General features: G+C 40.2%; 1 protein-coding gene across 2 annotated transcripts; it reads left to right on the top strand.

Annotated features, from left to right (window-relative positions):
- Window positions 1–53,439: 53,439 nt before the first annotated feature.
- On the top strand, window positions 53,440–60,517 carry VGLL2 (vestigial like family member 2). 2 transcript variants are annotated; one of them, XM_053914272.1, is made up of 4 exons: window positions 53,440–53,684; window positions 56,015–56,327; window positions 58,429–58,977; window positions 60,257–60,517. In XM_053914272.1, exons 1-4 carry the CDS (start codon window positions 53,604–53,606, stop codon window positions 60,295–60,297), a joined length of 984 nt encoding a protein of 327 aa, XP_053770247.1. In that variant the 5' UTR covers window positions 53,440–53,603; the 3' UTR covers window positions 60,298–60,517. The 2 variants fall into 2 exon arrangements, with proteins under 2 accessions (XP_053770247.1, XP_053770246.1); XM_053914271.1 differs by lacking the exon at window positions 60,257–60,517 and adding an exon at window positions 60,115–60,216.
- The last annotated feature ends 431 nt before the right edge of the window (window positions 60,518–60,948 follow it).

Here is a 60,948-nt window from a genome sequence, read left to right on the forward strand (position 1 = left end):
GGTGAGAATTACAGAACCTGGCAAGATGGCATGAAGAGATATTTCAGGGCAGGCAGGCTTTCCAGCACCCAAAATAACCACCAGTAGGAGACTGCCTAGTGGGCCCCACAGAAGGTCAAGCCACCCGTGCTCTGTCAGCATGAACCCTTTGAATCATCTCAACACTTTCCATTTAGCCAAACTCCTCCCCTCCCCCACCACCACTGTCCTTCCCAGGCTTTAAAGCTATGTTTGAAATAGAGGGACAAAGAGGGATCATTTCTCTTTTTTTCATTTGGCTTTAATAGCAAATGTAAAATGGGTAAGGCCCAAACCACTGGGAATTCAGCACCCTCTCCCAATCCACAAACCACCAAAGTTGAACTCTGGGATGGCCTTGAAATCTGGCTGGAACTCACGTGGCCGAGACTGCTCCCACAAATCCCAGTTATCCCAGAGACACCTAATCTATTCCTTCAAACTGCCCCTTTTCCTTCAGAATGACAGAGATAAGTAGGACCGTCACCACACCCTCAATTCCTTCTGCACCTCTCACTATCCCTTCCTCCTGGAGGCTCCAAGGCACTGCGAGTTAAGTTAAGGATTCCCCGGATGCCCCACGACATAGCAGCCATGCTTCAGAGAGGTGCTGCAGCTTGTTATGAGAGATGCCTCGCGTGGTTCTTGGAGGGGATCTTTTCATTTAGTCTGCATGTTTGGCACAGTCAGACCATAAACAGAAGACCAAGGTAGAAATAGATGTGACTAGTTTACTCAGAGAGTGTTGAAAATGTTTAATCCATTCATGGTGATAATAAAGCATCTCATTGGAAGATAAAATGACAATTCCTCAAGCTACAGCACATTTGTGTCCAGCCTAACAGCTTACAAGCATTTAGGATGACTGATGGATAAACATGAGAGCTATGCAGATTATGAATGTCTCCTTTTATGTTTACATTTGTGCATATTTCTGGCTATTTTTGCAGATAGGAAGATTAGCAGCCCTGCTGATGATTTGATCTCTCTGACAGAAGTGAGAAATCATTCACTCATCCCAGAAACGTGTTCCCCGTTCTCCCAATGTATGCATGAAATAAACTCTCTGAGTATTACTGTGCAGACAGCAGCCATACACATAACCGAGCATAAGGATTTTGAAGGCAAAGTCAATCTAAAGTGGGACAGAAAAATAAGCAGTCAGAGCACCAGTAACATGTAGTGAAATGAAATTTCAAGTATTTCATTTAAATAATTTAAGACCACAAGAATTTGTGACATAGCCATGAAAGAATGTGGTAGTGTTTACTCATTCATTCATCACCCCACTTCATTTACTAGCCTAGAAGCTCCCAAAAGAGATGTCTACACATAGGAGCAGCTCAAAAAACATTTGTTGTTTTGAATGAATGCATCCATTCATCCATCATTTAATAGATGAACATTTAATAGATAATGTGGTATACAGGCATTTTTCTGGTCCTTGATATTGTGCAATTTCATTTCTACAGGATTTTCCTTTTGGAGGGATATATAAATGTCTTTGCTCCTCCCTCCATGACTTTGGTCTTTGAAAATAATAAACTTTTAATATAAAAATAAAAAGGAATGATAATGTAAGCCTCTCAAATAAATTAAACTATCAACATGTCATATAAGAAAATTAATAAGCAGTCTTTGCATTTATAGAAGGCAAATGATCTAAATACATAGGGGAATTATGTTCTTTTCCTTACTGTAGTTATCATAAGTGTTTACATTTCACTGAACATACAAAATATAGAGCTTCAAAGTAAGCTAAGTAGGATATTTTAAAAAATTCAGTCATTATTTTATTTTTTTAATTTTATTTATTTTCTTTCATAGAGGGGAAGGGAGGAAGAAAGAGAGAAGGAGAAACATGAATGTGTGGTTACCTCTTGTGCATACCCTACTGGGGACCTGTATGGGACCCACAACCCAGGCATGTGCCCTGACTGGGAATTGAACTCGTGACCCTTTGCTTCTCAGGCCCATGCTCAACCCACTGAGCCACACCAGCCAGGGCCAGTCAAGTTATTTCAAAAACAATCAAATATTAATCAGCTATATCGGTTAATACGTATCAGGTAATCAACAAATACAAATTGTTATTTTATTTAACTCACCACTTTAAAATTATTTTAAGACAGTTACGAGATACTACTACATACCTATTAGAAGAGGTAACATACAAAAAAAACTTACAAGGCCTTCTGGCAAGGGTGTGAAGCAGCACGAACTCTCATTCAGTGCCATTGGAAATGCAATATGGTATAGCCATTTTGGAAGACCATTTGGTAGTTTCTTACAAAGTTAAATGTAGCCTTGCCATACAGACCAGCACTTGCACTCCTGGATATTTCCCCAATTGATCTGAAAACTTATGTTCTCACAAGATTCTGTACATAAACATTTGTAATAGTATTTAATTATATTTTATTGATTTTGCTATTATAGTTGTCCCAATATTTTCCTCTTTGCCCACCTCCACCCAGCACCCCCCACACCCTCAGGTAATCCGCACACCTTTGTTCATGTCCATGGGTCATGCATGTAAGTTCTTTGGCTACTCCATTTTCTATACTGTACTTTACATCCCCATGGCTATTCTGTAACTACCTGTTTGTACTTCTTAATCCCCTCACTTCTTCACCCACACCCCCAAAGCCCCCTCCCATCTGGCAACCATCAAAACGCTCTCCTTATCCATGATTATGTCTCTGTTCTTCTGTTCTTCTTGTTTGCTTAGTTTGTTTTTTAGACTCAATTGTTTATAGATATGTGTTTATTGCCATTTTATTATTTGTAGTTTTGAACTTCTTTTTCTTAAATAACTCTTTTAATATTTCATATAATAATGATTTGGTGATGATAAATTCCTTTACTTTTTTCTTGTCTGGGAAGATCATTATCTGCCTTTTGATTCTAAATGAGAGCTTTGCTGGGTAGAGCAATCTTGGCTGTAGATCTTCACTTTTCATGACTTTGAATATTTCTTGTCAATCTTTTCTAGCCTGCAAAGTTCTTTTGAGAAATTAGCTGACAGTCTTTATGGAAACTACCCTGTAGGTAACTAACTGCTTTTCTCTTGCTGCTTTTAAGATTCTCTCTTTATTTTTAACCTCTGGCATTTTAATTCTGATGTGTCATGGAGTGGGCTTCTTTGCATCCATCTTGTTTGGGACTCTCTGTGCTTCCTGAACTTGCATGTTTATTTCCTTCACCAAATTAGGCAAGTTTTCTTTCACTATTTTTTCAGATAGATTTCCAATTTCTTGCTCTTTCTCTTCTTCTTCTGGCACCCCTATGAAGTAAATATTGGAAAACTTGAAGTTGTCCCAGAGGTTTTCTTATACTATCTTCATTTTTCTGGATTCTTTTTCCTTCTTGTTGTTCTGATTGCTTGTTTTTTTGCTTCCTTATCTTCCAAATCATTGATTTGATTCTCAGCTTCATCCATTCTATTGTTGTTTCCCTATAAATTGTTCTATATTTCAATTAATAAATCCTCCATTTCTGTCTGGATCTTTTCATGCTGTTGGGTTCCTCACTAAGTTCCTTGAACATCCTTATGACCAGTGTTTTGAAGTCTGCATCTGATAGATTGCTTAACTCCATTTTGTTTAGCTCTTTTTCTGGAGTTTTGATCTGTTCTTTCATTTGGGCCACGTTTCTCTGTCTCTCTATTTTGGTAGCATCCTTGCATTTGTTTCCATGAGTTGGGTAGAACTGCTATGGCTCTCTGTCTTGGCAGCATGGCCTAATGTAGTAGGTGTCCTGTAGTGTCCAGTGGCACAGCCTCCCTTATCACCCAAGGTAGGGACTTAAGGTACACCTTTCATTGTGGGCTAAATACACCATCTTCTTGTAGTTGAGACTTGATTCTTGTTGGCAGGTCAATGGGAGGGATTTACACAGGCCAGTCAGCTGCAAGGACTGGCTGTGGCAACTGACCATCAACCTCTGCTGTCTGTGGAGGACCCGCTGTGCAGAGGCAGAGTGGTGGTGCTCTTATGTGGTCTGTAGCTGTCCACTGGGTGCACAGGCTCTGACGTTTTCTGAGTGGTTCAGGCCAAGTTCAGCCCCGAACTGTGTCCTGCCCAGGCCTACCCTGTATGAGGTATAAAGCAATCTGAGATGGCTGCTACTTGTGCTGCACTGGAGGTTCCCAGGTGAAGCCAAGCTGTGAATCTAGGCTGCTGTTAGTGCTGGGCCTGGGGACATTTAGCAGGATATACAGGGGCTTGGGGCTCACTGAGTCTGGGCATAGCTTATTCGATAAGATTTTGGAAGTTGTGGAGCATGAGCCAAGACCAGCCTTTCATGTAGAAAAGTAATAGTTAACAGTTTGGGTGGGTCCATAATTTGGGCAGGACAGAATCTCAGGGTATTTCCAGGGTGGGGCAACAGTTTTAACCAGATTAATGGAGTTTCAGATCTGGTACCTGCCTTCTGGCTCTGTGGCTCTGTAGAAGAAGGCTCAGAAAATAGACAATGTGCTCTCCCCTCCTTTCTGTCTAGAAGGAAGCTGTCCCCAGCTCCCGTGTTTATGCTAGACACTTCAGTTTCTCTCTGTATGTCACTGGTCCCTTCAAGCTACTACCGCAGGGCTGGAGCTAAGAGGAAGTGAGTTTGGGTAAGTCTGTGTGTGCGTCCTTTAAGGGGAAATGCTTGGGACTCCAGAAATTTCTTCCACTGACTCAACCCCTGATGGGTTTTGCAGCCAGAAGTTATGGGGACTTAACTTCCTGGCACTGAATCCCTGGGCTGGATGGCCTGGTGTGGGGCTGAAAGTCCTCACTCCCAAGATATCCCTCCCAAATTTTTATCTACCACACTGGTGTGGATGTGGGGCCAGTTTATTCAACATCTTTGCCTCTTCTACTAGTCTAGATGGATGTGGTGTCTTTATTCTACAATTGTCAGACTTCCATTCAACTTGATTTCTGACAGTTTTAAGTGATGGTTTTTCTGTATTTTAGTTGTACTTTGATGTGGTTGTCTACAAAGGTGAGCTGTGTTTACCTACGCCACCATCTTGACCAGAAGTCTCTATAATAGTTTTATTCGTACTCTCCCAAAACTGTGGCAACAAAGGTGTCCTTCCGTGGGTTGATGGGTAAACAAATTATGTCACATGCATACAAGGGAACATTATTCAGTGTTTAAAAAATTAGCTATCAACCCACAAAAAAGACATATGTGAAAAGGAAATGCATGTTGCTAAATTGAAGTAAGCATCTGAAGGGCTACATATTATATGATTCCAACTGTATCACATTCTAAAAAAGGCAAGAGTAAAAACATTAGTGGTCACCAGAGGTTTGTGGGTAGGGAGGAGAGGTTGACTAGAAGAAGCACAAGTGACTTTTAAGGCAGTGAAACTATTTTATATGAGATTATAATTATAGATACACGATGGTGCATTTATCAAAACCTATAGATCTTTATGGCACAAATAGTGAAACTTAATGTATGCAGACTTTAAAACATCAAATGGGACTTCATGAAATTAAAAAGCTTCTGCATGGCTAAAGACACCATCGCATCATCAAAATGAAAAGGAAACCGGCTGAATGGGTGAACATATTTGCCAATGATACATCTCATCAGGGTTTAACCTCCAAAATATATAAAGAACTCATACAACTCGACACCAGGAAGACAGATAATCCAATTAAAAATGGGAAAAGGAACTGAATAGACACTTCTCCAAGGAGGACATACAGATGGCCCATTATGAAAAAATACTCAACATCGCCAGCCATCAGAGAGATGCAAATTAAAACAACAGTGAGATATCACTTCACACCTATCAGAATGGCTACCGTTAATAAGTCAAAAAACAACAAGTGCTTGCAGAGATGTGGAGAAAAGGGAACTCTAGTGCACTGTTGGTGGAAATGCAGACTTATGCAACCACCCTGGAAAACAGTACAGAGTTTCCTCAAAAAGTTACAAATGGAACTGCCTTTTGACCCAGCCATTCTGCTTCTGGGACTATAGACAAAGAATTCTGAAACACCAGTTCAGAAGAATATGTGCACCAATCACCATGTTCACTGCAGCATTATTTACAGTAGCCAAGATTTGGAAACAGCCTATATGCCCATCAGTAGATGAGTAGATTAAAAAAAACAATGGTACAATTACAGAGTGGAATACTACCCAGCAGAAAAAACAAAGGAGTTCCTACCTTTTGAAACAGCATGGATGGAACTGGAGACTATTATGCTGAGTGAAGTAAACTAGTCAGTGAAAGGCAAATACCATATGATCTCACTCAAAATTGGACTCTAATAAACACAATAAACTAATTAGCAAAATGGAGCCAGAGGCATAGAATCATGGAATAGACTGACAGCTGTAAGAGGGGAGGGGGGGAAGTGGGGACTGATTGAAAGAAAGTGAAGGAATTAGTCAATGAACATGGAAGAAATACCATGGACATGGACAACGGTGTGGGAATTAACTGTGGATTGGGGGGCAGGCTGGGTGGAGGAGAGGAGGAAGGGGGGGAAATTGGAATAACTGTAAGAGCATAAACAATAAGAAATTCAAAAATCATTTAGAAGGGGTTGATGGGAATCACGGGATACAATGTAGAATATGACAAAACAGTTTATTATGAATGTGTGAAACAACCTCACCGAAGTTGGGGGGTGTGGTCTGGGGGTGCTTCCCTCAGTAGCTTTAGAAGTGAGTGGAGTCTGTAAAACCACAGACAAAAGAACAGCACATAGGCAGTATACTCTAGTTGATACAGTGGTTTCCCATGAGAATTAAACAATCAAAAAGCAAACGACGAAGGGTGAGAGCCAGATTTCTTACTCTTGGACTGCTAATTTACAGATAAATGAAGGTAGAAAGCTAGAATGATCCATTTTGTAGAGGATTACAATTGGAGACATCCATCTGAACTCATTTTTAATCTAATATAGATACATAGAGCATCTATACTTTTTCTATACTATTTCTGTATTTTCTATACAGAAATACTTATGAACAACTGTGTTTATCTACATGGGTTTGCATTCACACTTAACACTTCCTTGCTGTGTCAGCCGAAAATGCCTAGAAGTAATGACATCCTTTTAGCAATGAGCACCCCTACCACCAAATCTTGGTGTCAAATACCATTTTCCATTAAAAAGAGCTTCTTTGAGAAACCACTGATGCTGACGCTGGGACATAAAATATACAAGACATGCAGGGAGCATCTTACAGTGCCAGGAAGTAAGGAGTGCTCCAAAAATCTGAAACTTAATTAGAAAATTATAAACCTACCAAGGGGCACAGGAGATGACATTTAAAAACTCCAGTGTATAAGCTCTAAAGGACCAAAAATGAAAAGAATTGAGCAATAAAATAAATAAAGTAATATTGGATTATAAACCAAACTGTAAAAGAAATATCCATACTGAAATAAAGAAGGAAATCTCCCATAAAAAAGAATTCTAATTAATATATGTAGATTCTCTGGACTTAAGGGAGGAAGCCAAACTCCCCACTTCGTAAGTGTGGGTTCCACATAGTGACTTTCCTACACACACATACACAAATCACCTAAATGTCAGTGGCAGTGCAGGGTTGGGGCTCTGTGGATGCTTTTCTTCTCCACTAGATAATTGTGTTAATAGTCTTTTTGGAAATGAATCTGAAAAAAGTAACAATCCTCATTAAACCACTCATATTGACATGTCTTTAAAAGTGAATAAAATTCCACATTAAAGAAAAAAATATGACTCTTTTTGGCTCCCTCATGTGGTCACCAGAGAAAAAGGCGAGCATCCTTTCTAACCAGAGATAACATTACCATCATAACAATGTCTACGCGGGGATTCCCACAGAGCAGTGAATGCTGCATGTATTTGGTAAGTTAGAGAATGGCATATTTACAGAAACAAACTAAAGAGAAGGTTCTTGATTCTCTTTACAATTTATTACCAGAGTGTCCAGGAAGACAAATCAAACCATGTTACACAAGACAGAAAACAAGAAGAAAGTAATTCTCGAAGCAGTGATGCCAAGTATGTTCCACAGAACGCAAAGCATAAAATGACCTTTGGGGGAGGGAAGAAGTACTTTTTGGTGAAATAATTTTGAGAAATTTGGCCTGCCATCTCCACTCCCTACAATATTAACAGTGAACATTAGCTTAGTAAAGACTGAAAAACCCTGTACTCAAAAAAGTGATTTAACTGTGTTTTGCTTAACATTAATCTGCTGTGAAAATACTACTTTATGTAACACATTTTAGGACATACTGAAACAATGCTTCAAATTCTGGTAGACTTTTTTTTTACTTATTCAAGAAATTAATAATGGCTTGCATGTCACAGCCACTACCCAGGTGTAGAGCTACATTGTTTAGTGAGTATTTAATGTTGAATATCAGGTAGCCAGTTGAGTAGATTATAGTTAAATGAATAAAGGAATGACTCAGTCAATTAATGTAGTGCATTTAGAAACTGAGTTACTTTTAGACAGCATTTCAAATTGATTGTATATGTTCTTGCTAAGGATATTTTATTCTGAGCCTAGAGTCCTCTAGTTCTAAAATAACTTTGATCATCTCTTTTCTAATAGGTATCACTTAAACATGTTAATAGTGATATAAACCCTGGCTGGTGTGGTTCAATGGATTGAGTGCTGGCTTGCAAACCTAAAGGTCACTGGTTCTATTCCTGGTCAGGGCACATGCCTGGGTTGTGGACCAGGTCTCCAACTGGGGGCATGTGAGAGGTAACTGGTCGATGTTTCTGTCCTTTCTCCTCTCTCTAAAAATAAATAAAATCTTTTAAAAATAGTGATATATTAACTAGGATATATTAACTAGGATAAAATGGCATTAAAGAAACCACGTTTGCAATAGTTGGGAGTTGTTATATGTTCCTGTCTTTGTATAAAATTGCCATCACATAAATTATATGGCCATAATTATACATCTATTACTGATTTTTTTGTAAGGAAAGTAATTAGAATGCTTATCTCGCTCTCATCACCTTTCCCCTAAATCACCCTTTCATAATTTTCTCAAAGGGTCTTACTATTAAGAGCCCTTGGGTGACCTCCCCCATCACGGAGGTTCTGAGTCAAATAGTAGAGCAGATTTAGTTCCTGCTTCGGTGACTAAAACTTGAGTTACTAAGAATTTTCCCTAGAACAACAATATCAAAGAATGGTAAGAAAAACGTCCACTTAAACTTTTTTTTCTGTCATATGCAAATGTTCAGTTTTTGTTTTATAAAAACATATATATTTGTCACTAAATGACTTTGTTGGAAGATGAACAGTCTCAATTGTCACACTGTTTTCTGAGAGATAATTACACTCTTAAACCAGTTTTTGGAAGTATAGATTTAAAGGTACATTGGCCAGATTCAGGCAGTGAAAAGCCAGTTAATATTGTAAAACACTAACATTACATTTTTAAAAAATATTTTAATGCATTAAAATTTATTTTTTACTGTTTTTAAAATCACAAAGTAATAGAAAGTCATTATCAGCTGCGGGTAAAGATGGGAACTGAGCCCAGACTGGTAAGGTAAAATGCCAACTAGCTGTCACACCCAGAAGAATGGGTGGCGCTCACTCACGGAAGACATGAAGCACATTTAGCTCAGCCTCAAAAATTTTAATACAGAACTAGGCTTTATGAACACATGAGTGAGAATTATAAAATAAAAAATTGAGTGCACAACCAGGAAGTACCAAGTGTCTGAAGAAAACAGGAAAGATTCATAATCTAGGGGGAAATTATAATAAATATATTTTCAAAAAGAACAAAAATCATTTAAAATAAGTATTGTTAACATCATCAGAAACATTTGAAAAGCTATGACATCCCTATAAAAGAAACAGGGGCTTAGAAATTTAAAATCTGATTGTTGCCTTTTAAAAACACTTAATACATGAGTTAACCAGCAGAACAACCAGAGATTAAAGGCAAATCAGTAAACTAGCTCATCAAATAGGGTAATTATGCCAGAATATTATGCAAAATACAAAAAAGTATATTTTTTATTTTTATAAATACAAATGCAGATCCAGAAGATTAGTTGTCTGTATATGTATTGATAGATGTTTCATAAGAAAATAAAATACAGAATAAACATTTTTTTCCAGAACTCTGGAAAAGTATTAGTTTTCACTATGAAGATTTTTACCAATTCCAGTCACAATAAATACAAAATATCTAAATAAAAAAATAGCTGAAAATATCATTGTGAAATTTTAAAATATTAAAGATAAAGAGAAAATTCTAAAAAAATTTCCAGGAGGAAAGTCACTTTAAGATAAAAACTATCTTAATTGGTATGATACTTCTAAACAGGCAATAATAAATGCCAGAAACAGCACATGAATATTTTGAAGATCAGAGGGAAAATAATTCTTAACTGACAATTCTATATCCGGCAAAACTCGCATTGAGTGCTAGGGAAAAAATCATTTCAGATGCACAAGAACTGAAAATGTTTATCCGTCACAAACCCTTGCCTGTGAAAAATATCTAAAAAGAATGACATGGGATTAAAGAAACTATAGTGAACAGAGGCGTAAATCAATTATATAATCCAGTTTAAATGATACTTGATGAACAATGTTTAAGAAAATTGTTAAGAACCTAAGTCTGAAAATCCCCATGGCTGTAAAATGTGAGACAGGGATGGTGAAGCAGATAGGCAATAAGGCTATACGAATATATTTTGTTTATAGATAAAGTGTACATACAGATTAATATGAGACATCAATTTTAAAAATATGTATTATAATATTAAGGGTAAGCATCAGAAGAACAAAAATAGATCTAAAATAAGAAATAATGGGATCCAAACAATTAAATAAAAAAAACAAAGATAAAACTCAACAATAAGAAAATGAGAAACCCAATTAAAACATGGGTCACAGACCAAAATGCACACCATACCAAAGCTATAGAGATGGCAAATAAGCATATAAAAAGATGTTCCACATCATATGTCATCAGGTAAGTGCAAAAAAAGCCACAATGAAATATCACTACACACCTATTAGAATGACCAAAATCCAGATCACTGACAATACCAGATGCTGACAAGAACATGGAGCGACAGGAACTGTCGATCATGATGGTGGGAATGCAGTGTGGTACAGCCACTAGGGAAGACATTTGGCAGTTTCATACAAATATAAACATTCCAGTGCCATATGATCCAGGAATTGTACTATTTGTTATTCACCAAAAGGTGTTGAAAATTCATAAGTTGAAGCCCTAACCCCCAGGGTCTCAGAACATGACTATCTCTAGAGATTGGGCCTTCAGTGAGATGATTGTGTTAAAATGAGGCCCTTAGGGTGGGCCCTGGTCTGATCCCACTGGTGTCCTTATAAAAAGTAGAAATTTGGACACACAAAAGAGAAACCTGGGACATACACATACAGAGGAAAGAACAGGAGGGCACATCAGTAAGGCAGCCATCTGCAAGCCAAGGAGAGAGGCTTCTGGAGAAACCTAACCTGCGGATACCTGGGTCATGGACTCCTGGGCTCCAGAACTGGAAAAAAATAAATTTCTATTGTTTAAACCACCCAGTCTATGATATTTGTTATTGCAGCTCTAGCAAAAAATATACTCTTCTCCAATGATTATCAACATCTGTCAATTTCATTTTTTACACACCCACATATTTTTTTCTAGTGTTCTGAAAGCATATTCTAGACCATTATGCCATTTTACCCATAAATGTTTTATTTTGCATCTCTAATCTTTAAACTTCTTTTAACATAATTATCAGCTCTATCACACCTAACAAAATTAACAATAATCCCCAAATGCCACCTAATACCCAGACTACATTTTAAATTTCCCCAATTGTCTCAAAGATTTTCCTTCACAGTTGGTGTGTCTTTGTAAAGGTAGATCAGAGAAGGTCTTCATAATACATTTTGTCTTATTTCCACAGCATCTCCAACACTGGATACATAATTAATATTTTCCAAAGAATGGGCAAAAGCTATCTCTTTCTTATTTGTTGAAATTTCCCCAATTACTAATGAGTTGAAACATTTTGATATATTTATTTCCCTTTTACTATTCTTTTGTGAATTGCCTGCCAATATTATTTGCTCATTTTGGTGTTTACTTCTTCTATTTTCAGAGGAGCTCCTCATACTCTGAGAATTTTTCTTTATTTTTGTTGCACTGTAAGTACTTACTCCTAATTTGTTTTTTATAAGTTTTTAATTTTCAGGTGTCTCTCAATCTTCTCTTCTTTGGCCTCTGCATTTTGCTAGTATTATCTTGAGTAGTCATCTTAAACTCTGTTCTGAGACCTGTTTCTCATTAGTGAGAATCAAGCATATTGATTAGTTAATTTCTTCTTCAAATTGGAGTTTAGCCTAATTTCTAGCCTGAATTTCTTTTAATTGAAAATTATCTTCAATTGTCTAGCCTGAGACATTTTGCAAATGACCTTAGGCACACACAGTTTCACCTTCTAAAGCACATACAGAGAGAAAAATAGAATTAAAATTCCTAGCCCAAGTTTCTACATTATGCACATCTCCCAAAATCACAAGAGTTTTTTTTTTCTTGAAAAAGTTGCTCACTTTTTATGAGAAGCATTGGAAATGATAAAATTCCAGAACAACCAAAAAACAATTTCAAGCAGGTTATTAAATTCTCCTTAAAATGTAATGTTAGTTTTCTAGGAATATGCACAATGACTTCATGCTTTTCTATTAGAGTTACATTTCGAAGAGATTATTTTAAATGCATCCTTGAAATCTCACCTCCTGAAACCAAGAGCTCTAAAACCAAGCGAGTACCCTTTAGCAGCAGTGCAAGCAGGAAGAAAATAGCATGACGATGACAATTTTGATGCACATTTGTAGAATACTCTTTATGCATATTATTTCTAGTGAGGGTACAACAGCTGCATGAGAGAGAGAGAGAGAGAGAGGGAACTGGGAAGTAGAATCTTGTGGACATTGTCATAAAAAAGAAAAATCCTTTCAAAGTAAGATGCAGAAAATTTTATGCCTTTCTCTGGCTTTATGGAATAACATATTAACATCTCTTTCTTTCTGTTTTTCTATTTAATCAGACAATTGTTCCATTGTCTATAAGCCCCAATACATGTGGGTCAAGAATTATACCCATACAGCATGTGACTTCAAGATAAAATGTAACAATAGTACAATAAACAGCAGTTTCCTCAGATAAGTCAATGTCTAACATTTGACCTACCAATGGCTCATCTATAAATTTTTCTGTTCCTCTTTCTGCACAGATTCAGTGTCATAAGCTTGAACCGACTCTCTTAAAGTGTGTCATACCTCCCTTGTCCAAGTATAGTCACTATAAGGGAACTGTCACTGAGTCCTTGTGGAAAATTAATGGCCAACTACAGAGGGCAAAACGATAGGACAGATGGCTCTGTCACCACTGCCAGTCTGAGCGGCTGAAAGAAACTCAGTGTCTGGGCAAATACCACCGCGTTTCATACACTTGCTCCTGTGTTAATCCAATACCCCGTCAGCAGCTGTCTTTCATGGCTTGGTTGAAGGGGGCTGGAGGTTGTTTCATTTTCTACAGACATTTTCTATATTTTCAATTTGTTAAAGACTCAAAGAACACATTTCAGAAATTCCTTGAGACCCCAGCCCAGAAAGGAGTCTTCTCTGTTGTTTCTTTAAAGAACAGGAGTGAAATTTCTGTATTGTACAATGCCTTGAAAATATTGGTTTTCATTCTGCTGTGGATTACTGGATTTAAATTCTTTTAAGAAATTCTGCAAAAACCAACTAGGGATACTTAATATTCTAAGATTACATCCTGCTAATACCAACACATAATTAAGATAATGCAACAAAGAGGGGGAAAAGGTCAACATGGAAAAGTCAGTCACATTAGAATCATCGGATGATTCATAAATTTTGCACTTTTCAACAGTGTCTTGGAGTCAATTAAATATCCCAATTTTTTCAACTGAACTTCCTGTCCACAGAAAAGCAATATAAAAATGATATCATAAGATGTTCATAAAACCTTTTCCCTTTTTGTCCATCTTCTTGAGCTGCCTTAAATCTTATTTCTTCTTCATCAGAACCCTTCTAGTATTAACTGTTGGCTTCAGAAAAGAAGCAGGATGGCTTGGCTTCTCAAGTGTCAAGGTCATGCCCAGAGCGGCTAACATAAAAGTAAGTGTCAGAGGAGAAGCTTACCTGCATTCTAGTTTCTTTACGAAAGGCCAAATGTGCATCCTCACCAGGAAAATCTTCCAGAGTTTCCATCGTGTCTAACACTCCTTCCCTTCCCATTACTAATGTCTGAATTTTGACCGAATAATTCCCATCACCAGTGTGACCACGTACAAGTGCTGGCCACCAACTTCACTACACTTGTCGGTGCCTCGGCTTTCCTCTACCGTCTTTTCTATTGTTTTCTTTTTTGTCTTAAGTAGCAGTCCTGGAGTTCTAGGGAGTAAATTGGTACTTCCATACACTTTTTTGAAAATTTAACAGGAGGCTTCTTTCCCTTTCACATGTTCTCCTTAAAAACCATGCAACTAAAACCCTCCATGGCTTAGAGTTGTCATATACACCATAAAATATTATAGAGCTTTTCATTCGTACTTATAGGAATTTAGAGAAAGTGCCCTCAAGGCAGCCTATCCAGTTAGCAAATCCCTCATGTGGCCTGTTAGAAGAAATCCATGCTGCGAGTCTTCCTCAGGGGCACAGCTCACAAGGTCCAAATTGTCATTATCCTCTGGGTACATGATGCTCTCTCATTGCCACATCGGATTGGTAAGCTCTTCTGCAGAAGTCATTGTGAGCCGATTGAAGGGAGCCCAATTTCTTGACATCCCTGTACGTCTTCTACTAATCCTTAGATGTTATGGTCTTTGCCATTCAAAGTCTGAAGGTACTTAAATAACAAGTCATATCATCTGACATTTGTGAGTGAGTAGAGAGGAAATCAGTATTTACAAGGTTTCATCCCAGCCTGGCAAGTGGGTCTGTCATGACCCGTGAGATCTCATCCAACTCCATGCTCTTGAGCATTAAAATCCCATTGACTAAGCACCTCTTGTGTTAACGCTCCAGGCACTGGCTCAACACCCACCCCTCCCTGTACCCTCTCCGACTCCGGAACCCTGTACTCCCAGCTTTCTCTGGCCCAGTTGCGCACTGCTGGCCTCCTGACCCCGTGCAGCGTGTGTCCCACCCAGGGTCTCCCCATTGATTCACAAAGTAAACCCTTCTAATTCTGAATTGACTGAAAACTGTTGGATATCCATTTTTCGTCGTGTACAAGAATAACTAAATAAAATTGCAAGCAGAAAAAAAGCTAAACCACATTTTAATTTCTCTGAGCACATTGCTAGGTATATATTGAGCATCGACTTTGGGCCAAGCACTGAGGGAGAAATGGGAAGCTTAAGGTAATGATTCTCAAAGTGTACTTCAGGGAACCCTAGGGTTCTCAAACCGCTTCAGCGGAGGTCCATGAAGTTAAAACTATTTTTATAACACTGCTAATATACTATTTGCTCTTTTCACTCCGATTCTTGTTCCAGGAAACAGTGGAGTCTTTCAGGAGGGATAGGACATGTGGCGCTGCCGCAAGTTGAATACAGAAGCCGATAGGAGAACGCAGCTGTCTGTTGTCAGCGAGATAACAAAGGGGCTTGAAAACATGAAGAACAATGCCACTCTTCTCATAAAATCATTTTGTCTTGGACACTACATCTATATACTTTTAAAATATGCTATTTATGTACATTTTAATAGGTTTATTATTTTAATATTTTAATAAAGATCTTTAAATTTCTGTTTTAATTTCTAAAATGACTATCAAATATAAATAGCTACATGAAGGGCAAGTGTGAATAAAATTTATTAAATTAATGGCTACACTGAAATGCAAGGTTTTTTGGTTTTGCTTGTTTTTTCTTATAGAAGAAATACTTTTATTTGAAACTCACTTTTAGGATGAAATTTTACAGGAAAAATTATACCTACATGTCTTATAAAATATATTTTTAATAACATAGATGTGACTTCTGGATTTTGCCTGTATATATTCATTAAAAATAAACATGTTACATAGATATGTGTTTATCCATATATATGTGTGTTTGCATGTATAATATATATTCATTTATTTTTTAATTATCTTATTGTTGTTCAATTACAGTTGTCTGCATTTTCCCCCCCCCACTCCTCCCCTTCCCAGCCAAACCCACCTCCCTCCCTTGCTTCCACTCTTCCCCTTGGTTTTGTCCATGTGTCCTTTATAGTAGTTCCTGTAAACCCTTCCCCCCCACTGTCCCCTCCCCCCTCTCCTCTGGTCACTGTCAGATTGTTCTTAATTTCAATGTCTCTGGTTATATTTTTTTTGCTTTTTTCTTTTGTTGATTATGTTCTAGTTAAAGGTGAGATCCTATGGTATTTGTCCCTCACCACCTGGCTTGTTGCAAGGTTTTTAAAATAAAAGTTGACAAATAATAATACTGAAGTTTTCACTACTTTTTTATTTTTATTTTAAGATTTTATTTATTTTCTTTTTTTTTTGGAGAGAGGGGAAGGGAGAGAGAAGGAGAGGGAAAGAAATATTGATGTGCAAGAGATACACCAATCGGTTGCCTCTTGTACACCCCCAACCCCTAACCTGGCCCACAGCTCAAGCAGGTGCCCTGACCAAGAATCACACCAGCAACCTTCTGGTTCACAGGCCGGCACTCAATCCACTGAACCACACCAGCCAGGGCACACTTATTTTTTTAAATCATTAGGTGAAAACATTTAAAATATGAGATACTTCATTATTACTTGAATTCTAATTTCCACTGAATTACTCTTAGCTTTTGAAAACACAAAAATTCTCATAGATACAATGGAAGCATTGACTTATATCAAGTTGAAATAAAATGAGATATATTCATTCTGTAGCCTCCTCAAATCTCAGTTGTAATAAACACTTAGGATTCTGAGCAATAGTCTAAAACAATGGTGAGTGTCTATCTATCTCTATCTGTATCCAAATCCGTACTGTATTGGATAATACTTACCTACCTAAACTTATGTATGTATATGGGACGTATAAATATACATATATAGATAAATATATGTTTTTTATGTCTCAAGAGACATGGGATGGATCACAGCTATGACTGACTGTAAAGAATCAACCAATCATTACCAAGGAGAGTAGGTTCCTTAACTCTAACGTGATATTGTGAGGGAAAAGAGGTGTTATTTGGTTGATTTGGTCTGGTTTATTTTTTATTTGTTTGGGTGTGGACCCTGGTTTTGAGTACTGTGTGACAAAAAGAATAACCACCTAATCGTCCCGTTCCCCTGGCTCCCCGCCCTTGAGCCCCTGAGCAGGTGCTGAAGTTCTCTGTGTCCTCAGGCCTCCTCTGGACTGATAATGGTTTCGTCTCTCACATAAGTGCACAGCTACATGTCCCTCATGTGAAAACAACTACTTCAATATATAATCCCCAAGCATTCATGAAAAAAAAGAAAAAGGAATTCACCATCCCCTCTAATCTTGCCTGCACTTACAGTCTCCATTTTCTCTTCACATCACTCTCCCCACCCATCTCCATCCACACTTTTTGGAAAATCTCACCTTAGTCATCACTGAAAACAGAAGTGATTATTTTTCCCTCAGTTCATCCACAAAAGGCATGTGACAGTTAATCTTGCACTATCATAGAAGTATCTCTTCTATCACCTCAAACTACTACTGGATTATTTTTTTGTCGTGCCATTTTCCCTTCACTCATTTCTTGCCTCTAAATGGACCTTATGCTTCTTGATGGGTGAGAAAAATCTCTGATTCATCTCTGCATCTCCCACAATACCACACCCATAAAGTGGGTGGTCAAAGATATTGACTGAGATGCTTGGAAAAGTATGTGTAAAAATATGTAAGACATCGTTGTTACTATTCTTTGCTTTAATTTTGATGACAACCCTTTTCTACCAGATACTATCAAGTGAAAAAGGATGCTATACTTGCGACTCCAAACGCATTCCTCCTATGATGCAAGACTGCCAAACTTTGACATCCTTGACATCATAATATTACATTAATTCTAAATATATGGTGATATCTATTTGCTCTGCTTTCTACCATTCATGTCAATAGTTTTTATGTTATTTCCACTCTAAACTCTCCTCCAGGTAGACCAGACCATTTACCATAGAACAGGGTTGCTATGGCAATACTATAGGGTTGGAAATCAGAATGCAGTCTAACCAATTGGTCTATTTTAGTTCAGACTTTGCATGATAGAAGCAGACTACTAAGGTGTATGTGACTGACATTGACCCATAGATAGATCCAATTTTTCTTTAATAGACATCTCTCCTTTGTTGAAGACAAGTATGTTTTGTCACAATTTGGCTGCCTAATTTTAGCTCCAACTAGTGTTTGCTTAGCCACCAAGCTCCAAATCCAGGCCAGAAATAGGCAGAAGAGTGATGGTCATGTGTTTCACAAGATCCTAGGCAACGGGCCAACACACATTGGAGCTAGGGTGGAATTTCTTGCCCGGTGAAAATGCAGTGCTAAATCTTCCTCTCCCTCTTCTCTCTCTACAAGTAGATCTCTCCTGTACAGTGAGCTGAGCTGTCACCTGAAACTAATGAGGAAGATGTGTCTCCCAGAAATCTGAGCTACAGTCAAAAGTATGTGACCTACCAGCCTTGACATGCCAACTTGGACCACAATTTCTGGAATGGTTGAAAACAAGATTTTAATAGAGTTCAGTAACTTCTAACATTTCATAGGGTACATCTTTAAATTCCTTAGACAGCCTACTATAACACATAGTAGTACGTTTTTTTTGCTGTAGGAAATGAACTTACTCTTCTTTTCATTTGTACTTTTTTGTTATATGAAGTATAAACTCTCAGAGTCTCGCCTCTCTTTCCTTCTCCTGACTGCAAGTAGTGGTTGAAGTGTATTTACCAAGAAAATTATTTACAAGCTTACAAACATAACTTGTACTTTATAGATATCTAAATTCGACTGCATGTTCATGTCTCACTTACTTTCTGGTGTTTTCATACACCTGTTCACAGAAATTTTGCCATATGTTTAGTCACCTACAGAGCCAAAGTAAAGTAGCATAAGACTGTATCCCTAAAAGACTAAAACAAAAAAGAAAACCCATAAGTACAGTAGAATATCAAGGATCAGAAAAGACAAAAGGCCTATGAACTTGTTCAGCATAACATCTTTAGGTCATTTTCAGGTTATTTGTAGTCTTTAGTTACCTATAGTTGCTAAAATCAGAGAATTCACATAGATTACAATGAACTATATTTTAAAGTGTAATTAAAGTTCTGAACTATAATAAAACATTTCACCTTAGTGAAACTCTTAAGGTATGTTAACTATGTTCCTTTCAGGACAATGGGACCTTCACATTGGACTTAGAAAACCAAATTTTGTTTCTATTTTATATGCCAAGAACATGGGCTTTAAGGAGTTTTCTCTTTTCTTTTTTGTCTTTCCAACTGCTATTTTTTAAAAAATAACTTTTACTGAATTTATTGGGGTGACATTGGCTAATAAAATTATAAAAGTTTCAGGTGTGCAATTCTATTATGCATCATCTGTATATTGTATTGTGTGTTTACCACCCAAAGTCAAGTGTCTCTCAGTTACCATTTATCCTCCCTTTACCCTCTTCTACCTCTCCCCACCCCCTTTCCTTCCGGTAACCACCATAGTCTAGTTTGTGTTTATGTGTTTCTATTTTTTTGCTTAATCTCATCACCTTTTTCACCCAGCCCCTCAAACCCACTCCCCTCTGACAGCTGTCAGTCTGTTCTCTGTATCTATGAGTCTGTCTCTATTTTGTTTGTTAGTTTATTTTCTTCACTAGATTCCACATGTACAATCATATGGTATTTGTCTTCTCTGACTGGCTTATTTCACTCTTTCCTGTGCTGGTAGGAATGGATTTGCCACGATCCTTTCTTTTACCTGTTTCTCACTGTGATCCAACACCAGAGGTAGGAACACTCTATCTGGCTATAGGCCTAAATCATCCCCATCTGCTCCATACCCAGAAATGAACCTCTGCAATAAGGGCTAATTTATTCAGTGAGTCATCCAATTGGACCAAGAACATCACTGATTAGCTAATGAGCTGGTAGATGACGAGGATCCAAGGACATATGCAATGGTCCAACTTTTGTAGTAAGGAAAGTTCTATGCATTGCTTTACATATTTTGTTAAATAGCTTGCCTGTCATTATTACTGACATAAAGGTGAATCGTAAAAGGATATTTGGAGGTCCTAGAAGGGGAGAATAATACTCCTGTAATTCTTGTTCCAAAATATTCCTTCTCTCAATGTGAAGGCCGTCCTTTCAGGACCAGGAAGAATCTTAAGAGGAAAGCCTCTCCAGTTCTGGGACTCACCATGTACTGTCCTGCCTCTGGGACTTTGCACCTAGCATCCCTCCTTCTTTTGATGCTGCCCTCTTCATCTCTGTCCTCTTTTGCCCACTGACTTCTACGAACCCCTCAAGATTCTCTGTCGTATCTCCAGGAATAAAGCAATGAGAGGCAATGACACTCGCTGACCAGGTGAAGATACTCTGATCAATGTCTAAGCCAAATTTTTGGCATTTCCTTATTATTAATTTTGTTGACTGCTATTTTCCTCCATACTCTGTTTAATCATGTGCATTAACTCCTAAAATGTGAAAATCATACAGCTAAGCACTAAGAAATGGTGATGAACCCTCAGACTCCAGCAAAAGCACAGAACACCCACACAGATAATGATAGCACAGAACAGTAAGGCTCTGACCAATGCCTGTGTAAAGCACTACAGGTACATAGTATTTTTATAAGCAAAGCTGAGTATGAAAGAATGAGTAGGATTTTTATAGGTGAGAGGGTTGGCAATGTATTCTGAGCAGAAGAAACAATATAATCAAAGTAATACGAAGATAGGAGGACATTGTGGGTCCAAATACTGGAAAGAAGTGTGTTAGGTACCTAATAGGAGGTGAATGATGGTAGAGGGGATGGGCAGGGTCCTCTGTATATTTTGTGCAGCCCTGCACAAAATGAAAATATGAGGCCCTTTGTTAAAAGATCAGGGGGAAAGTGATCAGTTAAAGGTGCTAAAATACAAGCTTTTTGCCTTGAAAAAGAAAGTAATGAAGTAATAGTGATATGTAAGGTCTGTCTGGAAAAAGCCCAGCCATTGTTAATGTAAAGAGAATGTTTTGCGTGACATCAGTGTAACCTGGCAGCCAAGGACAGTGGACTGGAATGTGTGTGTGTGAATAATGAGGACTTCACTGTACAAGTCAGTGGGGGCAGTTAGACACCATTGAGTGAGCATGTGTACTGTGTGGCCATCGCATTCAAAATGACTGAGCAAGTAGAGCAACGAATCTGCATCCAATTTTGCATTAAGCTTGAACATTCCTCCACGGAAACTATTGGGATAATTTCTGGGGTGATGCAATGAGTGCAGTGCAAATAAAAGTGGCACAAATGCTTCAAAGATGGTCAAGGATCTGTTGAAAGTGACGCGTGTTCTGGAAGGCCTGTGGCAAGCAGAACACCTGGGAATGTTGAACATGTACAGGCTGCAATCAACAAAGATCAGCGACTGACAGCGCGAGAACTAGAAGCTGATCTGCAGATTCCAAAAACGACTGTCTGAAATTTTGAGGAGGGATCTTGGCATGAAACATGCCATGGCAAAATTTGGCCCACAGCTTTTGCTGCCAGAGCACAAGGAACAACGTCCTGCAGTTGCTAATGACACTGGGAGAACTGGGTGAGGCCCCAAAGTACCTACTTTAAAGGGGACTGAGGCATCATTGTCCTACATACAGTGTTTTTCGTATCTTATATCTTCTTCAATAAATGTCTCTATTTTTCATAGTACATGGCTGGATTCTTTCTGGACAGGCCTTGTATGCCCAACGTATACTTGCAAAATACAAAGAAAATTATATTCTTGGTCTCATAATTTCATGTAATACAATGAATAATAATACTTTATTAATGTGATATCTTGGTTTCTGGCTCATTTTCTACAAAGTCATTTACAAAGAAAAAATAATTTGCACTTTTAAGAGCTCAATCATCAAACAATACAATTAAAAGTAATGTCAGTAACTCCTAGCTAATGCAAGATAAATAATTTTTGATAATTTTTAATTTAAGAATGATCTGTCTGCAGATGCAAATTTACTGACATTGTTAAGGATATTTTCATAGGCTGTAACAACACTGGATACATTTCTAATAAATTATTTCATAATATAAATTTTAGTAGGCCTAGAGCTGAGTACTCTTGTAGAATACTTTCTTAAACATTTCACTTTTCATAAAAATCAATATCATATAACTATGAATTCAATTTTAAATGTCAATTTATACAATGGCATTTTAACGTTTCCTGTGACATTCCCTGAAACTTATGGAAGTTGTATAAGACATGAAAAGTAGCTTCATGATTTACATATAATTCACAATACCTGTTTGTACATTATATCTCTGTGTCTTCAATTACTAGGAAAAAATTAATTTAAAAAATGTTTTCTTATTAATGGTCATATAAAATAGCTTTCTTCTCTATCAAACGTGACAATCTTTAATTTAATTTTTATTTCTAAGACTGTGGATATTTGCTTTGTATGTTGCAGCAGGTTTCAAAACCAGAGATTCAAACTCTTCGAAGAACTCTAACAATTCTTTCATATGTTTTACTGCAAGCAATATCCTTGTGTTGTTTCAATTTTGCAATAATTTACTGACAATGTTTACTGCCTTATCTCCTGAGTTCCTGACCCCCGCTCAGGCTGGAGAGTTCATATGTGCACAAATGCGTAGGGATGGCTTTCAGAGACGGGTGGGCAGCCCGCCTCCCACCGCAGTGCTGGCATGGACCCAGTGCGAAGTCCCTCCTCTCTCCCCAAGCCACCTTTGCTGCCATGGCTGCTACTTTGGCTTCTACTGCCAACACTGCCACTGCCAATCTGGGTCCAGGTTCTAACTCTAAATCCTCCCTTGGGGACCCATGATACCCAAGACTGTCCCAAGAACACGAGGTGCCAGGAGGCCCCACCAACTGCTCAGCCAGTTTCTGCAGCAGTGCTGAGCCTTGTACATGCAAGCTGCAGACTGGTGTGTCTGTGCCACTCATCATGCCCATGTTCTGTGGCTACATGTGACATCTTTGGCTTAGAAAGCACAAGTTCAAAGATAAAATCATTAAGAATTTCAAGAAGTCCATAGCAGAGCATTAAATCAAGGATAGAGTCCCTCTGCATAAGCCACTTGCCTAGGTAGCCTGCTTTGAGGATGGGCAATGGTTAATAGGAAAGAGTCTTTAATAGTGTAGGGAAAAGTTTTAAAACTTTTCACATGCCTTAAAAAAAAAAACACTAAATGTTTAGGCACTAAAGGTTTAGAAGTAGGAAAGAGACATTAAGTTAGTATTTTAGGAAGATCATTCTGGTGTCAAATCAGACAAGAACATTGGCAGATCAACTAAAAATTTTATATAATCTAGACAAGTGATTTTGAAGGACTGGATTTAGAAGTAGTAATAGATACAAGGAATTACCCTCGTATTTTGAGTAATAAATATATGCTAGGCACTTTAAAACTTAATTTCTACTCCTCAACTCTCTAAGGTGCCTATCATTCTCATTTCACACCTGAGGCAGCTGAAACCTGCCCAAGGTCACACAGTGAATAAAACAGAGTCCACATTATGCCCTGAGCTCATGCCCCCCTCACCAGCACCACTTCCTCTGAGCTCAGAGAAGACACCCCAGACTATGATGATAGATATATGCAAAGCTGGAGTGAGAGGAAAGAGTCAAAGATTCTGTGAACACTTCCTCCTCCCCATCCTACACCTTCCAAAGTCTTCCAACTTGTCCATGTTTATTTCATGTGTATTTCAAAAGTCATATGAAACAAGGACAGCCAAAATCTGAAAGGGGAGACATTGTGGTAGATTCTTTTGAGGTCATGTGTGCATAATGCCTAAAACATAGTTGACATTCTCTAAATATTCCTGTCCTTTCTTTACTACTTCTCTAGACACGGTCTCACTGTGCTCAAGTTTGGTTTGGTTTTTCCTTGTTTTTCCACCAGGCTGGCACCCCACCTGACCACTCTCTCTCTACTGCTCCAATGACTACAAATTTGCCCAAAAGGCCATGGAAAATGTGTGTGTTTTCCAAGCTGTGCAGACGTTGCATGCTTCAGTTCGGGACCAGCCGAGGGGGAGGCATGGTTGGGAGAATTGAAAGAGATGAGGATGTAAATGAGTGAGGTGATTAGCACCAAGGCAGCATCCAATAAATGTCAACAGCCCATCAGCCACAAGAGAAGGTTTTTTAAAGGACTGTTCTGTTACCTCCACAGTGAACATCCCCAGGCTGTACACAGGGAAACAGAGTGAGAACCTCCACTCTGAAAATCACTGTGCATGCGCCAGTCAACAAAAATGTACTGAATGTCTGCTATGACAAAGACCACGCTTGTTATTTCCTGTCCATTTAACCATGAAGACTTTAGCAACTGATAATGTTGGGATATATTCTATGCGGTCATATAAGTAAAAACTACGAGAATGAGACCCACTGCACTGTTTCATCAGGTCTCGGGCCAGTCCTCCACAACTAAGGACATTCAGTTACTGTAAGTTTGCGTGAATCAGAAGTTATTTTAGAGTAGAAATTTTCAAATGACCATTCTATTTCCCATTGTATCAGTAATCCTTGTGGTACTACTCTTTAAGACATGACTACATGACTATTGATCAGTTTAGCCACTTTCCAAGATTAAAACGAAGTTCAACTATACATTTAAGTCTCTCTATATAGGTGGTTTGGGGGGACATGCACATTTGCTGAGTGATGACTTTGTAGCAGACACTGAGAAGCCCCTTTACACGCATGCCCTCATTGACTTCCACGGTAACTGGCATTACCTCCATTCTGCAGAGGAGGAAACTGAGGCTCAGAGAAGTGAAGTGATTGCGCCCACATGACAGCACTAGCACAAAGTGCAGCCAGAGTTTGATTTTAGCTCTACTTAATTTCAAGTGACCCCCATGTGTCAGAGATACAGACATACACAATTTACTGCAAGTCACATCCCAATCCAAAAATGTCTTACTCTCTAAGACAATTGCAAAGCCGTCTATTTCTTTTGTGAGTTCTTATTTTCTGGCAGAGCTAATCACTATGCTGAAAATAACACAAACTGAATAATGCTTCCTTCTTGGCATTTGAGTAAAATTAAAGTCATAGAACATAACTATCATTTTTATTACAAGTCATCCATGACATCAGGTTTTGTAGTAAACTGGAAAATCATTGCTTCCCCCACTGATAATCCAGGCAAACTGAGAAATACCATGAATTAGCTGGAGTTAAACAGTTGGCTACTACAGTTGTGCCCTGTATACTCTGCTTAGCAACAACTGTCCGGTCTTCCAATGATGAAAGAGCCCTGGGAGCTGTGTACTGACCCGGTGGAATGTGTGGAGCGCTGGGTGTGCAGGGTGCTGGAAGGCAGGAGATTAAAGGACGGCTGGCAAGCGTGGGCTGGAAGGAGAGGGCAGCACTGAAAGACATGTGTGTGTCCTGTGCAGGGAGGAGAGCTGGGCCACACAGAAGGAGCTGAAGGACCAAGCAGAGCCAAAGGGTGCCTGGCTGATCTTTGGAAAGGAGGACTGGAAGTTGTGAAAATATGCAACCCTCTATGCAACCCTCTATGCCACATGTCTAGGTCCATACCCTCTTCTCATGTCTCCTAACACCTCATTTCCCACCAAATCTTGTGGAATCTTTATAAGATCATTTTCTTACATATTGGACCCTACATTTCATTGTGTCATAATCATTCCTGCTGATCTAGGTTGGCTTCAAGGAGCATCACAGTCCTCTGTCCCACTCCTCTCCTCCTCCTGCTCCCTCTTTTCTTCCCATCCCCCAGGGATGTCCCTCAGTCACACAGATGCAGTGGACAGCAGCAGGACCCTGGCAGGGTCTGAGAGGTGACCACAGGCAGTGGGTCAGCTTCTGTTTTAGGGAGGTACTCTGTTCAAATGAGAGCCTGCAGAAATGACCTCCCTCAGAGGTGTGAGATCCATGAGTAAAACAGTACACATTACCTACAATCCTGTCACCAAAAGATAGTCACCATTAACACCTTCGTTATTTATCCTTCCACGCTTTTTTATATTCCTAGAATTTTTCTTTTACAAAATTGGGATTACGTGTATATTTGTGTATGTATATACAATATATATGTATATACACACACAGTCCACATATGTGCATATGCGTGCAGACATAGCTATACATTTATGGATACACATAGTTGTATGCCTACATTTTCCTTTCTTTTTTTAAAGATTTTATTTATTTATTTATTTTTAGAGAGGGGAAGGGAAGGAGAAAGAGAGGGAGAGAAACATCAATGTGTGGTTGCCTTTTGAGTGCCCCTCACCGGGGACTTGGCCTGCAACCCAGGCATGTGCCCTGACTGGGGATCGAACCAGCAACCCTTTGGTTCACAGGCCGGTGCTCAATCCACTGAGCCACACTAGCCAGGGCTATGCCTGCCTTTTTCACTTAAGATGATATAACCAGAATTTTCTCTTGTCAATAAATATTTTTGGAAACAAGAATTTTTAATAGCTGTCATCTTATAAATATAACAACTAATTTAAACATTTTTTCATTGCTACTCATTTGAGTTGTTTCAGGTTTTTATCAAAATAATACTGTAATAAATATCATGCATATAAATTTATCAGTACATTTATGTTTATTTTCATAGAATAATAAGTTAACATCTACTAGTTTCTTTCTATGTGCCTGATCCTTAACTAAATGTTTTACACATATATTAATTCATGTAATCTTTACAAAAATTCATGTAGTAGGTTCTCTATTATGATTCCCATTTTAGAGATGGTGGGTGGTATGGAGAAGCTACGTAAACTGCCTAAGTTCACACACATGCACACACACACCAGTGGAATCAAGATGCAAACACAGCCAGCCTTCCTCCAGACTTCAATAAACTCAAAAGTTTGCTGCAACTTCCTACACAACGTAATTACTTGGAATCAAAAGCTATGGAGATTTTGTGTATTTGCTATGAAAGTAATTCCTACAAGTAGTAGATAAAAAGTCCAAAATGGGAAAAGTAGTATTAAATGAAAAATAAATACTTTCACACCCCACTCTCCAGTCCTAGTCCTTAGAAGTGGCAGTTGAACCTTCCTCCTTCCTCCTTCTACGTCTGCCTCGTTGCCTCCCTCCCCTTCTTCTCCTCCTGCTTCTTCTGCATTTCCTCCTCCTTTCCCACTTTATTCTGGTTCTTATTTTGAGGGTTACCACTGCGTTTAAAATACTGTAGAAGATTTGGGGCCAGTAGTTGATCAGTCCATTGAAAAAGTCAGTTAACATGGGGATTATAATAAATGAGCTGTATAGATCGTTGATGTAGGCCAAAGTCTTTCCTTTTATTCAAGGAAAGGCTGCCGCTTTGAATGTCGTATGGATCATCATGCACCAACTACAACTGGAATGCCTGGTATACAATTTCTAGCCATTTTTGTTAAAAAGAGGAGTGAGGAGTTAAAGCCTCTTACAAGGCAACTGTGTGGAGAATCAATCCAGATAGCTTTGTAGTTGCTGCCAACCTTTTAATATTCTTCCCATAGTTAATTCAACAGAAGTATTTTTAGTGACTTGCCTTTAACAAATCATTCAACAGAGCATTTTCAAAGCATTCAACTGATTTTTCATAGACTTCTTTTATATCACGTTTATATTTTATTAGTTTACTTAAAATTCAATTAAATTACCTAATGACAATGTATACTTCATAACATATATTTGCATAATAATTGTATTTGTCTGCTAGGGCTGCCATTATAAAACACTACAGACTGAGTGACTTAAACAACAGAAATGTATTTTCTCACAGTTTTGGAGGCTTGAAGTTGATGATCAAGGTATTATCAGGACTGGTTTCTAGTGAGACCCACCTCTCTTCCCGGACTGTAGATGGCTGCCTCTGGCTGTGTCCTCAGACGGCCTCTTTTCTGTGTGTGCGAGAGACATCGATGTCTGTGATGCTTCTTCCTCTTCTTACAGGCAAATAGATTAGGGCCCCACTATTGTGACTTCATTTAATCTTAATTACCTTCCTAAGCCCTCTCTCCACATACAGTCACATTAGGGGTTAGGGCTTCAACATATGACTTATGGAGGGACACAATTCAATCCATTATAGTGATGTATGTATTCACATGTAGGTGTGGAATTTTTCCCATCATGTTTGGTCATGGACATGTGTGGGGCAATCCAACTGACTCTTGGGTGAGTTTACAAATCAATTGGTGGGCACCGAAGGGCAGGAGTGTCTAGAGAGTGGCCTACTCCCCATCAGTCAGTATGTTATTGAGGAAACAGATGGCATTGTTCATTCAACCTCAGTGAGGCCACTTAAGTGAACGCCGGCAGTATTATGCTTATAGCTCTATTTTTTCAGTGTATTAACTTTTACAAGTTCCTATGACTCATAAGTCCTACACAATATCTTACCTTCCCTGTTCCCTTCTTTTGCTAATAATATTATTTTAATTATTTTATTATTTATCTTTTAAACTTAAATAACTGAAATTCCATTTATTGTTTCATTAGTATTAGAGAGTATATCTTGATATTCTACTCTGTCAGTGAGGAAGTTACTACCCCTATAATTCCCTCCACATCTTTTTCCCCATCTCCATGTCCCAACCTCTGAATACTATATCATTTCTTTTACAGTGTCTGGGTTTATAATATTTGCTTTCTGATCTGTAACTGTACTTAACTCATACATGTTTTATTTACAGATTAATTCTAAAAGTTGAAAAATAAGTAGAAAGCTTCTGTAAGTGTACACAGCAAAAACAATAGTATGGTTGGGCCCATAGAGAAGGAAATCGCAATTCTCTCTCCATAAATCTGTGCTGCTTAACAGAGAATGACCCAAGTATTACAGGCAAAGGGCTACTCATTTCTTACCCCCATATAGTATGAAAGAGGAAACAACTCCTCTTGGTCTGAACCGGATTCTTTTTTCATCACCTCTTTTAAAGCTTCTATAATCCCTTTATTTTCAATGTTCAAAAATTAAATGATGATGTGTCTATAGGTGAGTCTTTTTTTCATTCATCCAGCTGAGTACTTAGCAGAATGTCAATCTAAAGACTTGTGTCCTTCAGGTCTTGGAGATCTCTTCTTTTTCTTTCTTTTCTTCCTTAAAACTCCTTTTGGAGAAATGCTGGATTTTTTTTCTTATCTCATCCATTTGTTTTATGTTCTGGGAGATTTTTTTGACATTATCTGTCAGCTGTTCTATTTTATTCTTTCTATTTCAGAAATTGAATTGTTTAACTTTTAAAAACTCTTTTGTCACTGATTCGGTTCCTCAAGAAGAAGAAGTAGATTCTGATATGGAGATTTGTATGCAGAACATTCATTGTAGAGTGTTTTCTGGATCAACTCCTGTTGAAGAAAAGAGAAGGGAAGGGAAAAGCAAGATGGGGCAGGGACAGAAGTTAAGCTGTGATGTAGTCACAAAAAAGACCTTACCCAGCAAAGGCATAAGACATTTATATGCCCCGTTGACAAGTTCTTGATTTTGACCTATACAAGAAAGAGGGGTAGTGCCTTTGGATTAGAGAGCTCTCTTTAACCATGGGCAAGTCCTAAAGAGGGACTCAGCTGACAGATATCAGCCACCAACACTCCTGGAAGCTAGAGGAATAAGTGGGTGGCACATTGTAGCATTTGTTAGTGGCCATTCCTTACATTATTCGAATCTTGTTTCATATAATAAATTAGATTAGAAGCTCCTCCAGGACTACATGGAGTCTCTTTTCCTGGAGAAACTCACACAAAAGAAGTTAACGAGATGAAAGACAACCTTTACTGCTACTACTGATCTCTAGGTCCTGACTGATACTCATCATCTACCTCACTCATCATGCACTTTATATTCTTCTTCCTCTTGGCTAGCATGTCTCAGGTCTAGGTGGCTTTTCTTGTAGGGTGACTCTGACCATAATCCTAAAGGATTGAAGCCCCGGGTCACCCTTCCTTAACCAGGCCACCATATTAGTGCAGAAGTGTATCAAAAAATGGTCCTTGTTGGTGTGGCTCAGTGGATTGAGTGCCAGCCTGTGAACCAAAGGGTCCCTGGTGTGATTCCTGTCAGGGTACATGCCTGGGCTGCTGGCCAGGTTCCCAGCAGTGGGCATGCGAGAGGCAACCACACATTGATGTTTCTCTCCCTCTCTTTCTCCTTGCCTTCCCTTCTCTCTAAAAATAAATAAATGAAATCTTTTTTTAAAAAAAGAATGGAAAGACATCACTTGGATGCCTACATATTCTCCCTGTCCCCATTGTGTAACAGCAACCCTTTCTCCTGATAACCACTATCGACCCTGCCATTATCCCTCACTATCCCTGTTGGCCTCATAATAGAAAGAATCTAAAAAAGATAGGGAGCTATAATGTTTCAGTCTTTCTTCGTGGAGTCTTGACCATTTCTTCAATCTAACCGATTCCAGGTCTAAAAATTAACTCATGGTCTGAAACTAGGCAAAGTTTCATGATCAATTTTTAATTTATTTTTTAGTTGTACTTTTCCCCATTACCATTTATCACCCCTTATACCCCCACTTCCCCCTGCAATCACCACACTGTTGTCCATGTCCATGAGTCCTTTTTCCTTTTTGCTCAATCCCTCCACCTCCAACATCCCCCCATAGCTGTCATCCTGCTCTCTATCTATGAGTCTGTCTCTATTTTCCTTGTTAGTTCAGTTTGTTCATTAGATTCCACATATGAATAAAATGATGTATTTGTCTTTCTCTGACTGGCTTATTCACTTAGCATAATGTTCTTCAGGTCTATCCATACTGTTGCAAAGTGGGGCAGTTTCCCTCCACTTCTTGGCCATCCATACTTGATTTATTTTTGTTATACAGATTGAGCAATACCCTTGGTGGCCATCCAAGCATGTGGCTCCCGGAACACCATGCTCTGTAACCATCTTCATAGCTCTCTGTAGGTGAGCCTCTTTAGGCTGCCAGTGTGCACTTGTGCTCATTGCACCCACCTTGCATCTGATGGTTAAGTGCCACCCCCTGACCTCTATTATTTTAATATCTTATCATCTTTATTGTTATCAGTTGGTAGAGTTCTGATATAGCATCTTCCACTATTCATCTTGGTTTACAAAAGACCGCCTTAATGAAGCTTCTCTTTGATGCTAATGACTCTCTCACCAGTGCATACCTTATAGCTTTAATGGCATCCTGCATCCAAAGGTGGGTCAATAAAGAAGTGTACAAGACCCAGCTCCCTCCCCTAAGTTTTGCACAATTCTGAAGAGCTATCTTAGCAGCAGAAGGCCCTGTAACGCTCACTATTTTTACCAGTCAGGTTTAATTTGAAATCATTTATATTTCCTATCCAAAATCCTCAACATTAAGGGTATATTTAGACAACTCTATGAGTTATGTCATTTTTCCCAAAATAACACACTGACCCTAAACCGTGCAATCACACAATAAGGAATCACTATGCACTGACATACTGTAAACAGACATAATGTTTCTGAATTTGAAAAGTGTTTGGCCTGTCAAAGGAGCACTGTCATATCCATATGTTTCATTAGGACATTGCCAGGTTCCTCTTGCAAGCCTGCGTAATGATTTCTTCTTCTGTCTGTCAGTCAGCAGTCGGCTTATCCAGCCCATAAGCAGGTCCTGCACTCCTCTTATTGGCCAGGGAGAAAGTGATGGATGGCAGCAGCTGCTCCCTCAATCAGTCCCAGGTTCCACCTTCAGCCTACGGAGATCATTGACGGAAACACATCAGAGACCACTCAGCTGTTTATTAAACGCCCACATAAAGGCCAGCATCTTGTGCACTTAGACATGAACCGAATTTAGGTGTGTCTGATTCATAGAAAAAAAGTGTCCAGCCCCACTCCCCTTTCCTCTGAACCTACAAACACAGAGCACAGACTAGGGCCTCGTGCTGCAGGCATGTTAGGGGTTCGTGTGCAAACCGACAAGTAGTAATCCAGACTTACGTAGTTCCTGAGAGAAAATTAGACAAAATGGAAAGGATTTGATGATGCATCCTAGAGCCAGCGCCACACTAATCTTGGATGGGGTTTTACAAATTGGTGTTTACAACACTTGCCTGTTGTGTCTTAGGAACTCTGCAGTCACTAAATCTGGAAACAGAGTGAGGGGATAAAGAGTAAATGGGACAGGAAAGAGGTGACATCCCAGTCGTGCTAGGACCTCTCAGGAATGGAGAGATCAGTGAATTTTATGCAGCTGACTATTTATGTATGTATATATTTATTTATTTCTAGAGAGAAAAGAAAGGAAGGAGAAAGAGAAAGAAAAAAACAGCAATAAGTTGCCTCTTGCATGACCCCAACTGGGGGCCTGGCCTGCAACCCAGGCATGTGCCCTGACAGGAATTGAACTAGTGACCTTTTGGTTTATGGGATAATGTCCGGCCCACTGAGTCACACCAATCAGTGCTATACAGTTGATTTTCTGAGTGCAGATTTGGGGGAGATATACTTAACCTCAAGTTTTGAGGTGATGACTATCTGGATATTAGTATCTTGTGTGTAGTGTTCTGAGAAGCGATTGTCTTCTAAGAGCTTCAATATTCCTGGATTTGGGCGCTATATTGATCCTGGGACTCCTTGACTGAACAGCTGACTGGCCTCTAATGAGTATCGATAATCTCTGGAAACTGAGTGATGGAGCTGGGCTGACAGCAGCATCTGTTGCTCGTCCATCATCTTTTCTGGCCAATAGGAACAGGGCAAGGCTGGAGTGGCCTGGGAAGGCCCTCACTCACTCTCTCTCCAGTGACTGTGCCAGATGAAGAAGTCATTACTATTCAGCGTTGGAAAAGAAACCAAGGCTGTCTGGAGGGAATAAAAGAATGAGAGAACAGGATACAGTCAGCCAGTTGGTCACTGGAGCACATTACAGCCTCTGGGCACTCTTTCCAGATGCCTTGCATTTTTCAGTGCGCAGCCACTTTCCCCATGCCTTCACTGGGCGAGTTCAAGGTTTCAGCATCCTTGCATGATGCAAACATTGGGAGAGTGATAAGAATGTCTTGAGAAAGAAAAAGTAGCATGGCAGCCCCCAAAAGAGATTCAAAGCCCCCTCATTATTTTGAGATTAATTCAGGAAGTTCATTGAGGAGCTATGGTTCCCTAAGAGCTATGAGTGGCATTTAGAGAAAGTGAAAAAGAAATGATGAAACAAGAAATCATTCAATGCTTCTTCAAACGCTCTCAGCATGGCCCAGTTATCTCTGTAATTAAGATGTGTGTGTCTCTCATGGTTCCCCTTATCATTATTTTTATGTCCTGTCTCTCAAAAGTCTCATGTATATTAATAGTGATAGTAATACTACCTTCCTTCAGAACCATGCACAGCATTTACAAAGATTGTTTTACATTCATGACTTCATCTGAAGCCCTAGGAAATGAGAAAAGCTTGTGGTATCATTCCCATTTTAGAGACAAAACACAAAAGGTCAAAGAAGATGTAAGCAGCCCAAGTAGAAGAGCTGATAAGAGGCCAAGGTAGAACTTGACCTCATGTGCTGTTTCCAAGTCCAGAGCTCTTTCTACACTCACGGAGGCTCACATTACATTAGCCCTGTCCACAACTCAAGTGACACCAGTCAGCTGTGATCCAGAGTAGGGGCAAGAAAAAATACACCTGAGAAATTTATCTGGAATATATTTCTGCCATGATGTCATTTCCCTGAAGAAGTTACATTCATGCCACCAGTGCGTATGTGTATGGGTAATAAAATTGTCATCTTTCCATTCACCAGATGAATGATGACTGAAATGAAGTCATTGAATAATCTCAGTCCTGTTATGAAAAACATCCCCTCTCATTTGAGCTTTGGTGTCATTTTCTCAAATCCTTGGGAACTGAAGTAGGGACAGAGTAACTGATAAAGTCAGTTGATTTATGCTGAGATCTGAAAGGTAGAGTTCTGTGCATGCTTATGTGTCAAAAAGCAATGTGATTCTTTGCTAGCCCATGGAAAACAATTCTTAATGTTTAAGTGTAGAATTTATGCAGAAAAACATTTAAATATTGCAGAACATATCTGGAGCAGAGGGTTAGCCATCCTCAAACTATTGTCAACTTCCAATAAATGGCATGTTTCAGTTTCCCTTCCTCAGGATCCGTGCTTTTAAATGTCCCTTTCTTTGCCCTTTTCCTCTTTTCATTAAAATGAAATCAATGACTGTTTTGATGACTATGGCCTTGTAGTATAGTTTGATATTAGGTAACGTGATCCCTCCAACTTTGTTCTTTCTCATTCGTTGTTGTTATGTGGGACCTTTTGTGGTTCTATGTAAATTTTCAAAATATTTTCTACTTCTGTGAAATACGTTGTTGGAATCTTGATGGGAACTGCATTGAATCTATACATTGTTTTGGGTAGTATGGACATTTTAATGATGTTAATTCTTCCTATCCATGAACACGGTATGTGATTCCACTTATTTGTATTTTCTTCAATTTCTTTCTTCTGTGTCTTACAATTTTTCATGTACAGGTCTTTCACATACCTGGTTAGGTTTATTTGTAGGTATTTTATTCTTTTTGAAACAATTGTGAATGTGATTGTTTTCTTAATTTCCCTTTCTGTTACTTCATTATTGGCATATAAAAATGCATAAAAACAGACACATAGATTCACGGAACAGAATAAAGAGCCCCAAAATAAACCCACCCCTTTATAGTCAATTAATATTTGACAGAAGAAGCAAGCACATACAATAGCTAAAGATAGTCTATTCAATAAATGGTGTTGGGAAAATTGGACAGATACATGCAGAAAAATGAAACTAGACCATCTTCTTACACCAGACACAAGAATAAATTTCTTCATACACCAGAGACTTAAATGGTAGACCTTAAATCATTAAAATCATAGAAGAAAACATAAGCAGCAAAATCTCAGACACTTCATAGCAATTTTTTATCAGATAGATCTCCATAGGCAAAGGAAACAAAAGAAAAAATAAACAAATGGGACTACATCAAACTAAAAGTTTTTGCACAACAAAGGAAATCATTAACAAAGTAAAAAGACAACCCACAGAATGGGAGAACACATTTGCCAACACCTCTGATAAGGGGTTAATATCCAACATTTATAAAGTACTTATAAAACTCAACACCAAAAAACAGAACAACTCAATTAAAAAATGGGCAAAGGACATGAATAGACACTTCTCCAAAGAAGACATACATTATGGCCAATAGACACTTGAAAAGATGCTCAATGTCACTAATCATCAGAGAGATACAAATTAAAACCACGATGAGATACCATCTCACACCTATCAGAACAGCTATCATCAACAGATCAACAAACAACAAGTGTTGGTGAGAATGTGGAAAAAGGGGGACCCTTTTGCTCTGTAGGTGGGAATGTAGACTAGTACAGCCACTGTGGAAAGCAGTATGGAGATATCTCAAAAAATTAAAAATGGATCTGCCTTTTGACCCAGCAATTCCACTTCACGGAACATATCCAAAGGAATAAAGGAGACCAAAACACTAATTCGAAAGAACATAAGCACCCTATGTTCATTGCAACATTATTTACAACTACCAAGTTATGGAAACAGCTCACGTGTCCATCAGGAGATGAGTGGATATAACAACTATGGGACAGTTACACAGTGGCATACTACTTGGCCATAAAAAGGAAGAAAATATTATCCTTTGCAGCAGTATGGATGGACCTGGAGAACATTATGCTAAGTGAAATAAGCCAGTCAGAGAAAGACAAACACCATATGATTTCATTCATATGTGGAGTGTAATGAACTAGCAAGCAAAACAGAGATAGACTCATAGAGAGCAGAGGGCAGCTAGTGCAGGTGGGGGAGGGGGTGGAGGGATTGAGCAAAAAGGAAAAAGTACTCATGGACACAGACAACAGTGTGGTGATTGCTGGGGGTGGGGGGTATAAGAGGACTAAATGGTAGTAGAAAAAAATACAATGAAGATTACATCAAAAAACAAAATAAAATAAATGAAAAAACGAGGAAAAAAAGAAATATATGACAAAATTTTCCCCACCCCTTCAAAATTATGTAAGAAAAAGGACTATATTATAATTAAAACAACATGACCAACCTGCATCTCATTATTTTGACACAACCTTTTTGCTGTTTGAACTTTCCACACCAATTAAGGGATTTGGATTAAGCACTGAATCTTGGATATGCTTTCACAGGCCCTCGGAGTAACTCTTAGCAAGCTTTAATTCATAAACCGTAAAGTACATTATACACACAAAAACAATCCACAAAGAACATCAGTTACGAGAGAATGACAATTCTTGATCTTTTTGAGATAACTCTCAGAATGATTTGGGATGTGGAGTAAGACTATTGTGAATGTATAAAAAAGAAAATTCCATTAAGACCCTAATTATTCTTTCTACGAGAAGGGTGATGAAAGCTTCAATCGTTTCCTAAGTTGTTCCCAAGACAGATTTGTCTTTCACCCTCAACTCCATTTTCCTCTCAAGTTGTAAGAACTAAAACAAAAAAGAAAAAAGAGTAGAAAAAAGTAGGGAAACATAAAAAACTATAGTCCTGAATTAGTCACCTCCTGTGAGTACAAATAAACTATAAAATGTATTGAAGCAATTGTATCACTTACTCTCTTATTAAAGAACAAGCAAGAAGCTATAGTTCTAAGGCATTCTTTGAAGCATAATAAAAAATTGTCTTCATGTTTGATTCTTGAGTAGGATTAAGTAAGAGTTCTAGGGTAATGTATGATCGATATCCCAAATTGCTCATACTAAAAGAGAAAAAAATAATCCTAGCAGTTACTATGCCTCTAATACTCACAGTAGGACTGTAAAATTAAAAAAAAAATATGCAGCGCCAACTCCTATAGTGTATAGAGCAGTGGTTCTCAAGCTTTATTATGCATCGAACACAGATTGCTGAGCTCTACTCCCAGGGCTTCTGATTCAGGAGATATGGGGTGGGGCCTGAGAATTTGAATTTCCAGTAAGGTTCCAGATGTTGCTGATGCTGCCAGTCTTGTGAATCATTGCTATACAGGAATTAAGATAATAGAAAATAAGAAAGGGCCTTTGGCTTTGGGCAAGGGAAATTCAGTTGCAGAGAGAAATTTCAGAATAGAGACTGCTTTCATTCAACAACTATTTAAGTACCCCATACATGCCAGTAACTGTTGCAGCACTGGGGATACAGTGGTAAAAAAACAGGCAGGTCCTTGTCCTCGTGAAGCTTAAATTCTCATGGGTGAGACGCATGATAAGCAGTCACGAATGCTATACAGAAAAAATAAGTGGAGTAAGGGGATGGAAAATGATAGGGCGGGGTGCTATCAGACCTGGTGTCAGGCAGGGACCCCTTGAGGGGCCAGTGGTGCAGAGGCTTGAATTACGTAAGGGTGAGAGAATACGGGTGACGAGGAAGACTGCAGGAGTGTCTAGGTGGAGGAATAACGAAGTTCAAAGACAAAGTGCTTTGCTGTTGCAGTTCCAGGTTTCACCACCAATCTGCAAGATCCTCATTGGCCAATGACGGCATCATTGACGGGACACACCTGTGTTCTCAATGGAAAGAACATAACACATCACCTGCATACACCAAGAAGCACACGTGTTACTTCTATAACTGAAAAAGAAACTACACAAACAGCCAAACAATGAATTCAACAGAAATAAAATGCCATAAAATATTACGTGTAATGTAATTTTTAAAATATTGCATGAACATTATTTAACCAAATATCAGAACTATCAATATGATATATACAGAAAACAGTGGATATTTTCTAGATTTGAGAGAAAGGATTTCAAAATTTGAGCCAGAATAGCCAAACATTTAAGATAGATAAAAAAATAACAATAATAAAGCAAATAATCACCATCTAATGTGGAGAATTCAAAATGAGATTATTAATTTAATGAATAGTAACATGAAAGAAAATTAGCATAGATAAAATTTGAAGAAGCAAGTGTTATACAGTTTCATTAAGTTGTAGGAAAGATAAAAGCCATGTGAAAAAATTAACATTGATTTTGCTGAATTGTTAGAAAAGAAAATAAAGACTTCACAAGGACATGACATCCATTTCCCTGGTTTCATACCTAAGGTAAAAAGTAAAGGTTTTGACTTATGTGAAAAATTTAAAAATAACTTTAAATTTTAGACATTAATTCTTAAAGTTTTGGAGGGGGAGCGTAATTATTCTTGGTGAGAATTAATGTTCTTGGTGAGAAAAAAGTATATAAGCCACATTGTTAGCTGAAAACCAGAAAGAATTCTCTCTGCCAAAGACAATGCACACTTTGAATTTGTTACTAAGAGACATAACCTCACCTGTGAAGATAATAATGACTTTTGAGGAACAACTTAAAAATGGCATGCAATATATTCTGGACCCACTCAAAGACAGACCATCTCCGTGAAACATATCAAATATAACTTTAAAACCACTCTTGACCCATGACCAGGGAATCCTGACTGTGTTTGTAAAGCAATTAAATTTAATTTAGTTGAGATATGAGATGCACAAAGAGAGTTAAGCCAAACCACAGAAGATCCTCAAAGAGTGAATCATGGACATTGAAAGGAAATAAAATTAATTTTGAACTTGTAGTAAATACAGTTGTTGGTATGAACTGTTGCTTGCCAATCATAATCTTAGCAAATTTGCCAAAAGCCAACAGATAAAACTTTAGCAATTTCAATTTGTAGCAATTTTTTAACTTTAAAAAAATTTTTAAGACAGCATTTAAATTAAAAATATAAACTATTCTATGAAAGTGATATTCCAATAAATTATAAGGAAATCAAAACATGGAGAAAAAGTTCACATAACTGTGAAGTTGATTCACATATAAATAATTCTTAAGTGAATTTCCATTTATACTATTTTCTGGCTTTTAAAGATTAAATTATAGTTGATTAACATACTACTATTTTTATGTTTATAATATATATCAAAAATTTTGAAAGAATAGAACTTAAGAAATACTATACTTTACATACTGCTTTTAGAGAGAGTGATTTTCATGATAAAATGATAGCAATTTATATGATGAAATTAAGGGGGCTCGGTTGGTCGGATCATCATCTATATAACAAAAGTCTGCAAGTTCAGCTCCTGGTCAGGGCTGAGATATGATATATACAGAAAACAGTGGATATTTTCTAGATTTGAGAGAAAGGATTTCAAAATTTGAGCCAGAACAGCCAAACATTTAAGATAGATACCTAGCTTGCTGTTTCCTCCCCAGTCAGGGCACATATGAGAGGCAACTGACTGATGTTTCTCATGCGGATGTTTTTTCTCTCTCTTTTTCCCCCACCTTGCCTTCCTCTCTCTCTAAAGGCAATAAGCATATCCTCTGGTATGGATTTAAAAATAATAAAAATAAATCAAATAAAATAAATAATATTTTCTGTAACAATGTTATTTCTTTTTACTTATTTTTTAATTTATCATACACTAAACCATAACAGTGTTTGAGCCTGGTTTGTAAAAGTCATTGTTTATTTCCAAATGTAATTATTCCTTTAAGAAACTTATTGACAATTCCGGCTGCTACTGCTTCAGGGGAGCAATGTTTCTCCAAATTAAAATTAACAAAACCTCTCAAAAAACTACAGTGCCTCAAAGAAAGTTGTTTCGTTTGACAGTATTTTTGATAGAAAACAAATTATGTTGATATCTTTATAATAACATAATTACTAATTTTGCTAAAATGAAGGCAAGAAAAATAGGTTTTCTCATATTTTGCTACATTGTTACTCATCAAACATCCTCAGTCCATCAATTGAAGCCCTAAACACGTGCAATAATAATTCATTAATTCCAGTTGCTATTTATTCTTTCTACTTTAAATCAGATAATATATGATGTCCTTGTTGTTGTCATTAAACATATTTTCAAGGTAGGGAAATATATCCTATTCTATTTAAGTTTGTTGCTTTATTTTTAACTCTTAAATACTTACACGAAGAGTATTTGGGCTTCTATTTGTTCCCTCACTCCAGTCCCCAAAACGTTGAGAACAGGCAGTGCTAATGCCAAGGTTGGGTTTTCTGTCTTGCTGCAACTTTAGGCTGAGGAATTGCATCGGGGACCTCCCCAGGTTTCTTTCTCCCCAGACTGCTTCTCCTGCATCTCCTTCCCTACAATCCCACCCACACACCCACTTATCCCAGGCTCTGCAGCTCTTGAGCCCCCACCAGCCTGGCTACCTGAGCTCATGGAAGGAGGGTGGTAACATTCAACGATGGCTCCCGTGATGGGCAGGGCATGTCTTCAGGGCCAAGGGAAGCAGTATTTGGAGAAAGGGAGAAAAATGATTTAAAAAAATAGAAATGATATATACAACAAGGTACCAAAGGAATTAAGGAGAATGTAAGAAAGGTAATGAGGAAATGAGACAAGGGGTTAGTCACAGACAGAATGATAAGCATTTCCTCCTCTAAGAAAAAGGTAGATAGATACATACATACGTACATACCTACCTACCTATGTACATACATACATACATACGTACATAAGTAAATAGGTAGGTAGGTAGAATAATGAATAATTTTGAAAATTCTGAAATTCATTAAGGAAAATCATCTGTTTAGAGTAATAGTACAAATATTAATACATTCCACAAATACGTATTAAAAGCCTGCTCTGGCTTCAGTATTATGCTAGGTCCTGGGGTAATAAGCAAGCAAAAGGAGACATGCTCCCCTTTTCACGGAGTTTAAAAGCATGTGGAAAGCACAGAAACTGATCAAATATGTACACCAGTGAATACATTATTTCAACCTGAGTTGTGAAATAAAGTCATGTTTCCATGAAAAGAGGATTCGTCGATACTTTGAGGATGTGTGGAAAGGGTTGAAAAGGCAGTCTCAAGTGCAGCGTGGCACCACAGTTCCCCGACGCAGCAGGCAAACCAAAGGAGAGCACAGGGGAAGGCAGGCTCAGGGACGTATCAGAAGGCAGCTCACAACTCAGGCCTAGAAGAGACCCACTAGGTGAGCGGGAAGTAACCTGTTAGATAGTTTTCTTCTTGTATTAATTGTGGCTTACTTCTTGATCTTAAAAAAAGGAAATATTCAAAAACTAGAAACAACGCTAATGTTCTTCAACAGGTGAATGGAGAAGCAAACTGTGGTACACAAATACAATGGAATATTACTGTATCAGCCATAAAAAGGAACAAACTATTCACTCACTTTACAACTTGGATGATTCTCAAATGCACATTGCTAAGTGAAAGAAGCTGTACCAAGAGGGGCTACATAATGCATGATTCTGTTTATATGGCATTCTGGAAAAAGCAAAACTACAGAAAAGGGGCAAAAAAGATATCAGTGGTTGCCAGAGTCTGGGACTGAGAGGGTCAGGAGGTGACCACAAGAAACTGGAGGGGATTTTTTTTTGAGTGACACAACTGATCTGTATTTTGATGGTTGTCATATGCATTTGTCAAAATTGATGTAACTATACACTACAAAGGATAAACTTTTCTGTGTGCAAATTATACCTTAATAAAAAAAATTTTAATGTACCCAAAGAAATCCAGAAAGGAAGAAAATATAAAGAAATGTTGCAATGTTGCAATATGGTTAATGATTTTTCTCCAAATCTTCGTGTCTTCCATTTTTCACACCTCACTCACCACCTGTGAAACTCAGCTGAAGTCAAGAGTTAGTGTGCGTAGTTGATGCACTGCAGACTCTGGGTAAACCTCGGCAGTTAGACGAAAGGTACATGCAAGTCAGGTCGCTCCTGTGCAGCTCACTTATTTATTCCACGCCATTTAAATTCGGAAGTGCACTTTTGTCTCAAATTTAACCCAGACTAGAAAGGCATCTCCCTTGAAGCCTATCTTGTTGATGTAGAAGTGGAATGTGTTAAGCAAAATGTTTTGATAGTCCTTGTTATGAGACTGAAGGACATAAATGAGCAGTTACTATAAGCAGTAATCCAATCTTCTGGCAGTTGTAAAGGAGCCGAAGTTTACAATAAATATTTTATGGGAAATGTGTTCAGAATTGGTTGCCATGATAATCCATTGGAATAAATTGGTATGGTAACCCAATTTAATAACCGTGGGCTTCAACCATGCAATAGTTAAACAAAGAACACTTGTTCCCAAAGAAGATAATTATTCTCTGTGCTCCCTGACCTTCAGAGTAAAATGTATTTGATTACCTACACTAAAGTAGATTTCTTTCCTTTTCCAGCAGCTGAGAAACCTAAGATCTGAGGGGCGATTGTTATTTCCCCAAGCTGCTTTCCCAAAGAGCTTGCAAGTCCACCCATCTTCCCCAGCAAGGAAATCCCTGAGTTTTAACAAGCACACATTTTCTTTTAAATTGCTGGATATTTTCCCAAGACTACTGACTAACAGGAGATGGTGAATTAGTGTGTCCCTTTCTTCCCATATTAACTGTTATCAAACTTCATATGCAAACATGCATTTCCCCATAGCACAGATGTGTTACTTTCAGCCCACACACAGAAGAATATAGATAACACCAGCAAGAAAAGGATAAACAATGCTAGATCTGATCCATGGGTACATTTGGTCTGCTGCTGTATTTTACCAAACTCTGATCTTTTAAAGATAAAGAGATTTACATGTTCATTAACAGGTATATGCAACATCATTTTTAAAAAAGATTTTGTTTATTTATTTTTAGAGAGAGTGGAAGAGAGGGAGAAAGAGAGGGAAAGAAATATCGTTTGGTTGCCTTTTGTATGTGCCCCGAATGAGAACCAAACCTGCAACCCTAGCATGTGTCCTGACCAGGAATCGAACCAGTAACCCTTTGCCTTGTGGGTCAATGCCCAACAAACTAAGCCACACTGGTCAGGGCTACAATGTTTTTTTAAAACAACTCCAGGGATAGGTTCAGTTGCTTTGTGTTAACCTCTGCAAGCAAAATTTGCCACAGTGTTCCATCATAAACAAAATATTTTAGAAAATAAAAAAGAGGGATCATATTGGCCAATTTAAAAATTGACAAGACCATGTGCTAGCAAGAACGTTTAGGAACTGGAACCTTCTCATCCCCTATTGGTGTGAATATAAAAGGGTGCAATCAATAACATAAGTACATTTTGGCACTAATTAGTAGAGTTAAATATGCATAAACTCTATGACTAGCAATTTCATTCCAGGTACTTCTTCAGAGAAATTCGTCATTACCGGGAGACATATTCATAGCTGCATTTCTGCAATATCCAAAAAATTACAAACAATTCAAATGTCCATTAACAATAGAATAAGCTGTTTTTATTCTCTACAACAGACCACTATAAAGCGGTGTACACGGCAGAAAATAAATGTACTACAGCTGCACATGTCAACATGAATGAATGGCAAAAAAAAGAAATTTTAGAAAATAAAGCAGGTCACAGAAGGATATATGCAGTATGAATCAATTTACACAAAGTTCATCAGCACACATATTGTTTAAGAATGTCCATCCCAAATTATCAAACTAAGGGAAATAGATAAGGAAATGCTTAATTTAAAAAAAATCAGATACTTTTCTTACTCTGTTAAATCTCTGAATTTTATAAATCAGTTCTTCATTTCTGCAGTGTTCAGGTCCTAGGTTATGAATTGTACACTTATCCAATAAATGGGACTCTGACCCATATTTGGTTACAAAATAGAATAGTATATACTTCAGAATAAATCTAGGTTAAGTGGCCGTTAGTCTCTAACTTTCTGTAGTAAAGGTAATTTATACATTTAGTTTCTTATTGGTGGACTATAATGAGAGTAGACTCGTTATAAAATAAAAGGAAATAATGCAAAAAAAAGTTGTTATGATAACCGTGCTGCAATCTCATTAGTACCAAATCAAAGTTATTAGCACAATTCAATGTTTATCAAGATATAAACTATTAATAGATGCTTAAATCCCAGGCCCTGCTCAGTTGATACTGGAACATTACACAACAATTAAGATCTTAACTGAGCATTTATGGAGCGATTCCCCAGATAAAACCTAAATCTAAGTAAATCCTTCTCGTGACTCAGAGGAGGAAACTGTGCTAGCCAGCTATTAGAGAAGAGGCTGTGGAATCACTAAAACGCAAACATGAGTGCTGCCTTCACGCTCTGTGGTTCTGTGGCTCTGTGGCTCTGTGGTTCTGTGGCTCTGTGGCCTCAGAAGTGTTACTGAACTCCTAAACATCAACTCCCTAAAATGGAAAATTAAGATGATGAAAAGGTTGTTAGAAAAATTGAATAAAATATATGTAAAGTGCTAAGTATTTAAAAACATTATCCATTATTAACTATTAAAACATGCAATTATTAAAATATAAGTAACATCTAAATTAATCTGGTGCTCTGACAATTGAGAATGCCCAAGAAATTTGTTTTTAGTTATAAAAGCTTTTGTTAAGTAAGCTCATAGGCCTAAAGATTCCTTATGCAAAAATAAATAAATAAGTAAATAAATAAATGTATTGATTAACTAGAAAATTCAACTATTCCGTTTGCTTCCTAACTAATTTACACAAGCGGGTATAGCTCACAGTGGTAGGGTGTAAGTTTTCAGAAACTCCTAAGGACAGGTATCTTTTACCCATCTCTCAAAAGAAGTGCATTTCAAACAATTTTTAATAGTTAAGAGAAAAAAGTGCCTCGTCTTAAGGAAGGACTCAGAACTTGCCTTTATGTGTTTTATTGTAAAGTATTTCGAAGTAAATATAAAGATAAAAACATTACAAAACACTCTTATGCCCACTCCTAGCCCTATCAAATGTTTCTATATTTGACTCCGATTATTGTAAACCATAGAAGTCCCCGGGGTACCTCTCCTTATGCTCATCTCCCTCCCCTCCCAGCAGTATCTATTACCCTGAAATTTCCACTTATATTTCCCTTAAGTGTTTGTGTTCTTAGTCCCTATATATGTACACATAAACAGTACCCATGCAGCACTGTTCTACAGGTTTTCAACCTTTATATGAACAGTATCATCAAATTTTGGCAGCCACCTTCTATTTTTGACAGTGCTGTTGAGATTTAACCATGTTGACACGTGTAGTTAGTGTGTAATCCGTTCTGTCCCCTGTGGAGCATGTCACTGCATTAATGTATCACAATTGATTCCTTCTGCTTTTGTAAGTTTGTCTTTTGTTTTGTTTGGGAGTTTCGTTGTTGTTGTTGTTAGGCTTTGTCTTGTTTTTGCTATCACAGATAATGCTCCAGAGAAACTTCTTGTACATACTTCTTTGTGCTTACATGCATGAAATTCTTTGGAGTATATATCTACAAATGAAATTGCTGGACTGCAGCTCCTGTGATTCTTCAAGGTATTATATGTGTATGATATAATACAATTTGTTTTGAGTGGTATCTTTATGTCACATGACGAGTTCTGACTAAATACTAATAATGTCTTTTAGTCTAGGAGCATGTAGTCCCTTGCCCTCCCTGCTCACACTTCTCAGTTTGTTTCCACCTGCGCTCCAGTCCCCACAGGCACACACCTCAGTGCACACCCTGGTCTATTGTGCGTATTCCCGGGCTCTGTGCCACCGAGATAGCAGAGACGTGCGAATCCAGGCATGGAGTCAGCAGCCAGCCAGCCCAGTCCAGTCCTTGGTCACGAGGCTGTCTTTTCCCTCCTATCTAGCCAAGGTAAGAGCTTTAATGAAGGCACAGCCAGGTCAGCAGCCATTCTTTTAGCCTCCTAGGTAGGCTTAAGAGCCCCAGAATAAGCCCTGGTTTTAGGCAATGAGTTCAACTCAGAGCCCTTAGGCCCATCCCCCTGCAGGAGCCAGGAGCCTGATCTCCAGCCTCCCACCCAGAGCCCAGCAGGTCGTGGCATCAGCCCCGTTCATGGCTTGGAGGAGGTTTGTTTGGTTTGGTTTTTGGTTTTTAACCTTAAAACGTTTATCTTGTTTGGGGGTTTCAGTTATGTATTCTTATGATCTGTTTCCACATTTTCTTGATGATTTCAATGGTTTTGAAGGAAAAGTGATGAGTCAAAGGGTAAACATTGTTGTCTCTACAGGAAGAGATTCTCAAATATTCTTTAGGATAAACAAAGTAAAAAATTTCTTTTAAGCCAAGACTCCTAACATAATGTGTGTTATTGCTCATTTTCTTCCAGAACTCTGCTCTTGAAGCATTCACCTGAGCCGGGCAGTGGAATTCGCAGTACTAATTATGAAGCAGAGTGTTATGACTAATAACAGTAACTTTATTTTCTCAATTAAATGTTATGTATTAGTGCACACTGAGATGTGCAGGAATTATATAATGTAAACATGATAAAAGTGAAAATGGTCTAGTTTCAAAGCCCCAGCTTTACCAGATAAAAGAATGGTTATCTTCTGTTCTCAGTCTCACGAAATTTCAGGAAGGTTGAACTTTTATTTCCCAAGGAGCAGACACCAGATGTACCTACATGAACTCGGGCCCACAGAAAGCAAAGGTATTGGGCAGCTTTGTGGCCAAGCCTGCATACCAGAGATCTCAACGTCACTCACCCCATGCTTGAAAGACACAACTCCCTTTTGTATTTCCTTTCCCGGGAATTCTAAAGGATCTCTGGCTGATTCTGTCTGAACTTTAAGATTAGGTCCCTCCTCAGTGAGAATTTGAACACAAAATTATTCATTTTCAGGTGAACTTTATAATGTGCTATCCTTCAAGAAGGACCGTCAGTTGGAAATAATATAGGGAATGTGTATATACATTATGTATACACTATTTTCAAATCAAACATGAGTTTGTTCAGATTTCAGAGTTTGGAGCCATAAACATCCTCAGACTGAGATCATCCAGGCCAGTGTCTTCTTACATAGATGACAGTTTAAGGGGTGACATCATTTCACACCCCAAGTCCCAACCCTGAGTCTTGCTATCCAGTCCATCACTTCTTCCATGCTACTCTTCAGCATCCTCCATTCTTAAGAAAGTAACTGAGTAATGTCATCGGGCTGAGGCTGTATTGCTTCCACAGAGGAAGCAGGCAATGTCCCATGAAATGCGGCCAGTGGGCTGAGATCCCAAAGTATGTGACCTTTGGAGCCACAGGCACCCAGGGATTAAGTCTGCCACCACACCTCGAGTGCTTCAAAGGTGGCAATCAGCAGCATCCCCTTCCACCTTCCCTTCCCATTCTAAAAGGTAGGAGTTCTCTCCAACTACTTGCCTTATATAACTATTGGACAACATGTGTTTTGAAATGTCTTTTTCTTTTTACACCTATCATTTGGGATTTTCTTTCTACTGAAATAACTCTCTGTAGTTTACAGATCTACTACTCAAGGTGAAAAATATCCTTTGTTTCTTTTTAACTTGTTTGTATTATTGCCTTAATTTAACGTTATTCTAAATGCAGAAATAGAACCTATTTTTCTCACAATAGCTGCCTGGTAATGGTGTTATTATGCTGCATCACTGAAAAGTTTACCCAAAAGAATAAAGCACAGTGAGTGCCTCGTGATAGCTAACCCCCCATATACCCGGGAACAAAGCTCTATACATTGATGCAGGTTAAGGCTTCAAATTTATTTTGCAACTGAATTCCCAGAGAGAAAAAGAAAGTTAAGGGGTGAAAATATGTGTTTGTTTTTGAGCCATTTCAGAATCATCCTCTTCTTAAAATATTTACAAACATCACGACTAAGGTCATGACCATATTTTGAACACATGTTTGGAGAAAGAGCTGTGCTGAGGAGTGTGAGCATTAATTTAGTAATATGAAAAGAAGTTTCCTTGGTGAAAGCCACTTTGAGGCCTGAACTTTTCAGTGTGATGCCCTACATGGCCCTACTTAGCTAGTTTTCATTCCAAATTATCTGGAGAACTACCAAATGTCCACGTGGACTCACTGTGTGGCCACATTGTACATGAGGCATATGAAATGATATGCTATTTTTTAAATTCTTCACTTTAAAATCTTTAAACTTTAATTTTTTTCAAAAAATGTCACAGGTTGGGATATTTTACAAATTGATTGATTCATACATCTCATTTATAAAAGCAGCCTATGAAGTTTAAATTTCATAGTTAACAACGGGACTTTCACCTTTAACTATGATGCACAATATTCATAGTGTAAAGTTAAGGACAAAAAGAAAAGGTGTGTTCTGCTTTGGGGTCTTCTAGGCTAAGTGTCCTGTTGCACCATCAGACCTCAGACAACATGATTTTACTTAGGGCATAGTTAATCCTAAATTATTTATGGCATCATAAAATTTGCTTAAAAATCAGCCACAATTACCGAAGAAATTAAAGGCAGAATGGCAGTCGAACAGCCAGTGCTAAAAGTTCCTCCACACATGCCCAGGGAAACTCCTCCTTATGAGAGAGTTTCTGAGAAGCTGTTTCAAGACCCCAGGTAACATGCGACAGGATGTCACTCTCAGATGGATGCCTTCACCTTCTGTTATTGCTGGGGCCTCCCTTTAATCCCTTCAGCACCCTGCTGAAATGACCTTTACAAACAGAAGTTTGGGAGTGGACGAACAGCAATACTGTCAAATGTCTAAGTCAACAGTCGGAATCCTTCAGTCTGCTTCCACCTTGTGAATCCGCGGATGCTCCCATGTCTCTGTGTCCTCCAAAAGGAGTTCCACAGGTATGCTGGTTTCTAGGCTGTCATCACCGCTTTGTGTCTTTTTAAATAAATTTTTTCATTGTTGTCACAGGTTTAAGGCAAATAAAGAGAGTTTTCTAGCCAAGGAGAGATGAAAAATGACTTTCCATTAATAAATTATTGATACATGCCCTCTGACTTAACTCTTTGTGTTCAAGTAAGTATCAGAGAATATAAATTCCCTTCTAACTTTTCCTATCTTGTAAAAATCTATCAAACCAAAATATTTTACACACATCTATCCCAAATCTCCATTTTTAGCATTCATTATCATTTTTAAAGTTTTGGGTTATATAAATTGTATTTGCACAATAATATCTTTATACTATGCATAGAGGTGTTAAAAAGAACTCATTTCTGAAAGATAAATATAATAGTAAATATATTTCCAGTGTTAGAACTGGACATTAATGTCGGCATGGATTCAAAAGGAAATTAAATTGAGAAAGTTGTGATTATTTCACCCAAGCTGAAGTTGACTCGTACATGACATGAAAATAGTCTTTAAAATATAGAGGAAAAGTTTAACATTCTTGTAAAATTCAAATATATGTCAATAATTACAAAGTAGTTTCATCTATTCATTACGTCAGACCAGAGATGATTTTTACTTGAAAACATTGGTAAGAACTACTCTAAGTTTGTAATTTTCATTAAGTCAAACTGGAATTCCTCCACTTAGCTTTTTAGTGAGGTTTTAGAGTACAGGAATTTCTTTTTTTTCAATTTCTTTATTATAAAATCACCATTCAGACTTTCCATTAACTAGTAGAGTATCATTGCTGAGGAGCACTCTATGCCTGAAAAAGCTGGATTTTGCAGACATGCTTTCAACCAATACTATTATAATTTCAATCCACAAAATCTTGTCAGCTACTCTCCAAATTCCAATAGGCAAAGATGGGAGTTAAGGGAGTAAAAGTTTATAAGATTATCACTGTGTTCATCCCATTTGGTCGGCAGAATAAATCAGCATAAGGTGCCAACACTCAATACTCTAAATAAACTGTGGGCAAGGGTGGGCCTGGGCTGGCTGCAGGTCAGTTTTCCAAATTAGTTCTGTTCATTCATCTTCCCTTTAAAGCTGCTTCTTTGCAGTTTTCAGAATAAGATGCCAAAATAGACAGAAAAATTCAGAAGGCAATGAAGTCTGTTAGTTTAGAAAAAAATCTGAGGCAATCCTTTTGAAGAGAAAGAATTTCATAGTGATGCTATCTTGAAACATGTATTCATTCAAATGTAATTTAACTTCATTTATTAACTTTGAGAAAAAGGTAACTTATCTTCACAGTTGTAGATATTCTTAGAATTGCACACTAGAGCTAGGGTACTAAAAGGAAATTTTGGTGGAATTAATGTAATATTCATATGGCAAACTCCCTATGGGCAGCTCTATGAATTGCTATAAAGGTATAATAAAGTGGAATTCATTTCTAAGAGAAGTTTTGATATTGTCTCTGCCCAATTAGGAAGTTAAAAGGAAATTCGATTAGATGCAATTGATAATAGTTCATCTTTCTGGGGGTGCTGATACACTTGCCCACTACCCAAGTTCCAAACATTTACCTGTTTGGTTGACAGTCTCTTCTCTTAAAATAACTAGGTGAGAGGAAGAGAGAAACTCCCCCCTCCCCCCCCAGGTATTTCCTTCATCCCAAGGGTCTGAATCAAAGCTGACTTTTGTGAAGTGTTGATGTCCTGATGTTTGAATGGCTGGAGGAGGTTCAAATTTAGTTGTGTTTTATTTTCCACTTCAGCACAGAAAGAGGGGGTCTCAGAAGACTGAGTACCACCTTTCTGTAAGTGACAGAGTTCCAGGTCTACAGAAAAGGCTGAATACGCTCCAACGTTTGGGCGCATTTTAAAACTGTGGACTTTTTCTTCCCTCACTTTGGGTTTGGGGAGAGGGTACGATTTTTCTGCCGATATTCAAGATTGATGTTCACTGGCCCAATTTCCTTTTTCTTTTAACTCCCGTGCAGACAATAAATACCCTTATCGTGCTTTAGCGAAGTTTTGAAAAACTGTTCCAGGTAAGAGGAGATTGAGAAATGTGAGCAGAAAGCAGCCTTAGGCAACTGAAATGACATTCTCTTCATTTTCTTCGTTCAAAATGTGGGAAATCGCTGTTTCTATAACCCTTTTCAAAAGTAATTAACATTTTGCTGGGCCGTGTGGGATTCGGAGAGGTTGTCGTTGTCTCCCGAATTTGTGGGAAAATCAGAGTGCTTCTAGTTCCATGGCCAAAGTAAAATATAAATGTCAAAGTGAGCGGGCACAGGGGACCGGAGGTGACTACTGGAAGGTGAGCTAGACGTGCGACCCAGTTCTCGCTTCCTGCCACTTTCTCCGCCCAGTCCTGCGGGTCACCTGCCAAGTTGCGGAGCCTGGGCTGCGCTGCAAGGAGCGCGCACCTGCGACCGATGCTCCGCCTGGAGATGCCCCAACAGGAGGGGTCGAAGTGGAACCTGTGTGTCCAGGGGTGGACAGCGGGACCTGCGCAAAAGGGGGTAGTGTGGCCGGCGACGGCCGCACCTACTGGCCCCGATCTGTCCTGGGCGCGGCGGCGGCGGGGACACCTCGGGTCCTGCGGCATCCTGAGACCTGACCCAGACCTGCGCCGAGCGGCTCCGTGGCCTGGGGTGGACCGCGTTGGCGAGCGAGACTGGGACCCACACGCCCTCTCTCCCGCGTTCATTGGAGGGAGGTATACTGTGGCTTTTCAGGTGACGGTTCTCTCTTTTGCCCCCAGAGGAAAGACAGATACCTGGTTGCTGACCTCCGAAGTTCCTGGGCGGTGGGGTTGCGACAGGAATGAGAGAGCCGATCTGCTTCACCTGCGTTCTTAGTGGGTCCGAGGCTGCGGAAGCCAGCAGAGCTCAGCCCCGCCTCTAAAATAAGAGGCTCGGTAAAGCCGGACTAAGGGGTGTCTTTTATTTTTATTTTAATTTTCTTTCGAATAGATACATCATGGTTAACTAAAGAAACTCTCCAATCGCTCAGGCGGGCTCGTCATTTATAAACCGAATTGGAGACGTGGAGCCATCACCCCATTTGTAAGTCTGGCTAAACGAAAAATTCCACCCCAAAACGATTTGCTTAAAATAGTCACGTTTTAGAGATAAATGGATCTACAAGTGTGCATTTGTTTGCAGTTTCATAGCCTGAGAATCGACGTCAGATTTTTTAAACTGGGGAATAAGTAGAGTTCGCTGTCGTCAGTAATCCTCTCCCCTGGGTCTGAGCCCCAACGCTTCCAACCTCTGCCCTCCCGCCACCCCGGCTCCCCGCCCCCGCCCGCCTCCGCCCAATTCTGGCCCAGCACCGTCCCCCAAACACGCTTCCGTCACCTGACCGGTCATACAGGAGCCCCTTTCAACTCATTCCTAAACTCGTAAAACGGAGGACTCCGTTGCGACACCCCCACCCCGCGCGAGGGGCTGGGGTAGCGGTGCTCGGGGCGGAGGGAAAGCATCCAGCGTCGCAGGAAACAGGTGGGAGCCAGGAATGCTCTCCGGGCAGGAAAGAGAGTGGCCGCTCTTGTCTCACGATCGTGCATCCTTCTTCAACTCTCTAAAATGAAACAGAAAACCGCAGCTGTTGTATAAAAGGGCTGAAGAGGCAGCGAAAGACCTGTCTGACCTCCTTGCAGTTACTAGGATGACACTTCGAACAGCTGACCAGCGCTTGTTTCAAAGTTACGGAAACTTTACGGACGCCGCTGGAGCAGACGCGGGTCGGGTCGGGGGCTGGGTAGGGCCTCCGGGACTCCTCGAAAGCAGCTCGCACCGGGAGGAGCCAGAGGCGGGGCGTGAGCTACGCGGATCGAGTAGATTCCAGTGGTAGCAAACAGAACCGGGCGAGATCTCCCCCCGAGGGGCAGAAGGGACCCGCCCCCGAGAGGGGAGTTGCGGTGTGCACACCCGCGGCAGACGGATCCGCTCCGAGCAGGCAAAAGGAGGTGGGGCAGGGCTGCCGTTCCGGGCTCTAGTCACTGCGGTTTCCCGCGCAGGGAGCTCCTCCGTGCCTTGGAGGATTTCCTGAGCTCCTTAGACATCCTGTCTGCGAAGACCGGGATCTCCTAAGGGATTCCCGGGGATAGCCCGGTCCCTCCTGGCTCGTCACCCAGGAGCGGAGAGCAGAGACTCTGCCCTACTGCGCCATCCGCGGGTGCGCACAGCCCTCTCCAGGGGGAGGCCGGAGCTGTCCTGCAGGGCCTTTCCCCACCAAACATCAACTTTCTTTCTCTTTCAAATGTAAAAATTCTTGTTTCCTTCTCCCCCTTCTCTCAGTCCCTAGTTCTCCTGCTTTAGCCTGGGGGTATCCCTACATCTCAAGGTGCGAAGCCTCAAGGCTCAATCCCGGGGTCGCGCAGTTCGCTGGACACTCGACCACCGGGGAGCCCGGGGAAACACACCTGCATCTCTGCGGTCCCTGTCCTTCGCTCTCTATTGCACCCCGTCCCCGCCCCCCACCTTCCCCTCCCGTCCCCTCCCCTCTGCTGCCTCGGAGTGGCGTCAGCACGCCCGCCCCGCGTGGGGTTTAAATGCCCACTAGCCGGAGCCTGGCGCTTCTGTCCCGGAGCGCGGTCAGGGCTGGAACTGCAGGGTGGAAGTGGAGCGTGCGAGCGGGATCCCCGGCCGCGGAGCGCGCTGCCCCTCGCTCTGTCGCCGATGCCGCAGGAGCTGGGGTCCAAGCACCGCCCATGCAGCATCCCTGCGCTCCGCCGACCTAGAGTTTATGATAAAACTCTAAACCGTCTCCGCTGAGGGGAGCCATGAGCTGTCTGGATGTTATGTACCAAGTCTATGGTCCTCACCAGCCTTATTTCGCAGCCGCCTACACTCCCTATCACCAGGTACGTGCCTTCTCCAGGCTGGGACCCCGGAGACGGGTGGCGCGCCCGGGCTTCTCCGAGCATTGCATGTTCCCCGAGGTCCAGGGCGCCTCCGCTCCGTCCCCGGAGTCCGACCAGAGGCGGGCGCCGCCAGGATGCCGGGCTTGCCCGCGCTGCCACCCTGTAGATTGGGCTAACCACTTTAGTTTGCTCTCTCGGAAAGCTACTAAGCCTTGCTAATGCGTGTCCGGGTTTTGCTGGGAATAATGAGAGGAGGATAGCACCTGTTGGATTGTTTTCTTAGTGTCTGTCGGACTCCAGATCTGTCCGAGCAGGAGCTCAGTGAGGGTGCACGGAGAAGGGAGCAAAGCTCGTGAGTGGAAAACCAAACTCTGGTCCCAACAAAAGCAACGGCCTCTTGCAGTTTGAGATGCAAAGACCCGCATTCGCATCCCTGCAAACTTATCTATGGCAAAATTGTTTTCTGTTTCAATTCTCAGGCGATCAGGCCAATTAATATCAGAACCAGAGAATCCGTTACAAATGGAATCGCAGGAAGTGCATTGGTTTTTTAATTTCTGTTCTGCACAGTTTGGGGGAGTATTATTGACTGGGGTACAATTGACTGGGCAGAGGCAAGCTTCAAAGCTAACACTTACCTTTCAGGAGATGGAGTAGCTGAATAGCGCTGCCCTGCATCAACGAAACCACTTTCAATGAGACCACTTAACCCCGGTTCTGCAAACTCGGGTTTCGTTGAATTATTCCTATTTTTCTTTTCTCTGGGCTCTTCTGGTGAACAGTTCTTTCTGTTTCCACAGCTAATGTAGTGAAAACTGAGGACAATAGTCCAGGAAAAGTGTGAAGTTTCTTCGGGGTTGTAGGAGGCTGGACCAGGATGGAAAGTAAGGGCCTGCTTTGGGGAAATTGAAAGACACTCCAACTTCCGAGTCAATGCTTTCAACAATTTTGCCTGCAAATTCAAAATATCTATTCGGTCCCTCCCCTTCCTCTTTTCACTTTCCAGCCAGGATTTTGTTTAGTGTTGATGTTAATTTTAGGAATCGCCAGTGTCCCTCATTGTAAGCCAAGTGGGAAGAGGGCAGAAGCAGTAAAATTGCTAAATAACTCCTTTGGCTTCAGTGTCTGAGATGAACTTCTCAGGCTGGGACAACTGGGAAGAGGAGAGAGGTGGGTTTACTTTCTGTCAGTTTGGTCCTTTCTCCTCCCTGGTCCTGGACCCAATCTATTGCATTAAGATCTCTGTTCATTTTTGTATGGTCAGACCATCTCTGCCATAATGCTTTATTTTAACACTACATTCAATCCTTTGCTCATTTCTAAGAAAATGTTTTCAGCGACTGCACTGGGCTTTTTAAAATCACTATCAGAAAGTCACCATTTACTGAGCCTCGGGGCCAAGATCTTCTGCTGCTCCTTTTTGTTACTTGTGTCCTCGATGTGCACAGAAACGGTGAGGGTGGAAATTCTCATAACCCATTGGTTTTTCTTTACTCAAAGATGATCTCTTTGAAAACTGAGACAGACTCTTAAATGGACAGTGTATGGGCAACCAAACAAACTCCACTTGCCTTGATTAAAATGATCCATGTCAGGATGTCACTCACCTTTTTATCCCACACAATTCTTTCCTAAGTGGAACTATTTCAAGCCTTCCACGACACTGCTTAGTTTACAGCCTGGTTGTGTGGAGTGGATTTCTATGTTTTCATGTTCCATCGTGAGGATGTGTGACCCTGCATCTTGTGCTTCTGCCATGGATTACCAGGCAGGGAACAGTCGGGCCCTAATTGGACTCGGGTGCCTTTTACCCATGGAGGTTGATTTTTAAAAATACATACAGGAGTAGACAAAGTTGCTTTATAGTTATGAGTATGAGAAACGCAGAGTTTATTCTTGTATCATGACTTATTATTATTTTTTTTGTTTCTTTTCCTTTTTTATATTATTGTCTTATGTATTTGTATTATGTAAATCTACTTTTGCCCATCCCTGTATACCTGCCCAGCTCTGGGTCTGCAGTGAAACTCAGCCCATAACCTGGTTGCTTAAGCGTCTTCTGTGACCTTCACCCTGACACCTTCCAAGAGATTTGCCTGTGGCCTGGCAGCAATTCAAGGGTGACAGAGACACCAGGAAGGGCAATCTTCCTCTAAGTGACCACCCTTGCTCAGTGGCAGGTTATGCAGTCCCAATAAGAAGTATTGGGCTTAGACACCAATGTCAGTTTTCTCCTGGATACCTTAGGGGTCAGATGAGGAAGTGTAGTCTGAACCCAATTTGCCATTTCTTTTGCAATTGACTACTGTATTATTTCTCTCTTTGCGCAGAAACTAGCTTATTACTCCAAGATGCAGGAAGCCCAAGAATGCAACGCCAGCCCCAGTAACAGCAGCGGCAGCGGCAGCTCCTCTTTTTCCAGCCAAACTCCGGCCAGTATAAAGGAGGAAGAAGGCAGTCCGGAGAAAGAGCGCCCACCAGAGGCGGAGTACATCAACTCCCGCTGCGTCCTCTTTACCTATTTCCAGGGGGACATCAGCTCCGTGGTGGATGAGCACTTCAGCAGGGCCCTTAGCCAGCCTAGCAGCTATTCCCCAAGCTGTACAAGCAGCAAAGCACCGAGGAGCTCCGGGCCCTGGAGGGGTGAGTATGGAGCTCCACGGGCAAGGGCCGATAGAGATTCCTCTCAGCCTGGGGTCCACCTAAAGGGGCTCAAGGAGATGCAGCTAAAAGAATACTTACTAGGTGTCAGAGAGGAAGTGAGGAGGGGTATTTGGGAATGGCATAAGGAGCATAAGGAAATCAAAGGCGTAATAGGCACAGGGTTAAGCTCTCACCTTGAAAAGGTAGAGAACAGCAGAGCAGGGATCTAGAAAAAAACACGAGCCCTGGAATGGAGAGGCCTAGGTTGGCCTGTGAGCTCCACAGCTTCCAACAATATGACCTTGGGCAAGTCTCTTAACCTCTTTGAGGTCACTCTATTTACTCCTCTCTAAAATTAGAATAATACTTGCCCTCTTAACTCTCCCTGGAGATGGTGGTTAGACAAACAGAAAAATGTATGTAAATGCCCTGTAGAAATGTGAGGTTTCCAACACTCTCCCAGGCCAGGGTGGAGAGGAGGGTCTTCACCTACAAGAACTTACAAGGCTCTTACCCGGTTTCTGCAAATTTGCCCAAAAGAAAAAGTCCTAGGTCCCACTGCAAGCACAACCTGGTGAAGAATGTCTCTTAAGACCCACCCTGTGCCTTTTGTCAGGTTTCAATTACTTGGGGAATCCTGAAAATGTCTTTCAAAAAGCAAGTAAAGTAACAAAGAAATAAGAATATGGGTACAGCCAAAACATCCCCTAGGGTTTTTCCCCAAACACACCCCTCTCTATTGTTTTGCCCTTCCCAGAAAGCACTGCTTTATCTGGTCTGGGACAATGATTTCTTGGACAAGACAACTAAATTTCCCTTCTATTCTGAAATCTCAACCTCCCTTTATTACCAAGACAAGGAGAGGGTTAACTATTTGGTAAACTTTCTAAGCTTAGTTTTTGGTGTGTACCAAGCTGAAAAATAATGACTTCATTGGAAAGAAAGAAAGACAGACAGACAGACAGACAAATATTACATTTTGGGGGAAATGGCAACACTTACCCTTCCTTTTTTTTTTTTCATGAGTTTCACAGTTTGTAAAAGCTTTGCCTAGACAAACTCCCCCCCCACCCCAAAAAAAGAAATTAAATGCAGGACATTCTTTTTATTCTCCAGTTGCCTAAATATTTTAATAGGAAGATTGTTCATTGCTTAGAAGCCATTTTTAAAGTAATTTTAAAATGTACAGATGCATTTCCCATAGGTGCTCAATAGAGACCCCTTAAATTAAATGTATTTCTTGCTCTCCCTCCTTACTAAAGGCAACACATTTGATCTAAATGCTGTTCTCTTCCAGATGCTTCCAGACTCTAGGGGTCAACAGTGATACCGGTGGTGGTGGTGGTGGTGGTGGTGGTGGTGGTGGTGATGTTATTATTAGTGTGGCATCCATACTTTGATGCAGAAAGTTCATGTCCCTTTGTGCAGAGATTACCGCTACCCTTTTAGTGTGTCTAGTTTCACTATTTTGCTGAAGTTCTTGAAAAAAATATTTGAAAGAAGGTTTCTAGAAAGGAGGCTAATAATAGCAAGACTTCGAAATATGTTGATGGACTTCTAGTCTATCAGAGACACATTTTGTAGAGCAAGGGAGGCTGAAACGCGAGAGGGGTTAGTGAGAACGCTAGGCGGTCTACCAAGAGTGGGAAGTGGTATCTTTAGCTTGAGAGGCTGCGGATTGCAAAGGCGAGGCCTTGTCTCTCCTGTGGCCTTGGTGGTAGCTCAGGTGGACTCAGGTGAAACTCCCTGTGTCTCAAAACTGGGGCTTGGGGAGGAGGTGTCTCCGCTCTGCGTCTCCCCGCCATTTCCTGGGTTTGCGCACTGGACACTTCTGCAAAATCCGAGGAAGCGGACCTCCACTCTAAAGGATTCCTGCATTTTGCGGTGCCCTTACCTTGAATTCACAGGCCTTAGCCCCCTTAGAAAGGCACCTTCTCAAAGATGGGGCTGCCAATTCGCCCCCAGCCTCTGCTTTTTCCGCCCTTGGACGGGCCTGCGCTTTCAGCTCTCCCGAAGTGGCCTTACAGGGTCCGCACTCGCTTTTCTTGGAGGTGACAAGCTCCTCTTTTCCTTTCCTCCCCTCCGGCTCTTCGACCTGCAGATGGCTCCTTCCCGATGAGCCAACGCAGCTTCCCTGCCTCCTTCTGGAATAGCGCGTACCAGGCGCCTGTGCCCCCGCCGCTGGGCAGCCCTTTGGCCGCCGCGCACTCGGAGCTGCCCTTCGCCGCCGCCGACCCCTACTCGCCCGCAGCTCTGCACGGCCACCTGCACCAGAGCGCCCCGGAACCCTGGCACCACGCGCACCCACACCACGCGCACCCGCACCCGCACCAGGCGCACCCGCATCCGCACCATCCCTACGCGCTGGGCGGCGCCCTCGGCGCCCAGGCCACAGCCTACCCGCGGCCCGCGGCAGTGCACGAGGTCTACGCGCCGCATTTCGATCCGCGCTACGGCCCGCTGTTGATGCCCTCTGCCTCTGGGCGACCAGCCCGCCTCGCGCTCGCCCCGGCACCCGCGCCAGGCAGCCCCCCCTGCGAGCTCTCGGCCAAGGGCGAGGCAGCCGGCACCGCGTGGGCCGCTCCCGGTGGACCCTTCGCTAGCCCCGCTGGAGACGTGTCCCAGGGTCTGGGCCTCAGCGTGGACTCAGGTAAGCCGGAAAGCGAGCTTGGCCGACCCAGGTCCCTCTTGCCCTGTGCTCCACCCTGGGCTGAGCCCTGGACCCACTTTAGTTCTCTTTGGAGACCCCAGTGACACTGTGGCCTGAAGGTCTGAATGGAGGGGTTGTGTTTCAGGAGACAGATGACCTGGGCCATGCACGGGTAGGAGCAGAATGAGAACGTAGGACCCTGCCCTACCGTAGTGCGTAAATATTACAGGGGATTTTTTTTTTTTTAATAAAATTTGTTGGAAAGGTTCTAGCTCCACGCTGTTCAATTCTGTAGCCACTGGCTACATGTATCTGTTGAGCACTTAAATTGTGTCTAGGCCGAACTGGGATGTGCTTTAAGTGTATGATACACATTGGATTTCAAAACTTTGTGCAAAAAAGGAAAGTAAAATTTACTTCATATGTTTATATTGAGTCCATGTTGAATTATTTTAAACACATTGCATATTGACTATATTAGTTTAAGTAAAATACATCACCAAGTTTTACTTGTTTCTTTTGCTTCTTTTCAACGTGGTAGAAAATTTAGAATTATGCCTGTGGCTCCCATGTGTTTCTATTGGACAGTGCTGGTCTAGAGTTCCTGCAGAGAGCGCAGTTTAAAATCCTCCGCAGCGTCTGTGTGTTGGGGGGCAGGGGGGTCTTGTCACCTAGTGACAGTTATAAGGAAGGAAAAATATGACTCTGATAGCAACATAATTGCCATATTACACAGACCTCTTAAAAGTATAAAACTTAACAAGAATGTGATTTAAAGGATAATATTAAGCCTCTGTTTTAAAGAGTTGAATTTGAAAGGTACATTCAAACAAGGGTTTACATTTTCTTTCTTTAGTTTTAGGACAAATGAAAAAGAAAGTTATAAATACAATCATTGGCTTGTAGTTTTGCCCACTCCCCCTTCCTTCAGGTGAAGATTTAACATTCTGTTGGCTTTGCTTTTACTTTCATTCATGCCCTTTAGATGAATTATGTGTGTGACTTTCACAATAAAACAGTGGTGTTTGTCTTTCTTTCTCTTTCCTTAAATACCTTGTCCCTCCCCTCCCCCACTCCCTTCTCTCCCTTCTCTTTCTCTTCTCCCTCTCTCTCTCTTATTTTCTCTCTGCTTTTCAGGTTTGCAGCCTCAGGACAAAAGCAAGGATCTGTACTGGTTTTAGACAGCCCACCTTCTTCCCTGTAGGTCTCTGCCTAGCACCCTTGCTGACACTCAGCTGAATGGAGTGGGTTTGTAATGGCTTCTGATCTTGGTTTGCAGCTCGTCGTTATTCCCTCTGTGGTGCATCCCTCCTGAGCTGACCTGCTGACCCAGGGTTCCCCTTCCCTTTCCCTTCTGACCAGCCAGAAGGCTCAGCATCTGTGCCTCTCACTGCAAGGATGAGGACATGGGGAAAGGCAGAGACTTCGAACTTCTCCGTGTGCTGGAAAAACCAAAACACACGTCTCAGAAATCTCATCTAACTATTATTCCTTCTGCCAAAGGAGCAGCTCTGAAGACTCTCAATTGTGTTTAATGACTTTTGGGCAAATCACTGGAAATACCTGTGGTGAGATCACTTAGGTGATATGATATCATACGTTTTCTTGGAAGGAGGGAAAGGAAAAAAAAAAAACAGGACTTCTGGTGTGAATATTTTTATGCTGATGTGAATCATTTCATTAAGTAGTGTGATCATAGCACTACTGATGTCAATATCCTCAGATTTCAAATGAACTTGTATTTGCATTGAAGACTGTGGTAGAGAAGTAAAAAGAAGCCAATCCTTCTTCCTCACCTCGGCAGCCTCCAGCTCCCTTCCTGCCCACTCCCTCCCTGCAACCCAGACTCCAGGCACAAAGACACATTTCTTCCTTGGGATTGTGAACGTGGAAGCCTCAGCCTGAATGTGAGTGGCAAGTGGCTCATCTGGAGCCACCTGCCCAAGTCTTACTGAAATGCAGCTGTTGTAG

The sequence above is a fragment of the Desmodus rotundus genome, chromosome 11 (genome assembly GCF_022682495.2).
Source record: "Desmodus rotundus isolate HL8 chromosome 11, HLdesRot8A.1, whole genome shotgun sequence".
Taxonomy (NCBI): Eukaryota; Metazoa; Chordata; class Mammalia; order Chiroptera; family Phyllostomidae; genus Desmodus; species Desmodus rotundus.

Excerpts from the sequence above, each read along its gene's own strand:
- VGLL2 (XM_053914271.1), top strand. The coding sequence starts at position 53,604 with ATGAGCTGTCTGGATGTTATGTACCAAGTCTATGGTCCTCACCAGCCT. Across the intron at positions 53,685-56,014 it reads CCTACACTCCCTATCACCAG|AAACTAGCTTATTACTCCAA; the intron begins GTACGTGCCTTC and ends CTCTTTGCGCAG. Across the intron at positions 56,328-58,428 it reads GAGCTCCGGGCCCTGGAGGG|ATGGCTCCTTCCCGATGAGC; the intron begins GTGAGTATGGAG and ends TTCGACCTGCAG.